Source organism: Sorex araneus, chromosome 1 (genome assembly GCF_027595985.1).
Source record: "Sorex araneus isolate mSorAra2 chromosome 1, mSorAra2.pri, whole genome shotgun sequence".
Lineage (NCBI taxonomy): Eukaryota > Metazoa > Chordata > Mammalia > Eulipotyphla > Soricidae > Sorex > Sorex araneus.
Window position 1 is genome coordinate 102,501,353 of NC_073302.1, and position 67,954 is coordinate 102,569,306.

General features: G+C 59.7%; 3 protein-coding genes across 7 annotated transcripts; 1 reads left to right on the forward strand and 2 right to left on the reverse strand.

Moving 5' to 3' along the window:
• Window positions 1–10,349: 10,349 nt before the first annotated feature.
• ATPSCKMT (ATP synthase c subunit lysine N-methyltransferase) lies at window positions 10,350–30,443 on the reverse strand. The gene is made up of 5 exons (XM_055137887.1): window positions 30,183–30,443; window positions 25,968–26,242; window positions 24,031–24,168; window positions 21,395–21,445; window positions 10,350–15,189 (listed from the first exon to the last, which is right to left on the reverse strand). Exons 1-5 carry the CDS (start codon window positions 30,196–30,198, stop codon window positions 15,019–15,021), a joined length of 651 nt encoding a protein of 216 aa, XP_054993862.1. The 5' UTR covers window positions 30,199–30,443; the 3' UTR covers window positions 10,350–15,018.
• A 122-nt stretch (window positions 30,444–30,565) lies between these two features.
• On the forward strand, window positions 30,566–37,624 carry CCT5 (chaperonin containing TCP1 subunit 5). Of its 2 annotated transcripts, none has more exons than XM_055137867.1 (11): window positions 30,566–30,723; window positions 31,873–31,933; window positions 32,385–32,549; window positions 33,265–33,463; window positions 34,231–34,423; window positions 34,499–34,648; window positions 35,455–35,574; window positions 35,911–36,096; window positions 36,318–36,455; window positions 36,541–36,721; window positions 37,314–37,624. In XM_055137867.1, exons 1-11 carry the CDS (start codon window positions 30,619–30,621, stop codon window positions 37,439–37,441), a joined length of 1,626 nt encoding a protein of 541 aa, XP_054993842.1. In that variant the 5' UTR covers window positions 30,566–30,618; the 3' UTR covers window positions 37,442–37,624. The 2 variants fall into 2 exon arrangements, with proteins under 2 accessions (XP_054993842.1, XP_054993851.1); XM_055137876.1 differs by having other exon boundaries at window positions 30,588–30,650.
• A 2,190-nt stretch (window positions 37,625–39,814) lies between these two features.
• Window positions 39,815–56,903, reverse strand: CMBL (carboxymethylenebutenolidase homolog). Of its 4 annotated transcripts, XM_055123950.1 has the most exons (7): window positions 56,726–56,903; window positions 56,450–56,503; window positions 47,018–47,251; window positions 45,580–45,687; window positions 44,415–44,557; window positions 41,821–41,912; window positions 39,815–40,111 (listed from the first exon to the last, which is right to left on the reverse strand). In XM_055123950.1, the coding sequence occupies exons 2-7, from the start codon at window positions 56,476–56,478 to the stop codon at window positions 39,932–39,934; spliced, it is 786 nt and encodes a 261-aa protein (XP_054979925.1). In that variant the 5' UTR covers window positions 56,479–56,503; window positions 56,726–56,903; the 3' UTR covers window positions 39,815–39,931. The 4 variants fall into 4 exon arrangements, with proteins under 4 accessions (XP_054979925.1, XP_054979924.1, XP_054979926.1 ...); XM_055123949.1 differs by lacking the exon at window positions 56,450–56,503 and having other exon boundaries at window positions 56,726–56,902; XM_055123951.1 differs by lacking the exons at window positions 56,450–56,503; window positions 56,726–56,903 and adding an exon at window positions 53,258–53,408.
• Window positions 56,904–67,954: the final 11,051 nt, after the last annotated feature.

The following is a 67,954-nucleotide window of genomic DNA, read 5'->3' on the forward strand; positions in this document are numbered from 1 at the left end:
AGAGCAACAGTGCAGCAGGGAAGGCGCTCGCCCTGCATGTGGCCCCACCAGATTCTATCACACAGTCCTACCAGTGTAATCCCTGAGCACAGAGCCAGGAGTAAAGCCTGAGCACTGCCTGGTGTGGCCCCACGAAAAGGAAACACTAAGGAATGAATAAGTAAAAGTACATGAGTGGGGGCCAGAGAGATAGCACAGCGGGTAAGGGCGTTTGCCTTGCACACGGCCGACCCGGGTTTGATCCCTGGCATCCCATATGGTCCCCAAAGCACCACCACGAGTAATTCCTGACTGCAGAGCCAGGGGTAACCCCTGAGCATCACTGGGTGTGGCTCAAGAAGCAAAAAATAAATAAATAAGAAATAAGTAAAAATAATAAAAGCACGTGAGTGGAGGACCCCAAACATAAACCCAAGCCTATTACATGATTTGCTTTAGATGAAATTTCCAGAATCAACAATTTCATAGAGACAGAAAATGCTTTCATGATTTCAAGGCTGGGGCTGGAGGCTGAGAGTTTCTGCTGGAGGATAGGGATGTATTTAGAGGGGAGGGGGTGTATAAGATGTGCCCTTAGGCAGTGAGGAAGCGCTATAGTCAGTGGTGACTGAACTGTTACTAAGTGGCGACTGAAAGCCCAGGAAGATGCGGGGGAGGGGGAGAGGGGTGCCACGAGAGCGCTTGGGCTTCTCCCCTGTGGGAGGGAGCCAGGGCACAGCCCAAGTTAAACATGAAGGGATGACAGTCCCCTCTCGAGCGGGTGGGAGGGGGGTGCAGGCGGCACGTGCTGGAGCAGCTTTTGCCCAAGGTTCCAAGGGTGTTGAAACATATCAAATTGCCACCATCGGCCTTCTGGCCTGAAGGTCCCCCGTTGGGTTGCCGTGTTGAAATCCACCCTGGCCACACGCAGAGGAGGAGCCGCGTAGGGCCCGGCCGTGGTGTGGAGGACGCTCGGGCTCTGAGAAGCGGCTGACCCGGGTACCGGCGTCCTGCCTGGGATTGTCCTTGCTCCCCCCGAGACACATTAACGGAGCTGCTTCACTGTCGCTGTGCTTCGCATGGTGCTCTTGAGAAGCCTAATGTCAGCCTAATTTTCTTATAAGAAATATTATCTCTTTTGCCTGAACACCCTGAGGAATTTTTTTTCTTTGTCTTTACATTCTAATCATTTTACCAAAATGTTATCATTGCCCAAGTTGATCATTCTAGTCTGTCACCCCAGGCATTCTCTGGATGGCTCCAATACTCAGACTTAAGTTTGTTCTTATGCAAAAAGAGAAAATAAAGAAAGACAAAAAAGAAAAAGAAAGACAGACAGAAAGAGAGAGAGAGAGAAAGAGAGGTGGACAGGAAAGAAGGAAGGAAGGAAGGAAGGAAGGAAGGAAGGAAGGAAGGAAGGAAGGAAGGAAGGAAGGAAGGAAGGAAGGAAGGAAGGAAGGAAGGGAGGGAGGGAGGGAGGGAGGGAGGGAGGGAGGGAGGGAGAGGAAGGAAGGAAGGAAGGGAAAGGAAGGAAGGAAGGAAGGAAGGAAGGAAGGAAGGAAGGAAGGAAGGAAGGAAGGAAGGAAGGAAGGAAGGAAGGAAGGAAGGAAGGAAGGAGGAAGGAAGGAAGGAAGGAAGGAAGGAAGGAAGGAAGGAGGAAGGAAGGAAGGAAGGAAGGAAGGAAGGAAGGAAGGAAGGAAGGAAGGAAGGAAGGAAGGAAGGAAGGAAGGAAGGAAGGAAGGAAGGAAGGGAAAGGAAGGAAGGAGGGAGGGAGGGAGAGGAAGGAAGGAAGGGAAAGGAAGGAAGGAAGGAAGGAAGGAAGGAAGGAAGGAAGGAAGGAAGGAAGGAAGGAAGGAAGGAAGGAAGGAAGGAAGGAAGGAAGGAAGGAAGGAAGGAAAAGGAAGGAAGGTGGGAAGGAAGGAGGGAAGGAAGGAAGGAAGGAAGGAAGGAAGGAAGGAAGGAAGGAAGGAAGGAAGGAAGGAAGGAAGGAAGGAAGGAAGGAGGGAAGGGGAAGGAAGGAAGGAAGGAAGGAAGGAAGGAAGGAAGGAAGGAAGGAAGGAAGGAAGGAAGGAAGGAAGGAAGGAAGGAAGGAAGGAAGGAAGGAAGGAAGGAAGGAAGGAAGGAAGGAAGGAAGGAAGGATCACTGTGGTGGTGCCAGGGATCACTCGTGGCTCTGTGTTCAGAGAGCACTCCTGTTACTGCAGGGGGACCGTATGAGGGGCTAGGGGTCAGGTCCGCGTCAGCCATGTGCAAAGTGCCTGACCCCCTGTTCTCTCTCAAAGGCCCGGAAGTGTTAGTTCTATTTCATCGTCTTCTCCTTATTCTCAGATCATCGCTTCACTGTCTTCGCTCTCGAGACACTGTCATGGAGCAGAGCCGGTACAGCAGGCCACGGTCTCCCTTGTCCACCCCCCCGCAGCTCTTCCTCCCCATCCTCCCCCTCATGCTCCTGTGTCGTCACACTGCAGCTACTTGGCCTCGTCTGAAACGGAACCACTTTCAATCTCATTCATTTCACTCCTGTCTTTGCCTCATTTTCATATTTGTGATTGTTTTGTGCCTTTATCCAACACTCGTATTAAATTCCCCAAGTGCAAATGGCTTCACTGGTGAACTCTAACAATCACATGAGGAAAGAATAATAATGCCGTCGTTGGTATGTTAAGTTCTACACAACTCAGAAAAATATACAAATGGCAGTGGAACACTTCCAAATTATCACTTCATACCAAAACAACACAAAGACACTCTAAGGAAAGAAACTACAGATCAAGATCCTTTTTGAGTATGGCATCTAGAAGTCACCCTGAAATATATTCACAAATTGAATAAAGTAACACCAAAGAATGATTATACATTGTGGTCACATGCCATTGATCCCAGGAATAGAAACCTAATCCAACGTTCAAACAGAACCAACAATCTTCAGCACGGCAACAAATCAAAGAAGTAAACAGCTGACGATCCCTCACACAAGCCAATGAGGCGATGACCAATTCTACACCATTTCGGTTACTTTAAAAATCTCAGCAAGGGCCAGAGAAACAGCCTTTGGATTGAGTGAAGACTTCGCGTGCAGGAGACCAAGGTTCAATCCCTGACATTGCACGGTCACTCCCCCCCAAGCACTGCCAGGAGTGACCCTCAAACAGAGGCAGGCGGAGGCCCCCGCAAAGCTGGGTAGGTCCCCCAACCCTCAGAGAGAAAGATGAAAGAACATTTTTTTAATCTCCTAGGGGATTAACCTGGGCAAACCTGCAGCAGGAGCAATAGTACAGGGGGTAGAGTGTCCGATTCACACACAGCAGATCTGGGTTCAATTCCTGGTACCCCAGATGGTCCCCCGAGCTCCCTGTGAGTGATCCCTGAATCGGGAGTAAGCTCTGAGCACTGCTAAGTGTGGCCCCAAGACAAACCAAAACAATATAAATCCCAGCAAACTAGGAATCTACAAGAACTTACTCAAGTGACTGAAGCTCATGCTTTAAAGGTCTCGGCAGATGGGGCTAAAGAAATAAGACAGCAGGTCGACCCAGCTCCAATTCCTGGCATCCCCTATGGTGCCCTGAGCCCACCACAAGCAATCCCTGAGTACAGAGCCAGGGGCAAGCCCTGGGCCTCACCAGGTGTGGCCAAATAAAAAAGTCTACAGCTGACGTGACGCTGACCAGTAGTCTGAGTGTGGAATGGTGAAGGCCAAATGTTTTCTCCTCAGCAGAACTGCTGGCAGAAGACAATCTTGTTCTTCTAACACCAGAGTGAAGGGCTCAGCCACAATCATGCAAAAAACATTTTTTATTATGTAATGGAGGGGGGGTGGAAAGCAACAATTTTCAAACCACAAGATTGTGTAGATTAAAATTTCCAAAAGATTGGGCCAGGGGGATGGCTCAGAGGGCTGGAGCACTTGTTTTGCAGGCAGGAGCCCCAGGATACATCTCCTAGTACAGCATTGCTCGAGAGCATCACCAGGGATGCCCCAGCTCCTCCAGCAAGGGAAGGAAGATATTCCAAAGACGCTAAGAAGGAGCAACTGAACTAACCAGAGAGTTAGCAAGGTCATGGTCAAAATATAGAAGACTGTTACTCTTCTATATACTAGTAATAAAAAAAATAGAACTTGACATTTTAAAATACCATTTACAATAGTACTCCAAATCATGAAATACTTAGGTGTAAATCCTACAAAACACGAGCCATAGCTGGATGTTGAGGACTATAAAATAGTAATAAAATCATTAAAATGACAAGTAAGTGTGAGATAAACTCTGTTTAGGGTTTGAAAGACCCAACAATGTTAACATATCCATCGTTCCCATTTAATCCGGAGATTTAAGGCACCCCCTCTCAAAATTTCAGTATATTTTTGTGTAAAAAATGACAAGGTGACTCTAAAATTTATGTGGAAAAGCAAAGGGCCTGCAATAGCCAAAACGATTTGTAGAAAGAACAAACTTGGAGAACCTGCCGTCAATTCTGAGACTTACTACCCACTGAAGTACTTAAGACTATATGGTACTGAGGAAAGAGTGACTCATAGATCAATGGAACAAAATATAAAGCCCAGACAGACTCACATATATTTTGTCGATTGATTTTCAACACAAATATGAAGGCAATTCGATGGGCAAAGAATTGTCTTTTCAACAAATGTCACTGAAACAATTGGGCCGAAATATTGCTGGGCAAGTGAAAGAATAAACCTTAGTCCATACCTGTCCTAGGGAATTTAACCCCAAGCCGACCTGAAACTAAAGGCAAAACCTAAAGCCACAAACTGTGTCAGGGTCAGCAGAGGATAAACCCTTGATGACCTTACCGAGATTTCCTTAGCCCAAGGCATAATTCATGGGCGATTAACTAATGGACTTGATCAAAAATAAAACCCCCTTGGCAAGAGAAACTCTAAAATGTATGCGAACTCTCAGCAGTTTTTCATCACAAACAATACACAATATATGATGTCGGTTCTGCTCTGGGGCAGGGGTTGGGGTTCGGGATGGAAACATCCGAAATAGGGTGGTGGGAAGGTGTCATGGTGGTGGGATTGGTGTTTGAATATTACATGTAATCAAATATTGTGAACTACTTTATAAAATAAAAAATTTTTAAAAAAAAATTTTTTTTGGTTTTTGGGTCACACCCGGCGATGCACAGGGGTTACTCCTGGCTCTTCACTCAGGAATTACCCCTGGTGGTGCTCAGGGGACCATATGGGATGCTGGGATTAGAACCCAGGTCGGCCACATGCAAGGCAAACACCCTACCCGCTGTGCTATCGGTCCAGTCCAAAAAAATAAAATTTTTAATTAAAATAAAATAATAAAATGTATGCTGAATAAAAGAACTAGGGGACAATATTGGCCAAATATGTGTATTATAAGGGATTTGCTCCCAACAGTATGAAAAAGGACTGAAACTCAACAATGAAGATACAAATGACAAACTTTTTTCTTTTTTTTTTTAATTTTTTAAATTTTATTGAATCACCGTGAGGTAGTTACAAGCTTTCATGTTCGGGTTACAATCTCACAATGATCAAACACCCATCCCTCCACCAGTGCACATTCCCCACCACCAATATCCTGGGTATACCCCCCCTTTCCCACCCTCCCCCTGCCTCCATGGCAGGCAATATTCCCCACACTCTCTCTCTACTTTGACTTTTTTTTTTTTTTGGTTTTTGGGTCACACCTGGCTCTGCACAGGGGTTACTCCTGGATCATGCACTCAGGAATGCTCAGGGGACCCTATGGGATGCTGGGAATCGAACCCGGGTCAGCCGCGTGCAAGGCAAACGCCCTACTCGTTGTGCTGTCGCTCCAGCCCCTTGACAAATTTTTTCCAATAGCCAATGACAAACCTGGTGATGGCTGCGGAGAGGAAGGAAGAGAGTCCAGGAGGAGAATCAGCCCGATGGGGTTGGCTGGAAAGAGACTCAGAGATGCTAATGAAGACGGCGACGGCGCCCGCCTGCACTTTAGGGTGGGCTTATGTGGAAGGAAAGGAGGCTGGGGCGGGGCTTAGCTCGCCAAGGCCAGGGAGGTGGTCTTTCTTTCGCTGCGGGTTCCAGGACTTCCGGAGATGAGAAATCCCCGGAGCCTCGGGCCTTAGGAACTGCAAATGCAGGTTTCCAGGAGCCAGCCCAAGAGTCAAGAGATTCGAACAGACGTGCTGCCACTGCAGGTACACGAGTCACAGGTATGTCAGGAAGGATGCTCCGGGAGACAGGACGCCCTGTGCAGAACCAGCGAGGAACCAGGAGCACGGAGCAAGGATGCGAGGCCAGGGGAATGCGTGGTCAGAAAGGAAAGTGCCAGGTCACAGGGCAAAGGCCATGGGTCATCCTGACGTAGGCAGGTGCATCGGGGAAAGCCCCAGGGCATGAAAGTCCTCGGGACTAGTCAGACCACCTAGCCAGCAGGCGCTCTCTCTCTCTCTCTCTCTCTCTCTCTCTCTCTCTCTCTCTCTCTCTCCTCTCATCTCCCCTCTCTCTCCCCTCTTCTCCCCCCCCTCTCTCCTCCTTCTCTCTCTCCTCTCATCACCCCTCTCCCCTCTTCTCCCTCTCTCTCTCCCTCTCTCCTCTTCTCCCTCTCTCTCTCCCTCTCTCTCATCTCCCCTCTCTCCCCTCTTCTCCCTCTCCCTCCCTCTCTCTCTCCTCTCATCTCCCCTCTTTCTCTCTCTCTCTCCCCTCTACTCCCTCTCTCTCCTCCCTCTCTCTCTCCCCTCTTCTCTCTCTCTCTCTCTCTCTCTCTCTCTCTCTCTCTCTATCTATCTATCTATCTATCTATCTATCTATCTCTCCCTCTTCTCCCCTCTCCCCTCTCCCCTCCCTGGGTAAGCCTGGGACCGGCTTCCTTGTCCTTACAAGTTCCCGAGCCCCCAGGGAACTCAGAGGAGGGGGCTGACTACCCCGCAGAGAAGGCCGGGCGGACTCAGGTGTGGCTGAGTCCTCGTGGTGCCCGCAGAAGTCAAGGTCTGTGCCATCGCAAACTTTATTTTGCCTTACCTTCCCCGGGGTCCCAGGGTGGCAGAGGCAGATGGGGAGAAAGCGGCCGCCTCTCCCCTCGCTGCCTCACCTGAGCCACCCTGGGGGCTTCATTCCTCGGGTCCTGGGGCAGCAAGCCCGGGGGTGCACTGACATCAGAGTCTTCACCCATCTTCAGCAAGAATTCACACTGGCCAGAGAGTCTGGACACAGCTACGTGCCATAGTTGAACCCAGAACCATCGAGTCCTGGGCCGGAGTGACCGTCCGGCGGATACAACGCTTGCCTTGTACTCGGCTCACCTGGGTCTGAGTCCCAGCATCCCCTGGGCCCCCAAGCACTGCCTGGAGCCATTCCTGAGCACAGAGCCAGGAGTACACCCTGAGCATCACTGGGTGTGCCGCCCACCCCCCATGGAATCATCAGGCCCTGGAGAAAAATGCTCCTCTACACACGCTCCTCCACACCTATCGGCAAAGTCAAAGGGTCCTTACAGGGACCCGAGTCCTGCCGGGTCACAAGCACCCAGAGGCAGGAAGTGACGTCACAACCACGCCCAAGGCAGGGCCAGACACAGGCTGCTACCTGCGAGAGTCTGCCTGTGTGATGTTCTGGAAGCTTCTACCTGCGAGAGCCCATCTGTGTGACGTTCTGGAAGCTTCTACCTGCGAGAGTCTGCCTGTGTGACGTTCTGGAAGCTTCTACCTTCGAGAGCCCATCGGTGTGATGTTCTGGACAGGGAGAAGTATTCTCTGGTGGCTGCCAGGGCCTGGACTGGGGAGAGGAGCCCTGGGGGCAAGGAGGGGCAGGTGACAGGATGGAGCTTGTGTGTTGAAGCTGTGACTTCCCCATTTGTCAAAACCCACAGCCCAGTAAGCTCAAAAGGGCGAATTTCTCCGCATGTAAAATACACAACTGACTCGGATGGTGACTGCAAACTATGACTCCTACTCGGACTAGGACCACGACACTGATGGGGAAAAAGAGAAACTGCTGGGGAGAAGGAGGAGAAATTACTATGCTGCAAGGGGAGAGATCGAACCACAATGATAGTATATACATATATATATTTATATATAGTATATACATATATATGTATAGTCTGTCACTGTCACTGTCATCCTGTTGTTCATCGATTTGCTGGAGCGGGCACCAGTAATGTCTCCATTGAGACTTCTTGTTACTGTTCTTGACGTATCGAATACGCCACGGGTAGCTTGCCAGGCTCTGCCGCGCGGACGAGATATTCTTGGTAGCTTGCTGGACTCTCCAAGAGGGGCGGAGGAATGAACCTGGGTCTGCAGTGTGCAAGGCAAACACCCTACCCTGTGCTACCGCTCCAGTCCATATATGTATATAAACTTTTTTTTTTTTGGCTTTTTGGGTCATGCTCCTGACTCTGCACTAAGGAATTACTCCTGGCGGTGCTTGGGGGACCCTCTGAGATGCTGGGGATCAAACCCGGGCCAGCTGCATGCAAGGCAAATAAATGCCCTCCCCGCTGTACTATGGCTCCGGCCTCTCAAAGTCCTTACACACTAAGATTCAACACCTCAAATACTGGATGGAAACATTGCTGCCTGGCACTTACACGTCATCACTGTGCAATGACACACGCCACTACCTATGTCGTCACCTGGGCTCCTGGAAGATCTTCCTATTTGCTTAGGTCAAAACATTCACTTCTCTGAACAGAAGGCTGAAAACTGAAAGATACGGAGGTGGAGAGGGAAATTGGGACACGGTGAGGCTCTGTCCTTAATCTCCCTCCTTGTATGGACTGAGCTATAAAATCCTGCCTCTTGCAAAAAAGTACAATCGAAACAACATCTGCACATGTATGTTCATCGCAGCACTGTTTACAATAGCCAGAATCTGGAAAAAACCCGAATGCCCCAGAACGGATGACTGGTTGAGGAAACTTTGGTACATCTATACAATGGAATACTATGCAGCTGTTAGAAAAAAGGAGGTCAAGAATTTTGTAGTCAAGTGGATGGGCATGAAAAGTTTCATGCTGAGTGAAATGAGTCAGAAAGACAGAGACAGACATAGAAAGATTGCACTCATCTATGGTATATAGAATAACAGAGTGGGAGACTAACACCCAAGAACTGTAGAAATAAGTACCAGGAGGTTGACTCCATGGCTTCGAGGCTGGCCTCACGTTCCGGGGAAAGGTCAACTCAGAGAAGCGATCACCAACTACATTGTAGTCGAAGGCCATGTGGGGGAAGGGAGTTGCGGGCTGAATGAGGGCTAGAGACTGAGCACAGCGGCCACTCAACACCTTTATTGCAAACCACAACAGCTAATTAGAGAGAGAAAACAGAAGGGAATGCCTTGCCACAGTGGCAGGGTGGGGTGGGGGGGAGATGGGATTGGGGAGGGTGGGAGGGACACTGGGTTTACGGGTGGTGGAGAATGGGCACTGGTGAAGGGATGGGTTCCCAAACTTTGTATGAGGGAAGTATAAGCACAAAAGTGTATAAATCTGTAACTGTACCCTCACGGTGATTCTCTAATTAAAAATAAATAAATTAAAATAAAAAAAAATAAAAAATAAAAAGTAGAAAATGAAGCAGAGATTAAAAAAAAATAATAATAAAATAAAATAAAATCCTGCCTCTTGTTTTAATTCCAGCAATAGTTCATTTGCTTCTGGGAAAGAATTCATCATAATCAGTCTGAATTATTTTCATGTTTGCTAGCAGCTGGCAGGATTTGACCAATAGTCAGATGGATAATTTGAAATATTTGTTTGTTCTTATCAGTCTAAACATAATCCATTGTGTTCTGCAGCAAAATAATTCTTTATGCCTGAGGGGAAAAAAATCTGAACCTTCTGTTCTCATGGAAACTCTCTTTACAGAGGATCAAAATATAAGTCTCAAAAATGCACGGAGTGACTATCTAAACACCTAACCGCGTAATCACGAAACTATCAAAGATACGAAATGTCAACATGTGAACCAACGGCAGCAAATGCAAACCCGCCCGTGCTTATCTCATCTCGAGGAACTGCTGAGCACTCAAGCTTCCCTCGGTCCTGCCCTAACGACTAGTGGGGGGATGTTTTCCTTTCATTTACTGGAAACAAACGTGGTGCTGTATCAGCAGCAAAACAAAACATCTCTAAAAAAAAATAATGATAACTGACGCCTTTGCTTTCGGAAAAATGTAAATGTGGAAGGAAAAGATGCCATCAAGAGCAGAAGGAGCCAGAGGCACGTGCCAGGCCCTGGGGTCTTGAAGAGACAACAGGAAACAGAGAAAATAAACAAACAGAAGGAGGGAGGAGAGGAACCGTGGGGTGGGGGGTGGGGGGGCGGAGAGAGGAGGCTACCAAATGAAAAATAATTTGTAAATAAAAGAAGAAACATGTGGTAAATGTGAAATTTATTGTTCTATATTCGAAGCCACCTGTCATACCCCAACTATTCAAATTACAAATGTCATATTATAAATGAAAAGTTGATAGTGGAGAGAAATGAATGATTAGGCTAAGAGAAAACCTTTTCGTTTAAAAATGCCTCATTGGCTCAGCAAGGAAAAAAAACAGCTCTGTGAGGATGTCTTCATCATAAAAAGCAAAAGGGCTGGAGAGATAGTGCAGTGGGTAGGGCACTTGTCTTGCACACAGCTGACCTGGGTTCGATTCCCAGCATCCTATATGGTCTCCAGAGACTGCCAGGAGCTACCCCAGGGTACAGAGCCAAGAGCAACTCCTGAGCACTGCTGGATGTGGCCCAAAACATTTTTTTTTAAAGTTAAATTGGGCCGGAATGATAGATAGCACAGCGGGTAGGGTGTTTGCCTTGCACGCAGCCAACCCGAGTTCGATTCCCAGCATCCTATATGGTCCCCTGAGCACCGCCAGGGGTAATTCCTGAGTGCAGAGCCAGGAGGAACCCCTGTGCATAGCTGGGTGTGACCCAAAAAGCAAAAAAAAATAAAATAAATTAAATTGATTAAATAAAATAATCTGGGCCTGGAGAGAGAGTACAGCAGGTAGGGTGATTGCCTTGCATGGCCGACCCGGGTTTGATCCCCAGCATCCCATATAGTCCCCTGAGTAATTACACGGCCAGGAGTGATTCCTGAGTGCAGAGCCAGGAGTAACCCCTGAGCATTGCTGGGTGTGCCCCAAAAAGCAAAAATAATAATAATAAATAAAATATAATAAAAAGCAAAAGCCTTTTTAAAAGAACGACGGCGGCACGCAGTCCCGTCCTGACTCTGTGACCTGCGGGGGCACAGGCACGGGCAGCCTGTGCTCGGGGAGTCCGGTCTTGGAGGACGAAGCACCCCGGAGGAGTGGCACGGGCTGCGGGGGGAGGCGACTCGGTGGCTTACAGCGCCCACCTCGCCAGCAGGGGACGGGCACTCATCCCCAGTGCCACGCGGCCACCGAGCTCCGTCCTAACGGCTCTGCAGTTGTGCCCGGCAGCTGCCCCGTCTATCACACCCCAGCGCTGGCCCCAGGTTCCGGCTGCACCACAGCCAGGAGCGTCTGGGCACTGCTGCCCAGTGGGCACACCCCAGGCCAGCGCGTCGGGGCGGCAGCAGCGACAGAGGGCCAGCGGGGCAGAGGGAGAGTGCCCAGACGTCCCAGCTACAGAAGCTAGGACACGGCTGTCCAGGGGCGGCAGGGACCGCCCAGCAGGCAGGCGCTGGCCTGGCTCGCAGCAGACCCGGGTGCGACGCCAGGCGGGAGCCCTAAACAGCCTGAGCCCCGAGTCCCACGAGGGGCGCCAAAAACAAAACCACCCAAAAATTCTGTTTAAAAGAAACTGAGGCGAGGACGAAGGGTGGAAGGCTTCCGCGGTACGTGAGGCCTGGCTCAACTCCGGGCACCTCAGGAGGGCTGGGCAGCGGTGTCGGTGAGACGGGCAGGCCCGGGAGTCGGGGAGCCGCGGGGAACAGGAGCGGAGGGCTCTGGCCGCGCACAGACACGAGTGCAGGCCTGGAGGACGCACGAGGGCCAACTCCAGGGACGAGGCTGAGGCAGCATCTCTAGCTTGGACCCCTCGGCCTTTATGGGCCCCAGAATATTCCCGGGGGGTCACAGGTGAAAAGCATGTAAACGGGGGCCACAGCATGAGGCCAGGGGGTGTCACGGTGAGGACACGAGGTTGCAAGGAGCCACCGTGGGGAAAATGTTTGGAAACACTGGCCTAAAGGGACGCCATCCTCGGAGAGGAGTTCTAGAAGGTTCCTCTGCAGAAAGGAAGCAGGCCTGGCATGTGCAAGCCCCAGGACTCCAGCGTGGGGACATGCGTGGTCCCAGAGAGACAGTCTGCTCAGGGAGGGGTCGACACCGGCCACTTCCGTGACCCCCGGTTCCCTTCAGCCGTTCGTGTCCGTCACCACTGGGTGACCCGGTGCGGAATCCCCTGCCCAAGAGCACGGGACGCACCGCACAAAGCGCCTGGATTTTGAACTCCGTGTTGATCCTGGAGCAATAGCACAGCGGGGAGGGCGTTTGCCTTGCACGCGGCCGACCTGGGTTCGATTCCCAGCATCCCCTATGGTCCTCTGAGCACCGCCAGGGGTGATTCCTGAGTGCAGAGGCAGGAGTGACCCCTGAGCAGTGCTGGGTGTGCCCCCTGCTCAAAGGCAGCAGGGGGGGGGGGGGGGATATATTGAGAAATCTACTGTGGGAGCTACCTACTTCTCTCCCAGCCCAGGGCCCACCCAGCTCCTGACTTGAACCCTGGCCATCACAGCCCGAGGCACCGTCACACGGTGTCAGAGGTGTGCACGCCCCGTGTGGGGAAGCTGAGGAGAAGCGCCCATGGGTGTCAGCGCCCGGACTCTGCAGACAGCCCCTCTCTCTCCCCGCCTCACCCCTGCACAGCCCTCCCTGGGGGGACCCAGAACAGAGCCCGCCAAGGCCCAGTCACTGCCGAATGGGGGAGCCACTGGACAGAAGGGCATTTGCACGGGCGGATGGACCCACAGATGGGCAGACAGATGGACAGACAGGTGGGTGGGTGGATGGATGGACGGACGGACGGGTGGATGGGTGGGTGGATGGATGGGTGGATGGATGGATGGATGGATGGAGTAGGTGGGTGGATGGGGTAGGTGGATGGATGGATGGATGGATGGATGGATGGATGGATGGATGGATGGATGGATGGGTAGATGGATGGATGGATGGATGGATGGATGGATGGATGGATGGATGGATGGATGGATGGATGGATGGATGGATGGGTGGGTGGGTAGATGGATGGATGGATGGATGGATGGATGGATGGATGGATGGATGGATGGATGGATGGATGGATGGATGGATGGATGGGCGGGCAGGTGGATGGGGTAGGTGGATGGATGGATGGATGGATGGATGGGTGGATGGATGGGCAGGTGGATGGATGGACGACCAGACTGGCAGACAACGGCCCAGTGATTTCTCCTTAAAAGGGAAATTATCCACCCGCATCCTGTGGGCTGCAGCCCATCTCACCATGCCAGGGCTCCCACCAGCTGCTGGGGGCTGCCGTGACACAGCTGGCGACCGGTTGGGCTTCTCTGAGAGGAGCAGGACTGTCCACGTCATCACTGGACAGCGATTTCCCGGAGCCCTGAAGCCTCAGACCCCAAGTTTCCTTCACAGGCCTCTACCCGAGCCACGTCTCCGCTCATGAATGAGGAACAGTAAGTACACACTTTATGGCCGTTTCCGTAAGATCAGGGCACAGCGGCAAGCACTGGGGCTTCTTCCTCTCACTCGCCCCCCCCCCCCCCGACCCCAGGCAGCTTGGGGAGGGAACCGGAAGCTTCTCCGGCGTCAGAGCCCACAGCTCACAGGCTGAAGACGGCCACAGGTCACAGACGAGCCCGGCACCCTGACCCGCGTCCATGGGCCCCGTGGCAGGGACACTCGGGAAAGCAGCGCCAATGCTGCCCGGGTGGAAGCCGAGCGGGAGGCCCCTCGGCCCACAGCCGCCTGCCCCACGGCCTTCTCCGGGCTGCCTCCACCACTGCTGCCAGTGACGTGTGCACTGTGCGGCCACCACAACCACAGCCACCACAGAGGGGGGTGGGCTGCCAAACCCGCCAAAGGTCTGTGTACACACACACATGCACATGCATGCACACACGCACCACACCCATGCACACACCTGCACACACGCATGCATACACACATGCACGCGTGCACATATGTATGCACGCACATACACATGTGCACATATACACATACACATGCATGCACACACGCACCACACCCATGCACACACGTGCACAAACATGCATACACACATGCATTCATACACACATGCGCGCCTGCACACATGTACACACGCACATACACATGTGCACATATATACATACGCATGCATGCACACACATGCACATACATACACGTGCACACAAACACGCACACCCACACACACAAATGCACGTACACACTCCCGCCCTCGGTCCTCTGCTGGCCTCAAGCGTGCCTGCCCCCAGGCAGCAGGCCCCCAGCTGGCCCTGAGGGACAGGGCAGAGGGTCCGAGCCAGCGGGAGCGCGCCCGTCTCACCCCCGCACGCTGCGTCCCTGACACCTGGCAGGGAGGCCCCGAGCGTCCAGCCACCCTCCCACCCGCGCGTGGTCACTTGGCGCCCCACGTCCCATTCGGGGGAGTGGACGCTGCTTTCTCGGGCACGGTGCGACCGTGACTTGGCCCTTGGCGCCTGCTTGGCAGACACCCAGCTACACCGGCGGTGCTGGGGGGCCGGCGGGGGACAGGGTCCTCAGCGTGGACTCGAGCGAGCGGCCCACGCCCGGCGTAACCACGACTTCTGTCAGCACTGGCCCCAGGGCCCGGGTCACTGTCGGGGGCGCCCAACACTGGCAGGGACGCGCTGATCCAGATGCCGCCTCCTCGCGGGTGGCCAGGGTCACCTCCGGTCACACGTCACGAGTTGCTCCCAGTCCTCTGTCCGGCGAGCAGGAGCACACGGGAGCCTGGGGGGGCCGGGCAGGCTGACGCGGGCGGGCAGGAAGCTGAGACCGCGGCTCACGGGGAGGGGACACGTGTATTCGTGGCTGTTCAGGGGCGCCGGCCGGCCAGGCGGAAGGAGCTGGCGTCGTAGGCCCACACCGTGTCCATGCCCTCCCCGGCCACCTGGTCTGCCCGCCAGCCCGGGAAGGGGAAGCGGCAGGCGACCACGCGCGCGTCCGCCCCAAGCTCCTGCTCCAGCTTCTGGGCCAGCTGCGGCATCTGTGGGGAAGGACGGGCAGGAGGTCAGCGGGAGGCCCGGGGACACCCCCCAGGACGCCCTCCCGTGCCCAGGAGGCCAGCGGCCCCGGCGGCCGAGCGGCACGAACCACGACCATGCCCCCAGTATACACATGTGAAGTGGCACTGATGAAATTCCTCCTCTCCTTAAACACTTCGACCCACTCCGACTCACTGGCTGACTTTTTGCATTTTCAGCACCTCTGAAATCTGACAGTCGTAACTGGGGCTATTTTTTCCTTCCTGATTGCAAGGGGGCATCTTAAGGTCAGTAACATCTACACGCAAAAAAATAAATAAATATGCTGTAACGGGACTGTGAAAAATCACCTGCATCCTACCGACTTGCGGTCTCGGACTCACACCTGCTAGGACTGGCAGACGGCACTGGCGACAAGGCGCACGGCTGTCCCCAAGGGGTCCAGCCCCCAGCACCCCCGGGGCGGCCGTGCAGCCCAGGCCTCCTGGCCCCCCGCGGAAGGAGGCCCCAGGACGACGAACAACCACCTGGGAAACCAACATTTACACTTTCTTTAGAAACGTTTCCTTGGGGCTGGAGCGATAGCACAGCGGGGAGAGCGTTTGCCTTGCATGCAGCCAACCCGGGTTCGATCCCCAGTATCTCCTATGGTCCCCCGAGCACCACCAGGAGTAATTCCTGAGTGCAGAGCCAGGAGTAACCCCTGAGCATCGCCAGGTGTGACCCAAAAAGCCAAAAAAATCAAAAATAAAAATAAAAAAGTGTTTCCAGCACATGCAGCTTATTCGTTTCCTGATAGACTCGACGACCCACGGGAAGTAAAGCCCCCTTACTCATCCCCCAGGTACCACGTCATTACCAATCTATCTGGAGAAGAAAGCTTTACTGTTCGCTACGAGTGTTGATGTTGTGATTTCATCAGCAAATTAACAGACACAAAAAGGATGTCCAGGTTCTCAAAATATATTACCACCATCACCTCCTAAAAATATTCTCCCGTTTTCTTCTTTTGTCGGGGGGGCGGGTACACACACCCGGTGCTCAGGGCTGTCGCCGGGCTCTGCCCTCAGAGGTCGCTCGGGCCCGGGCCCAGCTGGGCCTGCAAGGAGCTGAAGCCCCGGCCCTGACGGCCGCCGAGATGGGCTGGAACCCACAGGACCACTGCAGAGGGGAAGCGACAGTGGCCCCGCTCCGCTGCCCGGGCCAGCCCTGCTGAAGAGGCCACAGGGGCAAGTACCCGCCAGTCAGACCCCTGCACACTCCCCACCTGAGAAATGCAGCCCCCCCGCCCCGGCCCGCCTCACCAGAAGCAGGGCTGGAGAGAGACCAAGTGGCCGACAGCAGTGCAGGGGGGCTGGGGGTGGGAGCCCAGTAGCTCACAATACCCTGACCCCCAAACCACAGCACCACGGGCGAGGAGGAGAGGGGAGAGGGTGAGGGAGAGGAGGGGGGAGGGAAGGAAGGGAAGGAAAGGAAGGAAAGGAGATCGGAGGGGAGGGGAGAAGGGAGGAGAGGGGAATGGCAGCCCGGGGCCTGAGCAGTGCCAAGTGTGGCCCCTATTTCAAGAAATAAAAATAAAGGGAGGGGCTGGAGCCACAGTACAGCGGGTAGGGTGTTTGCCTTTTACTCGGCCGACCCGGGTTCGACTCCCAGCATCCCATAGGGTCCCCTGAGCACTGTCAGGAGTAATTCCTCAGCGCAGAGCTCGGAGTAACCCCTGTGCATCACCGGGTGTGACCCAAAATGCAAAAATAAAGATTTTTAAAATAAATAAATAAATAAAAGGAGGACGGAGCGATAGCACAGGAGGGAGGGCGTGTGCAAACACAGCTGACCTGGGTTCAATCCCTGGCATCCCATAGGGTCCCCCGAGCACGAGTGCATGAGCCAGAGTAGCCCCTGAGCATCGCTGGGTGTGACCCAAAAAGCAAAGGAAAAAAAGGATGGGCCCCGGAGCAACAACACAACGGGTAGGCGCTGCCCGGTACTCAGCCAAGCCAGCTCGATCCCAGCACACAATATGGTCCCAGAACTGCCAGGAGCAATCCCTAAGCACGGCTGGCGTGGCCAGAAAGCCAAAATAATAAGAAGAATAATAATGATGGAAAATACTTCCTGATATGACCTGTGGCTAAAGTGAGCCAAAATTCTAATTTTTCACAAAAATCGATACCCAGGTAACAAGGAATAAATATTCGCTGTCACTGTATCACTGTCATCCCGTCGTTCATCAATTCCCTTGAGAGGCGTCAGTCCATAATAGGCTCCTTTGACCTAAAAATAAGGAGTTCTGTTCTCTGAAGGGAAACTGTGAGAAGAGCTTTGTTCCCAGGAGGGAAATTACACGTGCAAAGAAGACAATCGTGTCTCTCCGAAGTGTCGGAGTCTCCTCGTGGTAACTGTGCTCCTAGAAAGGCTCGTGGCGAGCATTCCCCATGACCAGTGCTCTCTCCTCTGTCCGGTTTCTCTCCCGGGACTGTCCGGCATGAGCAGCCTTTGGCCCCTAAGAACGAGCAGCCTTGGTGGCCCGGGCGCAGGCCGGGGTCTGGGTCTCAGGAGACGCGCATGGCGCTGCCGCCACAGCCCGGGGCAGCCGGTCCGAGGGTCTGGGCCCCTCCGGCATCCGCAGCCCCAAGGGCCCCGCCTGCCCTCCTGGGCCTGAGAGTGGCCGCAGCTGCCCGGCCACCCTTTCCCCGCCTGGCACCCTGCCAACTGTGCGGGAGGGAGGGGTGAAGGGAGGAGGAAAGGATGGAGGGAAGCGGGAAGGAGGGATGAAGGGAAGAAGTAGGGAGGGATGAAGGGAGGAGGAAGGGAGGGGTGAAGGGAAGAGGGAGGGGTGAAGGGAGGAGGCAGGGAGGGGTGAAGGGAGGAGGCAGGGAGGGGTGAAGAAAGGGAAAAAGGGAGGAGGGAGGAATGGGTGGAGGGAGGGAGGAAGGGAGGAGGGAGGGATGGGTGGAGGGAGGACGGAGGGAGGGGTGAAGGGAGGAGGGAGGGGTGAAGAAAGGGATAAAGGGAGGAGGGAGGAATGGGTGGAGGAAGGGAGGGGTGAAGGGAAGAGGGAGGGGTGAAGGGAGGAGGCAGGGAGGGGTGAAGGGAGGAGGAAGGGAGGGGTGAAGAAAGGGAAAAAGGGAGGAGGGAGGAATGGGTGGAGGGAGGGAGGAAGGGAGGAGGAAGGGAGGGGTGGAGGGAGAACGAAGGGAGGGGTGAAGGGAGGAGGGAGGGAGGGGTGAAGAAAGGGATAAAGGGAGGAGGGAGGAATGAGTGGAGGAAGGGAGGGGTGAAGAAAGGGATAAAGGGAGGAGGGAGGAATGGGTGGAGGGAGGGAGGGGTGAAGGGAAGAGGGAGGGGTGAAGGGAGGAGGCAGGGAGGGGTGAAGGGAGGAGGAGGGGAGGGGTGAAGAAAGGGATAAAGGGAGGAATGGGTGGAGGGAGGGAGGAAAGGAAGAGGGAGGGAGGGGTGGAGGGAGGACGGAGGGAGGGGTGAAGGGAGGAGGGAGGGAGGCCGGTCGTCAGCACACCAGAACCTGCCGAGTTCTCCGTGGCCGCCAACGCCCTGCCCGGGGAGGTGAGGGGCTCCACCCTCTGCCGGGCCCACAGCCTCTCCCGTCCTGGCGGGGCTGACCAGCGAGTGCACCAGGGCGGACTCACCAGCCAGTGCTCACTGAGAGCATCCGGCCAGGTCCACACGGGGCCCCTTTCCGGGCGCTGCCCAGCCCAGGGCCGTGAGAGGGTGCAGGCCCTGGGACCCGGCCGGCCGGGGCTTGGGATGGCTGGACCCTCGGACGGCCCGGGCAGGGGGGGCACCAGCATCCAAGCAGCCCCCTCCCCACAAGGGAAAGAGCTGGGCCGGACCGGGACCTTCCTCCCACCTGCCCTCACCCGCCCTCGCCCGCCCTCGCCTGCCCTCGCCCGCCCTCACCCGCCCTCCCCTGCGCTGCTCTGCGCCCCCCGCCCCACACGCCTGGGCTGTGCAGCGCCGGCCTTACCCCTGGCCGGAACAGCAGGACTCACTCCCGGCCGGCCGCGCCAGACGCTGGGCCCCCAGCGAAGGCCACTGCTGCCCCCTGCTGCCCACGGCAGCCGCTCCCCAGAGCCAGGCCACAGGGAGGCCCGACACCACTGGGGCACACGCGCATGTCCAGTCAAAGTCCCCCCTCAGAAAGTCAATTACCACAGAAGGGACCGACGGGCTCGTTAGTGAGCCGCCTCCAGCTCTGCCAGGATCACCCCACTGCTGATGCCTCGTCACTCTGTTTGGTTTTGGGCCACACCAGGCAGTGCTCGGGGATATCCCCTCCTGAGGGTGTGGCAGGTCTGCTGGACCGATGGCGTGGCCGGGGATGGAACCAGCACATCAGGGCAGCGGCCTTAACCCCGGCCTCCACAGCCTCACAGCCTCCACAGCCTCCACAGCCTCACAGCCCCAGAGCCCCACAGCCTCCACAGCCTCCACAGCCTCCACAGTCTCCACAGCCCCACAGCCTCCACAGCCTCCACAGTCCCATAGCCTCCACAGCCTCCACAGCCCCACAGCCCCACAGCCTCACAGCCCCACAGCCCCACAGCCTCACAGCCTCCACAGCCCCACAGCCTCCACAGCCCCACAGCCTCACAGCCTCACAGCCCCCACAGCCTCACAGCCTCACAGCCTCACAGCCCCACAGCCTCCACAGCCCCACAGCCCCACAGCCCCACAGTCTCCACAGCCTCCACAGCCCCACAGCCCCACAGCCTCACAGCCTCCACAGCCCCACAGCCTCACAGCCCCACAGCCTCCACAGCCCCCACAGCCTCACAGCCTCCACAGCCCCACAGCCTCCACAGCCCCACAGCCCCACAGCCTCACAGCCCCACAGCCTCACAGCCTCACAGCCTCCACAGCCCCACAGCCCCACAGACCCACAGCCTCCACAGCCTCCACAGCCTCACAACCTCATATCCTCACATCCTCCACAGCCTCCACAGCTGTACAGCCTCGCAGTCTCCACAGCCTCCCGCTCTTAAATGACCCCATCTTTTTATTTCTGTCACAAACATATAGACACCCAACTTCCTCCTAATTTCAAATTATTGACAATTTTAAAAAGAAGACCTGGAGCAATGAAGCAGCAGGAAGGGCAACTGCCTTGCATTTGGGCGACCCGGGCGACCAGGAGGTTTCCTGAGAGCAGAACCAGGAATAGGTCCTGAGCTGGGTGTGGCCCAAAAGAAAAAAACAAAAGAAAAAAAAAAGAATTCTGTCATTTTCAGGAGTATGATGCAACTCAGAGGGGAAATAATACTTTCCTTAAAGACAGTGCTCTGAAGGTTCAAACAAGAGTAAGTGTCTCTGGGCCGGAGACATCACGCAGGAGGTGAAGCGCGTCCCTGCACGTGGCCGGCGCGGGTTTGGTCCCTGTCATTTTGCACGGTCCCGCCAGGCCAGCAGGAGTGACTCCGGCCTACAGAGCCTGGAGTGGCCCCTGAGCATCACCAAGTACAGCCCAAACTCCCCCCACCCCCGAGGCCCCCAAAATAGTACTGTCACCGTCACCGTCACTGTCGTCCCGTTGCTCATCGATTTGCTCGAGCGGGCACCAGTAGCATCTCCATTGTGAGACGCTTTTGGAATACACCAATATGGAATATTGCTTTTGGAATACGCCAATATGGAATACGCCACGGGAAGCTTGCCAGGCTCTTGCCGGGCTCTCCGAGAGGGACAGGGGAATCGAACCCAAGTCAGCCACGTGCAAGGCAGATGCCCTACCCGCTGTGCTATTGCTCCAGTCCAAAATAGAAAAAGAAAAAAAAAATGCTCAATGGCTCAAATGTCTAATTCAAAAAGTGAGGTATAAACAGGGAAAAACCAACAAAATGATCCCTCCCCTCCCCCTTTTCCCTTAATTAAAGCTCGTATCAGTTCTGCGGTGGCATTTCCGCAAACAGCCAATTTCACCAGCTTCTAACGGCTCCGCCGCTGACTGAGGCGGGGGGGGAGGGGGGGATCCGTCTCCCGCACCAGCGCCGACAGCAGAGGCAGCGCGGAGGGGCAGCGCGGGACCCCGGACACGGCTCCCTGGACACGGCCACCCTCGGGACAGTCCCTACAGCCCGGAGCCCACCAGGCACTGCCGAGACACAGACGGGGATGGCTGAGGCAAAGGTCACGCGCATGGCTGGGTCTCGGGGCCCCCTGGCGTGCAGGGCGCGGACAGAGGGGACTCACCATCTGAGGGACCCCGAAGATCACGACGTTCGAGTATGGCGAGAAGCTCACCTGGAAGGGAGAAGCCCACGGTCAGGCCACGTGAGCCCACAGGACGCGTCCCTTGTCATGGAAGCCGGGACATGTGCAGTGACCAGGCCCCGCTGGCCCGGTCATCCCTGGCCCTCCGCCCACTGTCCCCCACTGGGTTGGGGACCCGCCTTCTTGGCTTTCCTGGGCCTCTCCTTGAGGGGCCGGCGGGTGACGGTGCGGCCGCCCCCGCGGTGGTCCTCCATCTCAGCTCCGTCCCCACCGGGCCAAGGTTTGGCCCTTGCAGACGCCCACCCAGCTGCGTCCCCACCCCCGCGGGCTTCCTTGGCGGCCTGGCGCTGAAGCCCCATGACCTCCCGCTTCCCCTCCCCTCCCGAAAGGTTTCATTTTGAAGATGCGATGAAACAGTCTTTAGTTGGGAAAGACGCAGGGAAAGTGCTTCGCCATCAAAATCCTTATCACCCAATAAAAGCCTCACTTGCTCCGTGGAGAGATCGTTCTCGAGCATTTGATGGTTTTTAAAAACCAACACCGCACACAAAACTCAAGCGGGCCGGCTACGCTACTGGTGGTGTGATTACAAGGGAAACTCCTACCTAAGGAGAAGCGTTTCATGAAGCGTGGCCGGGGCCAGCTGAGCCGGCGCCTGTGGGAACGCCCGGCCTTGCTCTACTGTACCTGCAGTCTGGGCTCACGGTAAGGCCCTGGGGCATCTTCCTGGCTGCTTACGGCAGTTAGGGGCCTCTGACGATCTTTTTGTGGCTTTTTGCGTCACACCCGGCGATGCACAGGGGTCACTCCTGGCTCTGCACTCAGGAATTACCCCTGGCGGTGCTCAGGGGACTACATGGGATGCCAGGAATTGAACCCGGGTCGGCTGCGTGCAAGGCAGACGCCCTCCCCGCTGTGCTATGGCTCCAGCCCCATCTCTGGTGATCCTCAAGGAAGCCGCTGTCCCGTCTGGACTGAGCCCGCACACTCGACACAAGAGCAGAGGGCGAGACTCATGTCGGCAGGGGAAGCCCGACAGCCCGGGGCTCCCTTTCCGGCCCGGCCTCTTCCCGGGGGGGCCGCAGGTACAGAGACGAGCCTGGAAGAGTCTCCTGCACCAGGAAGGCGCCGGGGGCAACGGCCACGGCTTCTCTGCCTCCTGCCTCCTTCTCGGCCTCTCCAAACTCACAAGCGTGTGCACATGTGGGCCCGCCGCCCCCTACACACAGACACAGACACACAGACACAGACACAGACACACACACACACACACACACACACACACACACACACACACACACACACAGAGTCTCCTACACACCAAGAATGCTCCTCACAAGCCGATGCCCAATTACAAACGGAAGACTCCCAAAGGACAGAGGCTTTTCTTTGTTCTCTAAAGCTCATCACTGTGCCATGAATCAGAATGAGAAGTTTGCTCACTGAGCAGTCGCCCCGACGGGGCGGCGGCGAGGCCAGTGGGCAGGAAGGACGTCGCCCTGCACGCAGCCGGCCCAGGTTCGCCCGAGCACCACCAGGGGAGATCCCTGAGCGCAGAGCCCGGAGTGACCCCTGAGCATCTCCGGGTGTGGGAAGGGAAAAAAGAAAAAGGTCTGGCTGTGCCCCGCTGACTGCCAGGGCTCAGGGCGCTGGGCTGGGGGCTGGGGGGGGCCTTCTCCCGGCCCCTCCCACGTGGGTCTGGACTCAGCCAGCCTTCCCGAACATGGGCGGGCCGGTGCGGTCTTGGTGAGCTTGAACCACCGCGCACGCAGCCAGGGCCAGGAAGTGCAGGCGGGGGTGGTGCAGCCACCAACCTCCTCTTCAGATACTTGCAAACAGATCTCAGGCTCAGCTGTGGCCTGTGAGGAAGTGAACATGCGGCCAGAGGGTGCACCGCTGGCTGGATGAGCAGATGAACCTCGTCGTCGACGATGCAGAAGAGAGTCACTCAAACACAGTCAAGAAAACAGCTGGGGGGCTGGAGCGATAGCACAGCGGGTAGGGCATTTGCCTTGCACGCGGCTGACCTGGGTTCGATTCCCAGCATCCCATATGGTCCCCCGAGCACCGGCAGGGGTAATTCCTGAGTGCAGAGCCAGGAGTAACCCCTGTGCATCGCCGGGTGTGACCCAAAAAAGCAAAAAGAAAAAAGAAAAAAGCTGGGTGGGACCACGCTAAAAGGAGACGCTATTTCTCTGCGCCAGAGGGGCTCCAGCTAGGCCCCACGGCTGTCGGGAGAGATCGCCGAGAAGGCGCTGCAGCGTGACTTTTAGGCGTTTCTTCGGGGAAAGTGATTTTAGAACATCTGTTCATCCTGTTTGGGTCACTGTTAACATCCGACGACAGTAAATGCTGGGGGGTTGTTTCTATTTGAAAAAAAGAACATGGGCGGACCGGCCGCGGTGGGGGGTGTCCAGTACCTGCGCCCCCTGGCTGGGCCCCCGGGCCTGTGCTCAGGAGGTGCTCAGGCCTGCGTGGTGCACGGTGAGTCACATCTGTCCCGGAAAGGGGGTCCTGTAGGAGGCACCGACGCAGACCCCGTTCTCTCCCCACGCCCTGCCCCGCGCTCGGCCGTGATCAGCAAACCACAGGCTCCCGCCCTCCGTCCCACGTACCTTCCACAGATCCGCCACGTGGAAGGTGGCCGAGTCCTGCACGCCCTCCCGCCAGGCGCGGAACCGGGAGTACCACACCAGCCAGGGGTTCAGCTCGTAGCCCACGGCCGCGAACCCTTCCTTGGCCGCAGCAATCACCTGCGGGGAGAGGAGGCGCCAGCTCAGACCCGGCCAAGGGGACGGCTCGCGGGCGAGGGCGAGGAACGCCTCCCGATTCTCGGCCCGGAGGGGCGGGTACCGGCCCCTCCCCGCTCCCCGGAGAAGGCACCGCCCAGGCTGGGAACACACAGGGAACCAGCTGTGGGTGCCGTGGAAACCACCCGTCCTCGGGGCGGGAGAGAGAGCAGTGGGCAGGCGCCCGCCTTGCATGTGGCACCCCCGGGCTCAGTCCCCAGCCACATACGGCCCCTGGTCCCCGCCAGGAGTGATCCCCGAGTGCAGAGCCGGGAGCGAGTCCTCAGCACAGAGCCGGGAATGACCCTGAGCACAGAGCCGGGAGTCAGCCCCGAGCACACCTGGAGATGGCCCCAAAAATAACAAAGCCACCTGCCTTAGGGGATTAACCGGACACAGCCTTAGTTCTGAGGACACTCAGAGCCGAGAGCTACAGTCACTGGGCTGAGAGGAAACAGTCTGCTGCAGAAGGCGCCAGCCTGGGCGGGGACGGGCAGGGGCTGGCTGGGCCCCGCAGCCCGCAGGGCACCCCGGCTAGACAGGCTTGCAGCACCGCGAGGCTCCCCTTTACGAGGGACCCTCAGACCACAAAGACACTCCATGTTGGTCTGAAGACGGGCTCCGGACTGAGAGACATCTGGGCTTTTCCAGAGCAAAAGTCCCTTCTCGGCCCGGCCCTGATTACTCCGCGGCCACCGACACGGATTGTGTCCTGGCCCCACGTAAAGCATCGCCAAACACGGGCCTGGCTGCCGCTGCCCTAACCCTGGGGCTCACTGGAGGCTAAGGACGGTGCCACCCGGCCCACAGGGGAATGTTCTGGAACATCTGGACCGCGGCTGGCCAGCAGCAGCGTTTGTGTCTCTCTGGTCTCCACCGGGGGTCAAAGTGAGTTACGGTGAGACAGGCGGGAGGGACGGCGGCCCGGGCCTCTCCTCCCACGGCTCTGAGCGAGCGCACGGGACCGTCACGCATGTGCAAGTACACACCAAGAGGCAGAGGCTCGAGAGCCGGGAAAACGCCTCCACGGGTTTCTTCCCATCAGACCCCAATGTTGGCCAAGATCCCAATGGACAATCTCCTCACTACCAATCAACTCTTCCTTCTCACCTGCCTACGACCAAAGCACATTTGCTGTGAAGAAAACAGGCTGGAGCCATAGCACGGCGGGGAGGGCAATGGCCCTGCACGCGGCCGACCCGGGTTCAATCCCCAGGATCCCATACGGTTCCCCGAGCACCGCAAGGAGTAATTCCTCAGTGCAGAGCCAGGAGCAACCCCTGAGCATCGCCGGGTGTGACCCAAAAAGAAAAAAAGAAGAAAGAAAATTGGAGGAGAAAATAAACTCCAAATTCACGCTGAAAGGGGGTGACAGTCTGACCAAACAACACAAAATTAAGCCCCTGTGTGAAGCGGCCAGGCTTAGCCGTGTCCGTACAAGCCCCTCGGAGGGGGAGAAAGTGGCAGGGTCCTGAGACGGAGCTAGAGGCATGAACACGGGCACCAGAGCCTTACCCTCCCCAGCGTCGCCACTCACGGCGCCTGCATCGCTTAGGAAGCTAAAAGTGGACACTGTGGGTTTGCGTTGGGCCAGCCCGGCGGGGCTCACGCTGGCTCCGCACTCAGGACTCACTCCTGGGCTCGGGGGACCCTGTGGGAAGTCGGGGATCGAACCCGGGCCGGCCGCGGGCAAGGCCAGCCCCTCCCCGCTGCACTATCTCCCTGGCCCTGGGGGGACCTTCCTTGAGGCGAGACAGACTCACGATTCGGCCGTCGCCGCTGCCCACGTCCACCAGGGGCCCGCGCCCGCGCCGCGCCATCCTCAGCACGTTCTCCACCTGCCGCGGGGTGGCGGGCACGAAGGGCAGGCAGACCCTCCGCAGGGCTGGCGTGACGAAGGGCGTGGCCACGGCGTAGAGGGCCACCAGCGCGCCGCCCAGCACCCCGGGCAGGAGGGCGCCCCAGCGAGGCTGCTGCCCTGTGCCGGCTGCGAGGTGTCCCTCGGTGCCCGGGTCGCTGCCCGCGTCGGCGTCCAAGCCTGCATCGGGAAGGGGTAGAACACGGCGTTAGCTGGGCCGGAGCGAGAGCACAGCAGGGAGGGCGTTTGCCTTGCACGCGGCCAACCCGGGTTCGATTCCCAGCATCCCATAAGGTCCCCCGAGCACCGCCAGGGGTGATTCCTGAGTGCAGAGCCAGGAGGAATCCCTGAGCATCGCCGGGTGTGACCCAAAAAATAAGAACACGGCGTCGTGTCCCGGCCGTGCTCACTGAGCGGCCACACGAGCGTCACAGGAGCGAGTTAGCGGGAGTGGGCAGAGTACTACTCGGGCCCCACGGGGAAGCCTGAGTCCCAGCGACTAAGTGAGGGGGTTGGCAGAAGATGATTTGGTGCTGGTGGCGGAGTGAGGCCTTTTCTTTCCAATGTCTTGATTGTTTTTTTTAATCGGGACGCGAGCCACCCTCACAGCACAGTGGGTTCGAGCCCGCTTGGTACTCTGAGGTCTGTTGGCTCACACAGACACCCGCCAGGGGCCCCATCCTTCAGGGCTCAGAGCCGAGCCCCAGCAGTGGGCAGCGAAGGTCGAACCCCGTCTCAGGCGCAACGACGTAGCCGCGTCCAAAGTGTCAGGCATCCGTCACCCAGTTCCACCAAGACAGTTCCCCGGGGGGACCCAGTTACGGGTTGGCGACCAAGGCAAGCACCTGAGGCAGCGCTGGGAGAGAAGAGATTCCTCATGCCGGCCCGGGAAGGACAGGAAACATGGTGAGTGCCTCATGCTGGCCGGGTAAGACTGACACCAACCCGCCTCCACTCTGGGCAAGCAGCAGCCCTGGTTTCACCCCGCACCATACACTCACCAGAATCCCCGGGGACACTCCCAAGCCTCACAGCAGGCCCGATCCACCCTCCACCAAGGAGCCCTCCAGGGTTCTCTCCGTCCAGGCCAGCTCTTCCCTGGCCCCTCACACCCCCACCAGCCTCATCCCTGCGCCCCCTGCCTGCCAGGCCTGAGCGTCTAGGCCGACAGCGGGGAGACCCCCAGGCCTGGGTCTGCCCTGTGCAGGGTCACACACGCGCCCCCGACACCCCAGGGGACAGGGAGAGCCGGGCGTCCCCCTCACCGCCCTGCGTCCTCTGCCCGCCTGATGCCCCCCTCCCCCACGCCGCCCTTCCCTCTGCTGAAACCCCGACACCCACAGTCCAGCAGGACCCGCGGGGGGCAGAGCGCCCAGATACTTTATGCCAAGGCTGGGTCTGGGGGTGTTGGCTCACCCCCGCAATGCCCAGGGGTCACTCCCCGCTCCGCACTCAGGAACTACCCCTGGCGCTGCTGGGGGGCGCCAAGCATACATGGGATGCTGGGAATTGAACCCAGGGCAGCCGCATGGCAGGGACACGCCCTCCTGCAGGGCTGGGCTCTACCTGCAAGGCTCCGGCGCCGGGCCTGGGGGACCCGGAGCACTCAGGGCTGGAGCACAGGATCTGCGAGCAGGAGGCCACCAGGCGGGCCCCTGAGCAACGGACCGGGAGTAGCGGCTGAGCACCTCCGGGGAGGGCACCCCCAAAACAAACCCAAACCCACCCTGAGCACTGGCCTCGGCTGTTCCTCACTGCAGCGGAGAGATTTGTGTAAGCATTTCTTCTTTGGGGGGAGGCTGCTTTTGGTTTTTGTTTGGGCCACACCCAGCGGTGCTCAGGGGTCCCTCCAGGCAGGACTCAGAGACCCTTGTGGTGCGGGGGACGGAACTTGGGTCGGCTGCTGGCAAAGCAAGAGCGTTATCGGCTCCACCGTCATCCCTGGGGCCCCTGGGGGAGCTTCTGAGGCGGCACCCACGCAAACCCGACCCACGAGTGTACTGTGACAACCTCCCGGTAGTGTCCCCACCAGCAGGACTCAGGCCCTGGAGCTTCAAAACAAACATGAAGACCGTCCCTACGACCCTGTGTGTCCAGAGTCCAGACCCTCCCCTGGCGTGAGCGTCGGATGGAGGCGCCCGGTGCTCCTCGCGAGTGGGCACAGCAGGCAGGGCTGACCACAGGCGCTTCTGTGGGCCCCGGGCTGACCCAGTCCCCCAGAGCCCCAGCCGCTGACCAGAGGGTCCAGGTGGCTCGCTGGGGGGGCTCCGGCTCTGACCATGGTCGAAAGCGTGTTCAGGAACACAGCTGTGCGTGCCGGCTCGAGCTACTGAGACCCCCGGGCACCCTAGGGACCCGGGGCCTGACCCCAGCTCAGGTCAGAGGAGAAAGGCGGGGGGCGGGGGGAGAAAGACGAGGCCCGACTAGCGCGGTGACTGTGCCCAGCGTGGGGCATTCATTGGAACGACACAATATTTAAGGGCGTTTCCCTGGGTTCTGTGTGCACAGGGGGTGGGGGGCTTAGACCTTGGCGAGCCCCCCTGCCCCCCACCCGTTTCAAGGGCCTGTTAAATGCCGCATGTGCCTGTAACTGCAGGGCCGCCTAGGAAGCCGGCGTCGCGCTGCCTTGCGTCATTGAGGCACCACTGATACGACACCAGGCTCGCTCGGAAAAGCCTCTTCCCTCCCCGTGTTTGAACAGGGCCCACAACAGCCACGGCCGCGCACTCAACCCATCCCCACGACACGACAAACGGGGTGAGGCACACGTGTGGCCAAGTTCAGGTTTGACGACGAAGCAAGTTCCTGCTGGGCTGCAGCTGACGCTGAAAGCTGGCCCCCGGCCCACCCAGTGCCGGACACGGGTCCCAGCCGGGTAAGCGGGTCAGGGGGCCGGCAACAGCACAGCGGGAGGGTGTCTGCCTACTGCAAGGCCTACCTGGGTTCGACCCTGGCACCCCATGGCCCCGAGTATGACCAGGAGCAACTGCCGAGTGCAGGGCCGGGAGTAATGGCCGGGAGTGGCTCACCCCACTCTCCCCCCCAAAATATGATTTTAGTTATTTTTGTTTGGGTTTTAGTGGAGCTTGGGGGTGGGGGGGGTCACACCCAGCAATGCTCAGGGGTTACTCCTGGCTCCGCACTCAGGCACTGCGCCTTGCGGTGCTCGGGGACCCTATGGGGTGCCTGGGATGGAACCCGGGTGGGCCCCGTGCAAGGCCGCACCCTCCCCGCTAAATACACGGGCGGGCACCGAGGGTCAAGTCCCCTCTGCCCAGCACAAGCCGTGGGGGCTGAGGCGGGCCGTCAGGTGGGATCACAGCGCAGGCGGGAGCTCAGGGACCAGTGCTCTGAGGGAGGGGAGAGGCAGCGGGGGGGCAGTCTGGGACCCACTTGGGGCAGGGCTGGGCACCGGGAGGTCCTCGTTGGCTGCAGCCCGCCGGGCCGTTAGGGGCACGCATGCAGCGGGGCAGCAGGGGGCGGCCCCGGAGATCAGCGTTTAGGATGCACATGTGCAGCTTGGTGGGGGTGCAGCCCCCGGGGTCAGCGTCGGGAGCACGTGTGCAGGGGGGGTGGGGGGAGGGGGGAGCTCTGGCAGGAAGGTCCTCGCTGGCCGTTTGGGGGCGCGTGTGCAGCAGGGGGCAGCCCGGGGGTCGCGTGTGCAGCAGGGGGCAGCGTTGGGGGGCGCGTGTGCAGCAGGGGGCAGCCCGGGGGGCAGCGTTGGGGGGCGCGTGTGCAGCAAGGGGCAGCGCTGGGGGTCGCGTGGGCAGCAGGGGGCAGCCCGGGGGCAGCGTTGGGGGACACGTGGGCAACAGGGGGCAGCCCTGGGGTCAGCGTTGGGCGACACGTGTGCAGCAGTGGGCAGCCCGGGGACCCCGAGCCCGGGCAGGGAGGTCCTCGCTGGCCGTTTGGGGCGGGCCGGGGAGCCCAGGTCCGGCCCCGCTAAGGGCCCCCGCGGCCGCCGCAGGAGCGACCCCGCCCCCCGGCGCCAGCACACGCTCGGGGCCAGCGGGCGGGGCCGGAAGCCGCGCGGCCACGCGGGCCCCACGCACGCGAGCAACGGCCGCCGCCGCCCGCACGCCCCGACCCGGCGCCCCCACGGCCCGGCCGGTGCGCTCACCTCCGCCTCCCGCCATCGCGAGACTTCCGGTCGGTACCCGGAACCGGAAGTGGGCTGTATCATCGCCCCGGGGGCGGCGGGGGAGCGTGATGCTCGGGGTCGCCGGCTTCCTCGTGGGGACCCCCTTCCCGGAACTGCCCAGTTGTGTCGCCCCCAGAAGCGACTAAACTCCCCCTCCCTCCGCCCGGCCTGCGGGGGCTGGGAGGGGGGGTCCAGGATCCCACCCGGGGGCGGGGCCTGGAAGCTTCCCCACCCCCGCGCTTCCGGCGCGCATAGCCGTTTCCGGAGACCGCGGGTTCCGGAAGCGCCGGCCCGGCGTTAAACTCGTCCCCGCCGCGCCACACAGGTCGCGCGCGCCGGCACTGCGCAGGCGCGGGAGGTCGCGGCGTCTCGCGAGAGGCAGGCGGCGGCGGCCGGGCTCCGGAGCGGCGGCAGCATGGCGTCCGTGGGCACCCTCGCCTTCGACGAGTATGGGCGCCCCTTCCTCATCATCAAGGACCAGGACCGCAAGTCCCGGCTCATGGGGCTGGAGGCGCTCAAGGTGCCGGCGGGGCGGCGGGCTCTGCGCCTGCGCGGGCCGCGCGGCCACGTGCTCCGGCGGCCGGGCCGGCCGGGGCGGGGCGGGGGTCGGGCCCGGAGGGCGCTGGCGGGCCCGGGGCCGTGGTGGCGGCGGCCTGGCCTAGGGAGGGGCGCCCTGGTCTGGGCGGGCCGGGGCCGGGGTCGGCGCGTGACCCGGGGCGTTGCTGTGCGTGCCCTGCTGGCCCTTACGTCCTGGGTTCCGCTCGGGCACGGCGGTTCTGGTTCTGGTTCTGGGCGTCGTCCCTTGGGGCAGCCCTTGGCACGGCCGCCTGAGCCCGCGCCCACCGAGGCTGCGGGTAGGGCAGGTCCTGGGCTCCTGGCCCGCGCCACAGTGGCCCCTTGCAAGGGGCATAAGCCGGCAGGGTTGCCCACCCGCCTGGGCTGTTTCAGGGAGCGCCCCGCGCCCCCCAGTGCTGCTCCGGCAGGGCGGACCCCAGGACCAGAGCAGGAGGAGGCCTGAGACCCCTGGGCGGACCCCTCGGGCCGCCCTGTGCTGGGGGGGGAAGGTCCAGCACCCCCCGGTGAGCGCCTGCCCGGGACTGGGGCCCTTCCAGGGGTTCCTGGGCGGCCGCGGGACTCCTGTGGAGTGGGGGCTGGCCTTGACCCCTGACCTGGGCGTGCGTCTGAGCCGCCTTGAGGGGCGCCGGGGTGCATGGCAGAGACCCTCTGCGGGGCGCTGTGTGGGCAGTGAAGGAGCCGCAGCCGTCCTGGGGGTGGGACCGGACTGGAGGATGCAGCGGGGGCTGTGAGGGTGGTGATGGGGAGCGAGAGAAGGGCCCTGCCGGGCACGGCTCCCTGGGCAGGGCTGGGGGGCTGCGCCCTGGCAGTGGCTCTGTGGGTGTCCTCCCGAGCGTGGGGGTGCGGGCCAGAGAGCTATCTCTGAGCTGGTGCTCGCGCCCTCCCCGCCAGAGAGCTGGTGCAGCGCGGGGCTTCCTGGCACACGCCAGTCTGGGTCCCCGAGCACTGCTGGGGATGGCCTGGGCCGTTTGGCACACTTGGGCTTGCACCTCGTCACCCCTAGGGGACTGCCGCCTCCAGTGCTTCCAGTCGGCGTGAGGTTTGCGGGGTCAGTGATCAGCGTTAGTGGCTCGACCGTCTGCTTTCCTTTCAGTCCCACATCATGGCAGCCAAGGCGGTCGCGAACACCATGAGGACCTCGCTGGGCCCGAACGGTGAGCGCCTCTTTCAGTGCTCATAATGGGGACACTACAACTTCCCTGAGGGCGGCGGTGGGTGGGGGGTATCTTCTCTTCCCCACGTAGATTCCCAAGGCTCCGGGGTATCCGGCTCCTCTGCTGGACAAGTCCAGTCCACTTTTCTTCTCGGCGTCTTACTCTCTTCCGAGTCACAGTGCTCACGTGGACGTATAGAGCATTTAGTGATGCTCCTTTTTTGTTCCATTTTTACAGTTCCCACCACTTGAGGTTGCTTCCACGCCTTGCCTTGTGGTGGCTGCTGTGAAACTGTCTTCACGCAGACGGTCTCTTTCCGCCTTCAGCTTTTCCATTTGCGACAGTCTCTCGGCACGGTTCCGGGCTGAGACGTTCCGGCCTGGCTCTGGCCAGTTGCTGGTGGTCGCCGCCGTTTGGCTTGAGCCTGTCCTGAATGTCGCCTTATGTCTAGGGCTGGATAAAATGATGGTGGACAAGGACGGCGACGTGACCGTGACCAACGACGGGGCCACCATCCTGAGCATGATGGACGTCGACCACCAGATCGCCAAGCTCATGGTCGAGCTGTCCAAGTCCCAGGACGACGAGATTGGGGACGGGACCACGGGGGTCGTCGGTGAGCAAAGGCTGAGGGACGTTCTGTGACACTCACTACTGGGGGGGGGGAGGGGCCCGGGGCCCGGTCAGCACCTGTCCTGGGAGGAAGGAGCCACAGGGACGTGGCGCCTGCGGGAGCTGAGCAGCAGCAGAGCGGGGAGGGTGTCGGCCTTGCGGGCTGGCCCAAACTGTGTCCTCGAGCACCACCGGGTGTGGCCCAAAAACAAGCCCCAAAATTTCATCCCCTTGAAGTGTAAACTAGGGGGGTGTGCAGAGATCACTCCTGACGGGCTCGGGCTGGGCCAGCCGGTCAGCCTGGAAGTGGCAGGCACCCGTCCTATCTCTCCGGCTACGTGCAGAAGGCTGTCGGGGACAGACGGGGCGGGAGGGGGGTAGGGTCCAGGTGTCATGCTTGTACCGAGGGGCTGCACGTCGGGGCTCTCGGCTGATTCCCAGACAGCTGGACAGATGCCTGTGCATGGGCACAGAACGCAGGTGACACGCTGTGCCCTTCCCCGGCTCGCTGAGCTGGTGTTCGTGGTGCTCTCCCTACGGTTTACTAGCAGTCGGGAGTATTTTCGAAGTGAGGGGAGATGAGTGAAAAGTGTGGTGCTCCCTCTCGGGCAGGTGCCCGGCCCTGCCCCGGGTGTGCAGCTGCCTGAGAGGGCCGGGAGGGGTCCGGGGAGGGTCCCGGGGGTCCCCCGCACGCCTTCCTGAGCGGCCCTGCCCCGCAGTGCTGGCGGGGGCGCTGCTGGAGGAGGCCGAGCAGCTGCTGGACCGAGGCATCCACCCCATCCGCATCGCCGACGGCTACGAGCAGGCCGCCCGCATCGCCATCGAGCACCTGGACCAGATCAGCGACAGCGTGGTGGTGGACCTGAAGGACACAGAGCCCCTGATCCAGACGGCCAAGACCACGCTCGGCTCCAAGGTGTACGTGCGCGGCCCGCGGCGGGGCAGGGGCAGGCGGGAGGTTGGCCTGAGCCGGGCAGCTTCGCGCTCGGGTGGAGCCCCTTGGGGGCAGGCGGGGTGGAGCGCTGGGCCGGGAGAGGGCGCTGGCGCTACATGCGGCCGGCGGGGCTCAGTCCTTGGCATCCCCCGTGGCCCCCCGACACCACCAGGTGTGACCCAAAAACACAAGTCCAGCAGAGCAAGCTCTGACACGTTCTCACCAATGGCTTTTTACGTTATTTCTGCGTGGAGCATTTTCTGTTAGATTCCGTGGTGGATTCTAACAAGAAAGCGCGTGTCTGGAGTGGGGAAGATGCATTCAAAGGAGCGTCTGTCCCCTCTGACCTCACGGTGCCCGGGTTCTCCCGACGGCACAGAGCTCGGGGTCACTCCTCCGCAGCAGACGCACACCCGGGAGCGCCCAGCCTTTGCTGTAGAGAGAAGGCTTGCGTGGGTTGAAGTGGCCAGGGGGAAGCATGTGACACGGCCCCACATGACTCCCTCAGAGCTCAGTGGCCCGGGGTTCCCATCGTCCCCTCCCCGAGGCCGGGGCCCCTTGGCTTCTTTCCCTTCCAGGGCCTGCCCAGCTGGGTGAGGTCGGCATTGCCGGCCGCTGCTGTGCTGAGGCAGGGGCGCCCCGAGGCTCGGTCTGCAGGCGGAGATGGGGCTGCTCTCCCCCTGGCCGAACTGCGTGTGGGTCCGAGTGCCACCATGCGCGGTGACGGTGGAACCCGCGTCCCATCCCCCAGGGTGAACAGCTGCCACCGGCAGATGGCGGAGATCGCCGTGAACGCCGTCCTCACCGTGGCGGACATGCAGCGGCGAGACGTCGACTTCGAGCTCATCAAGGTGGAGGGCAAGGTGGGGGGGCGGCTGGAGGACACCAAGCTGATCAAGGGCGTCATCGTGGACAAGGACTTCAGCCACCCGCAGATGCCCAAGGTAAGCCAGGAGGGCCCCGTGGCAGCGGTGGTGGCGCGGCGGCCAGGGCCCCGGCTCAGCTGTGGCTCCCCGTAGAAAGTGGAGAACGCCAAGATCGCCATCCTCACCTGCCCCTTCGAGCCGCCCAAGCCCAAGACCAAGCACAAGCTGGACGTGACATCCGTGGAGGACTACAAGGCCCTGCAGAAGTACGAGAAGGACAAGTTCCAGGAAATGATCCAGCAGGTCGGTGCCAGCGGGCGTGGGGGGAGCGGGCTTCCTTGGCCTGAGCCTGCGCTCAGGGACCGTAGGGGGCCCTGGGGGTTGGACCCGGGGCCAAACGTGTCCGAGACAAATGCCGCACCCACCGTACTGTCACTGTCCCCTCTGGGTTCTTAGCCTTTTGAGCAGGTATTTTGTTAGTGTTGTTGTTGTTTTGGGGAGGGGGCTCACACCTGGCGATACTCAGGGGTCACTCCGGGCTCTGCACTCGGGATTACTCCTGGTGGTGCGGGGGTGGGGGGCATCGAATCTGGTTCTGCCCCATGCAAGGCAAGTGCCCCCCGGCTGTGGTGTCACTCCGGCCCCTAACACAGTCCTTTTTTTTTTGTTTGTTTTTTCTGCTTTTTGGGTCACACCCGGCTATGCTCAGGGGTTACGCCTGGCTCTGCACTCAGGAATTACTCCTGGCAGTGCTCTGGGGACCATATGGGATGCTGGGAATCGAACTGGGGTTGGCCGCATGCAAGGCGAACGCCTTACAGACTGCGCTATTGCTCCAGCCCCGCTGACGCAGTCTTTCAAGTGCAGACGTCTGTACAGCTGAAGGTTTCGGGGCCTTGGGTGACCAGACACACATTCTCTTTTTTGTGCTGCTTGTTGGGGGCTTGAGGGGTCCTCCTGAGCCCCAGGGCCAGCAGGGGCCGAGGCGGCCCAGTCCTCGGCAGGGGTTGGGGCGCGGCCGCCTTCCGCCGTGAGCTCTGCATCGCCTCGTCCCCGACAACGGCACGCCGCGTGCTCTTACTAACCTGACGGCAACGTTCTCTTCCCAGATCAAAGACACGGGCGCCAACCTGGCCATTTGCCAGTGGGGCTTTGACGACGAAGCGAACCACTTGCTTCTGCAGAACGAACTGCCCGCCGTCCGCTGGGTGGGAGGCCCCGAGATCGAGGTAGGCCACGTGGCAGGTGCCGGGGGAGGGCAGGCTGCGGCTCACGGCTGCGTGATGGCGGGCCGCGCGTTTCGGGGGTCTGGCGCTCGGAGACCTTCCCCACACGTCCTCACCTGTGCCGGCCAGCCGCCCGCCAGCCTTCCAGGGCGCTGTGTGTGACTCAACATCCCCTGGGGCCTTGCTCCCTGCCCCCCGGGCCGGGACAGCAGCCTTGCTCCTGGCACCCGCTCGGACGCGCCGGGCAAGCGGGTGGCGAACAGCCTGTGCTCTGGCCACCAGCCAGGCAGCGGAGCCGGTCAGAGCCGGAGCTCAGCCTGTCCTCTGCCCTGCCCGCAGCTGATCGCCATCGCCACCGGGGGGCGCATCGTGCCTCGCTTCTCGGAGCTGACGCCTGAGAAGCTGGGCTTCGCGGGGCTGGTGAAGGAGATCTCCTTCGGGACCACCAAGGACAAGATGCTGGTCATTGAGCGCTGCAAGAACTCCAGGGCCGTGACCATCTTCATCAGGGGTGGCAACAAGATGGTGAGCGCGCGGCCCCCCCTCCCGCCCTCCCTCCCTGTCTCGGGCTCGTCCTGCTGGGCGCGTGTCGGTGCTTCAGCCTGGAGGTTCCTGGCTCTGCTCTGCAGCGCTCCCTGGCGCCCTGCGCTGAGGGCGGGGCTGGATAAAAATAGGGACTGGACCCGTCCGCGCCGGCCAGCCAGGTCGACCGTGGGCCGGGGCGACGCCCTTCTCTGTCCCCGCAGATCATCGAGGAGGCCAAGCGGTCCCTCCACGACGCGCTGTGCGTCATCCGGAACCTCATCCGCGACAACCGCGTGGTGTACGGCGGGGGCGCCGCTGAGATCTCCTGCGCCCTGGCGGTCAGCCAGGCGGCAGATAAGGTGGGTCGGGGGGGGCGCGCCTCTGCTGGGGGGGGGCCGTGCCAGTGGTCGGCGCTGCCTGCGAGCCCCCGCCCTGTGCCCGCAGTGCCCCACGCTGGAGCAGTACGCCATGCGGGCCTTCGCCGACGCGCTGGAGGTCATCCCCATGGCCCTCTCGGAGAACAGCGGCATGAACCCCATCCAGACCATGACCGAGGTGCGCGCGCGGCAGGTGAAGGAGATGAACCCCGCCCTGGGCATCGACTGTCTGCACAAGGGCACCAACGGTGAGGCTCGGGGCGGGCCGGGGCACCCTCGCGGGGCTCACCAGGAGAGCGTGTACCGTGTGTTTCGGTGCTGGGGTCCTCGGTTCTGGCACGTGGGACCACCTTACACCAGTGCTTCTCAGCCCCGTGGGCTGCGGCCGGGCCTGACCAGCCGTCGTGGCAGGGTGGCATGGCGTCTGCAGCCTCCTGTGGGCCGGCAGCTGAGCGGGCAGCGCAGCTTCAGCTGTTGAGGTGCCAAGTGGTCTGCCCGGAAGTAACACCCCCCCTTCGCGTCCGAGTGCCCAGGGTTCACTGGCAGCCTTGCGGCGGGTGCATCCTTCTCTGTTCAGAGCACAGCACCTGGTCGGGCTGAGTCGGCAGTGGCGGTTCCTTCTCACCCTCGCACACTTTGGGGCGGGCAGGGTCCAGCTTGCTAGAATCTCCAGTGTTGGAGGGTGGCCGGGCCGTCCCCATGCACCCGGCCTTGTCAGGCCTGCGAGCTGGGCTCAGTTTCCAGAATGCGCCCGGAGGTCGGCCCAGACCGTGGGACACACCCCACGCTCTCACCGACTGCCCCTGCTCTCGTGCACAAACCCGAGTTTGTCTTTTCCAGACATGAAGCAGCAGCACGTCATCGAAACCCTGATTGGCAAAAAGCAGCAGATCTCGCTGGCCACGCAGATGGTCAGGATGATCCTGAAGATCGACGACATCCGCAAGCCTGGCGAGTCTGAGGAGTAGAGGGGGCTTGGGGGCTGTAGCTGGAGGAGCCGCTGCTGTGACTGAGTAAAGGGGCGTGTGTGGTGCCGTGCTGGCCCTGGCTGCCTGCGGACGTGCTTCCCACTTGCCTGTTGTGTTTGTTACATTCAAGGGAGCTCTAGAGGCCCTTTGTCTTCCCGGTTAAATAAATAGGTAACAGTTGAATGCTTGTTTGAAGGAGTGACTTGATCTTTTAAGTAGCTGTGGAAACCCTTACCTGTAGCAGAGTTTGCCTGCAGGTGTATTTGAACAGGAGTCTGGGCTTGGTTCTGCAGAAGGTGAATCCAACAAGCAGACCAGATGGCCCGGGGGGCAGGGGTCGGGGTCGTGCAGGGTGTGGCCTCTGAAACTGTAAATGCTCCACCTTCACTTTGCATGTTCCCAGCACAGGACGAGGGACCCTGGGGAGGAGGGTCATGGCACAAGATTGGGGTCCCCAGGTGGTACACACAGTGGGCTGGGAGCCGAGGTGAGAGTCGTGACCCCCAGCCCAGGGACACAGCCGGGCTCGGGGCTGCAGTGCTGCCCGCAGACCCAGGGGGCTGGCTCGAGGGAGACCTGGGCGAAGCCTGAGACACGTCGGGACCAGGCAGGCACACTGGGAGGACCAGCCACTCCCTCCCCGCCCCGGGCCTGTGCCCAGCACTGGCCCTCGGCTGTCCCCTCGCCCCACAGTTCCCCTGTTCTCTGACCGTGAGCGTGGGGCCCGTGTACCTCAGGCTGCCAGGAGTGGAGCCCAGTGCCCCGCTGAGCACGGCCCTGGCTCTGTCCACTGAGGGGTGGGGCTGGCCAGCACCTGGTGGTCGGCACGGAGCAGGGGGCCCGGCTGGTTGGGGCTTCCCCCGTCTCCTGGAGCCTTTCCCGCCAGCGTGGGGAAGTTCTCCTCGGGGCCAGCAGGGGGAGCGCCTCGGCCACAGGCGGCCACGTTCCCAGGTCTGAGAACAGCGATTCTCTTCTTTTCCTTGGGTTTGTACTTCACACCCTGCAGTGCCAAGAGCCGACTCCAGGCTCTGCCGAGGGGTCACTGCTGGAGATTCCCTGTGGGATGCCGGGGATGGAACCCGGGTTGGCTGCGTGCGAGGCTAATACAATCATGCTGCACAATTGCCCTGGCCCTACAGTTCCGGAACTCTGGCTCCCGGGAAGCCTGTTTGGGACGTGGGGTCAGACTGGCCAGCACTGGCCCTGCTGCCCTGCTCCTTCCCTTGCCAGAAGGGCCCGGGGAGCTCGGCCCAGCCCAGCAGCGCTGCCTGAGACTGCTCCTTGCCCCCCGCCTGCATACGGTTTCCTCGTGGGGCCCCAGACGGATCAGAAATGGCCACACGATGGCAGGAGACAGCCCCCAGCACCTACACACACCCGTGGGGACTCCCTGGGAGAGGTGCCGCCACCGGGTCAGGCTGGGTAAGGCCAGTCTGGAGGGAGAAAGCCCAGTTCTGGGCAGGGCCCTGGAACAGGGAAGGAACCAGGGAGGCCAAGGGCAGGGCCAGGGGGCGCCACCACCCAGGGGCCATGGTGCCTGAGGCTGGTCGCCAGCTGCAGAGGTCTGGTGTCCATCACCTGGCGTCCGCCGTCCGGTTTCCCTTTTGGAGCTTAGGGGTCACTCCAGGTGTGGTGCTGGGATCAGATCTGACGGCTGCCTGCAGGCAAGCACCCTTCGCCCGTGCTGTCTCCAACCCCGCCCAACCTTCAGGACCCGGAGGAGCCGATATTTGGAGCGCGGGAGACAGCGGGATGGCAACGCAAGTCACCGTCTTAACTGGCTGTTAGAGCTGCAACTTGGAGAACAGCGCAGGGCTACGAGCTTGACCTAAGCGAGAGCCCTCGATGCCCTGGTGCAGGGCAGTGCTGGGACAGGGCCACTCCCCTGCACGGTGGGGGTGGGGGCTTCGCTCTGCTGCGCCAGGTACTTGCATGGACACGCTCAGTGCAACAGGAAGGCCACAGGGAGCTCACGGCCAGCCCTGCACCTCCCCCGGGCTCTACAGGGGTTACTCTGCACGCAAAGTCTTCCCTGACTTGGGCCCGAGTCGCAGCACAGCCGGGAGAGTGCTTGCCGTGCACGCTGCCTGCCCGGGCTCGCTCAGCCCCCAGCACCCTGTATGGCCCCTGAGCCCGCCGGGAGTGATTCCCGAGTGCGGAGCCAGGAGTAAGCCCTGGGCACCGCGGGGGCTGTGGCCCCAAAGCAACCCAAGATGTTCTTCCCTTACCCGTCTGGAGTCCCTGTGGGCCAGAGGCCGTGCAGGAGCTCCGTGCTCACCTTGCATGCGGCCAGCCCCGGCTTGCTCCCCGGTACCCATCCACCCCACACCCCTGCAAAAGTTCAATGACACTCATGTGAACAAGCAAAGGATCGGATGAGAGCGTGGGCTTCAGAATGCCTCGGTTTATCTTATCCAAAGTGAGAATGAAACCAAACGACGGTATTTCGGGCCACGCGTCGGCAGAAGCTGTTCCTGGGCGACTCCGCGCTCAGACGTACTTGCTGAGCCACTCGAGCAGGTTCCTTCTGGCCTCGTCGATGTAGGGCTTGTCCTCGGGCGAGCAGTCCTCCCGCTTCCTGTGCACGAACCCGTGGGTCTGCCCGGAGAACGTCTTAATCTGGTACTCCACTCTGCAGTGCTCTTTCAGCTTCTGGGTCAGCACCGAGACCTGAGGCAGGGGGGTGGCGCCAGTTATCCCGAGCCCCCCCCACCCCCCGCCCTCCCCCTCCAGCAGGCCTGGGCACCACACGGGACAGCAGCGCCTTGGATTAGTGCCACGACGTTCACGAGCACTTCCAATTTTCACCGCTAACAATTCAGAGCAATATAAAAATGATACGTGAATTATCAGGAAAAAAGTTTGCTCGAAGCCAGACGTGGCAGTGCTCAGAGCTCACTCCTAGCTCTGTGCTCAGGGCCCACTCCTGGCGAGGCTCGGGGGCCCGGGGGAGTATGTAGTGCCATGGATCAAACTCGGGTCAGCACCTGCCAACACCTTACCCACCGTACGATCCAGTCCACTGAGGTGATGTTTCGTATGCTCTTAAATTATAATTTATTTTTTTTGTTTGTTTTTGTTTTTGGGTCACACCCGGCGATGCACAGGGGTTACTCCTGGCTCTGCACTCAGGAATTACTTCTGGCAGTGCTCAGGGGACCATATGGGATGCTGGGATTAGAACCCGGGTCGGCCGCGTGCAAAGCAAACGCCCTACCCGCTGTGCTATCGCTCCAGTCCCCTTAAATTATAATTTAGTATCACCTCTTTAACGTATGGGGGGTGCCAGAGAGATGGCACAGCAGGTCGGGTGCTGGCCTTGCCTACAGCTGACCTGGGTTCGATCCCCAGCACCCCACATGGTCTCCCATCACCGTCAGGAGTAATTTCTCACAACAGAACCAGGTGTGACCCCTGAGTTTTGTGGCCCCAAATAATGATAATGTGCTGTGGGGGGGCTGGAGCGATAGCACAGTGGGTAGGGCGTTTGCCTTGCACCCAGGTTCGATTCCTCCGCCCCTCTCGGAGAGCCCGGCAAGCTACCGAGAGTATCTCGCCCGCACGGCATCCGTGGCGTGTTCAATATGCCAAAAACAGTAATCACGAGGCTCAAAATGGAGACGTTACTGGTGCCCGCTTGAGCAAATCAATGAGCAATGGGGATGACAGTGCTCTTGGGAGAGTTACACCCAGCTGTGCTCAGACCCCTGAGGCCACTTCTGCTCAGCAGAACCTGGGGTGCCAGGAATCAACCCCAGAGCCCGTCCACGTCACACACCCAGCCCAGCATCGGCCCTTTCGCCGTGATGTGGGGCTGCTCCGGTGTTGGAGAGAAACCGCGCCCTCCCGCACACCTGGACTTCCGCCCCTGGCCCTACACCAGGTTCCAGCACCCGGGCTTCGGGGGACCCACACCTCTGGTGACTCGTGGCCCCACAGGGGGACACAGGCAGGGTCCGGCACGCCCAGTGGCCCGGCCACACACGGGTGTTTTGGGAGCCGACAGATCCACTCCCAACCCCCAGCCATGCACCCTGGGGGCCGCCACCCTGCGGGTCAGAGCTCTCTCCTCGGCCGGGCACTGAATCACAGGTGTGAGGTCCCGGGCTCTTTCCCGGCCACAGAACTAGGTACCGAGGGGCCAGGCCTTGCGTGCACGTGCCCGGGTTGGTCGCACGGGGCCCCAAGGCACACCCACGCCCTGAGCAGCACCAGGTGTGACCCCGGAACAAGCGGGGCCTTCGGGCCGGGGACGGCGCTCACTGGCGCAGCACCTGCTTCCCGAAGGGTCAAGCCACAGCAGCAGCAAAGCCCCGCGCCGGAAATGGGCAGTGACGGCAGTGACGCCCCCCGACACGGGGGCTGGGACGCGCCCCTACCTGCTCCAGCGGGATCACTGCGTCGTTCTCAGCAAACAGGAACAGCGTGGGGTTCTTCAGGGCGTACACGTCCCCCGGCTCCCTGATGATGCCTGTGAGGGGGGCGGGACGCTGGGGGCAGCCGCACAGCACACAGGCCGAGGGCCGGCCGGACCGTGTACGGGGTGGGGGGCTGGGGGGGTTCCTTGGTTGGTTGGGGCACCCCCGACTGTCCAGGGCAGTTCCTGAACCGATGGTACCAGACCCACCGCCAGCACGGCCCGTCAATGGGAACCATGAAAACAACGTTACCGCTTGGACTGTTCTAGAATCTTCTGTTGGTCTACACCAGTGCGTCAGCCCCTGACACGAGGTGCTGGCTAGTGTCGCTGAGTGCCAGGCGGCCCCGCAGAAGCCTCAGGCCCGGGGCCCCAATCCAGGCTGGGCATGAGGAAACCTGAGTTTTTGTAGGGATTTTTGAGGGTTTTTTTGTTTGTTTATTTTTTGTTTTTGGGTTTTTTTTTTTCTTTTTGGGTTATACCTGGCGATGCTCAGGAGTTCCTCCTGGCCTCTGCACTCAGTTATCACTCCTGGCGGTGCTCAGGGGACCATATGGGATGCCGGGGATCGAACCCAGGTCAGCCACGAGCCAGGCAAACGCCCTCCCCGCTGTGCCATCGCTCCGGCCCCAGGGAACCTGAGTTTTCAGCGTCTACTCAGGAATCTCAGAGATCCTCGTGCCCCGCCCGGGGGGCTCAACGAGGAGGGCTGTGCCCACTCAGCAGGAGACACACGCGCTCGGCCACACGTGGGGACAGGAAGGTAGACGTCTTGTGAAGGACACTTGTGTGGCGGCTTGAAGGGCAGGGACTGCAGGAGGGGTCAGCCGGGACCTCGGGCCCTGGGCCCTGTCTTCGGCCGCTCGCCCCCGCCAGCCCGGCCTCTGCCTGAAGCCGGTGTTCCACAGCTACCTCCCGGGTTCCTGCAGTGGGGCTGGGCAAACCCACGACACACACACCGGTGGGGGGCCAGGCTCTGGAGCAGGTGGGGACAAACCCAGACAGTGGGCGAAGTGAAGGCAGGCCAGGGTGCCCCGGTCTGCACGCAGGGTTCTCACCAGGCCAGCCCCGTGGCCAGGGCACAAGCCCAGCCGACTCACAGCAGAGCCTGAGGCGTCCAGCTGGGAGCCAGAAGGCCCGGAGGGTCCCCAGGTTCTACGCCAAGCCAGGTGCAGAGTCCAGCCCACCGCCGCCAGCCACCCCCAGGGGGCGCTAGGGAGCCATCGCCCGGGGCATGGCTCACAAAGGCTGGATTGTGGGTGTCCGGGGTCACGTGAGTTCATTTCCTTTAAGCAAGCAAAACACCCAAAGGGCTGGCGTGGTTTTGTAATCGCCGAGAGTGAGAATTCCAGCGAGGACCCACCAAGCCCGAGGGGGATCACTAGCGTGACTTTATGAAATACTGAAGAAGTCAAAGGTCCCGGCGCTTTCTCTGGTTTAAGCCCATTAATGATCAGAGTGCTGAGCCCCCGACAGCTGTTCCCACGTTGCTGCCACCCCACCTTCCCTTCCCCAGAAATGTTTACGTTGCTATGTCCCCGTGAACCAGCTTTCGTGCCTGTTCCGGCCCACAGCTGTGTGCCCGCTTGCATCTGCACGCACGCACACGCTCACACACTTGAAAATGATCTGCCTGTTGAAGCGTCTTCCCAGGGCCAAAGCCACAGCACGGCGGGGAGGGTGCGTTTTGCACCCCAGCTTCTCAGAGCTCCCAAGCACCGCCAGGAGCAACCCCTGAGCGTCACCGGGCGTGGCCCCAAACAGAACTATAAATAAAAAGGAGAAAATACTTTCATAGCTTCACTGGGGTGCCTGCTGGTACTAGCCACCAACACAGAACACCGTTCCTGGGGGCTGGAGCCATAGCACAGCAGAGAGGGCGTTGGCCTTGCACTCGACCAACCCGGGTTCAATTCCCAGCATCCCATAGGGTTCCCTGAGCACCGCCAGGAGTAATTCCTGAGTGCAGAGCCAGGAGTGACCCCTGTGCATCGACGGGTGTGACCCAAAAGGGAAAAAAAAAACCGTTCCTGGGGCCGGGAAGATAGTAAAGAGGGGAGGGCGTTTGCCTTGCATGTGGCTGACCCGGGTTGAATCCTCGGCATCCCATATGGTCCCCCGAGCACCGCCAGGAGTAATTCCTGAGTGCAGAGCCGGGAGTAACCCTTAAGCATCGCTGGGTGTGACCCAAAAAGAAAAAAAAAAAAGTTCTGGGGCAGAGCATGCGAGAGTCCCTGGCTTCCATCCCTGCACCAGAATGAGAAAAAGGAGAAAACCCTGCAAAGGGCGGGAGGCTGGAGACCCCCGGGGAGCTGGCACGGGGGTGACTGACCTGCTCTGCATGCAGCCTGCTGACCCAGCTCCATCCCTGACACCACCAGGAAGACCCCAGAGCCACGAGGAACCCAGCGCCCGGGGCCGCCAGACCCCAACCCAGCAACCAAGCCCCCCTAACCCCAGCGCCGCGCCTCCACCTGCAGCTCCAGCGCCCCCTTCCCCGGCAGGACCTGGGCTGCGCGCGGGGCCTGAGCTGGGCAGTGCCCCCGGCCCGCTTACCGTAGACGGACACCCCGGCGCGGAAGTCGGGGTAGGTGGTCATCACGTGGTGCACGGCCACGCCGCCCCAGCAGAAGCCCACCACGCCGATGTCGCGCGCGCCGCACTGCTGCCTCAGGAACTGCAGGACAGCGTCCACCTCCCTGCAGGGCGGGGCGGGCAGCGCTGGCGGGGAGGGGCAGGCTCCCGGGGTCTCCCCACGCCCCGCCACGCCACGCCCCGCCCCCGCCAGCCCCCACCCCCTCTTTCCGCCCCCATCCCCTCCCTTTGCATTTGGTCCCCACACCGTGCGGTGCGGTGCGGTGGGTCTGATTCCGGCTCCGGGCAGGGGAGGGGCATGGGTGGCTCCCCTTTGTGCAAGGGTAGGAGGACCCCTCCCCACGCCCCCTGCACTCAGCCCCCCGCGTTGCCCCCAGCCCCGTGTGCACTCATTCTGAAGACCAAAACTAGCGCATGGGGCGTTTGCCTGACCATCCCGGCATCCCACCGGTACCCCAGCACCTCCAGGGGGAGGTCCTGAGTGCCAGTCAGGAGGAACCCCTGAGCACTGCTGGGTGTGACCCAAAAAGTCATAAAAAAGGGGAAAACCCCACCCTAGGCCCAACACCTGGGGCCGCAGAGCACCACAGGGGGTCACGGCCACTTCCATCCGCCCCCATGACGCCCAGGCCCTCGGGGGCCTCTCGCCTCACAGAGCTGGGACTCGTCTCCGAGCACCAAAGTGTGCGACCCCGCCCAGAAGCATCCTTGCAACGGGCCCACCCGTGGCCACTGCGTTAGGTGGGACGTCCCCCCACCAAACGCCGAGATTCTCCCAGGAAACTCCGAGAGTCACTCCGAGATTCCCCCGCGAGGCCCATCGGACCCCGGGGTGTGTCTGAACTGTGCCGCTGGCTGGTGGCAGCCGAGCTACTCCAGGGTCTGTGCTCGGGCCTGGCCAGCCCCACGGCCCAGCGAAGCCAGTGCTCGTTCCTGCCGGGGCCTCCCTGGCCTTGGCACGACGGGGCCAGGAAAGCCAACATCGCTCTGGGTCTACCCCGCCCGCTCCTATCTCCTGTCCCCTGGGGAAGCGCAGGGCCCGTGGAGGGAGGGAGGGAATGTGAGGGGCCCCTCTGTGGCCCCCTGGACCAGGAGTGCCCCACGGCCGCCCCCGCTGAGAACTCACTTATTGATCTTCCTGGCGTTCTTGGTTTTCAGCCATTCCGGGAAGGTGGACCAGTCCCAGCTGGGGTCCCAGGGCTCCTGCCCCACGAAGAAGTCTGGAAGGATGGTTCTGGGAACGGGGACAGGAAGTGAGTCCCCTCGCAGGGTCTGGGCACCTGGCCCCGCCTGCCCTTCCGGCCGGGGAGGCCACAAGCCCCCGGGCTCAAGGACGCTCCTGCCAAGTCCAGCTCCACCCGAGCCCCGCGTGGGCCTCGGGCATCACGGTGCAGATGGAGGTGACCGCGCACCCCTGGCTGGGACTCTCGAGGCCCTCCTCTGAGTGACCCCAGCTGCACACTGCACGCCCAGCACAGCTCGCTGAGTGGTGCTTGGGAGGTCAGAAATAGACTCCTGGGGGCTGGAGCGATAGCACAGCAGGGAGGGCGTTTGCCTTGCATGCGGCCGACCCGGGTTCAATTCCCAGCATCCCATATGGTCCCCCAGTACCGCCAGGGGTGATTCCTGAGTGCAGAGGCAGGAGTAACCCTGAGCATCGCTGAGTATGACCCAAAAAGCAGAATATACACACCTTCATGTTCAAGTTCAAAGAGAAGAAAGGGGTCAAGCAATAGTACAACGGGGAGGGTGTTTGCCTTGCATGTGGCTGACCCGGGTTCAATCCCTGGCATCCCCTCTGGTCCCCCAGTCCCCACCGGGAGTGATTCCTGAGCACAGCCTCAGGAGTCAGCCCTGAGCACTGCAGGGTGTGGCCCCCAAACAGAAGGATAAATTGATTTCTTTTTCTTTTTGGGTCACACCCGGTGATGCTCAGGGGTTTCTCCTGGCTCTGCACTCAGGATTTACCTGGCGGTGCTCAGGGGACCATATAGGATGCTGGGAATCGAACCCGGGTCGGCCGCGAGCAAGGCAAACGCCCTACCCGCTGTGCTATTGCGCCAGCCCCTAAATCGATTTTTAAACAGTAAAGTGAAAACAGAAAGGAGCAGGCACCCGAGTGCAGCAGCTGAGCACACATCCGCCTCCTACAGGCCCGGTTTGTTTGATCCGCGCCCCGGCCGTGATCCCTGAGCACAGAGCCAGGAGCAATCCCTGAGCCCTGCCCGGGGTGGTCCAGAAACCAAAAACAAGCAATAAATATGTTAAAAGAAAACACCCGCATTCACCTGCTGCGGCCCGTGGGGGACAGGGAAGTAGCCGTGCAAGGCAGAAGGTAGCTCAGGTGGGCTGGAGCCACGTGCAATGGGCACCCGCTGACCCCGGCCCCATCCCTGACATCCCATACGGCCCCCGGGACCCACCTGGAGTAGTTCCTGGGCACAGAGCCAGGAGCACCCCCGCGCACCAACGAAGAATACAGTTTATTTCCCCGAAAAGGAACAACCCAGGTGGGGGGCGAGGGGATGCCGAGGGGGAGGGCTCGGCGTCACGTGCAGACTCACGTGTATCCGTTCCTGGCGATCATGTCGGCCATGTATCTGGTGTTGGGCAGCTGCCAGCCGAAGATGTCCTGGATGACAAGCACGGCCTTGCCGGTGTCCACGGGCGCCCGGGTGACATACGCCCTGATGTGCCCCACGGTCACCTCCTGTCCCATGCCCCCGTACTCCATCCGGTGGCCGATGTCACATGGGCAGGGCTGCGCTTCGTTGGCCATGGCAGAACTTGGCGCGGGACTGCGGAGAGGGACACGGGCGACCTGTCTGTCAGGCGGGGACACCAGCCCCAGAGGGCGGTGTGCTCTCCCACGCTGTGCTCGCAAAGGACACGAGGGCAGCAGCAAGCACGGGGGGCGTCTCCCGGGGACACGGGAGGCGGGAAATCCCTTCTGCCCAGGAATGGACGTGAAGATGGCAGGGCCCGGGGCGGCAGACGGGGCCCAGAGGGCGGCGCTGTGGGCCTGGCACGGGAAAGGCCAGGCTCGAGCACTGCTCGGGGGAGCCCCGGTGTGGCCCCACTGGGTAGACACCACACACACGCACACACACGCACGCACATGCACATGCACGCACACACATGCACACACGCACGCGCACATGTGCATGCACACGCACACACGCGCATGCACATGCACGTGCACATGTTCACACACACATGTTCACACATGCACACATACATACACACATACATGCACACATGCACACACATACACACATGCACGCACACACGTGCACACACATGCACGCGCACACACGCATGTTCGCACATACACACACGCACACACACACACAGAGCAGAGCTCATAGGAAAAGTCCTCTCGCCAGATCAGTAATTGCGGGAAGGATGAGGGGGCCGGGACAGTCCCCGAGGGAGCTGGCAAGGCGGGCGGAGGAACCGCCCCAGTGCAGCCAGGGCTCGGGGCCGCCTGCTGGCAGCGGGAGCCAAGACCCGCTGTCACTGTCACTGTCACTGTCACTGTCGCTGTCACTGTCGCTGAGATGCGTCCTCAGGGCCCGGAGCTGGGAGCAGAAGACAAAAGCAAGAGCAAGAGGAAGCAGAAAGGGCCTCCTGGGCAGGCGGGAAGGAGGGACAGGAACGCGTGTCTCCCTACACGCCCCCGTCCACCCAGGAAGGGCCGAGACACGGGGGCACCCTAGGGAGTGGACTCGGCAAAGAGCATTCCCAGTCCGGGGTAGACCCCCAGGCCGGGACCGCAGTCCCGGTGACCCCCAGACATCAGGCCAAGGCTGCGGGGAAAGAGGCCCAGGAGCTTCAGAGAAGCAGAAGGGAAGAACGAGGACACTGACACCTATGAGGGTTAGGGGAAGCCGAAGGGCCAGAGAGGTGGTCCAATGGGTAGGGCACTTGCCTTGCACACGCAGTCCACCTGGGTTCGCTCCCTGACATCCCACATGGTCCCCCAGCCCCGCCAGGGGTGCTCCCTGAGCACAGAGTTAGGAGTAATCCTTGAGCACTGCCGGGCGCAACCCCCAACTCAAAACTAACAACAATAACAACACATACAAGTAAGAATCACAAAGTCAGCATGAGGCCCGTGAGCGCCTGAGCTCCAAGGGCGATCACGGCTGTGCAGGCAGGAGGCGGGGGGGGGGGGGTGATCCCCAGCACAGGAATCCCCGGCCACCATTGAGGACCTCTGAGCACTGCGCCAGGAGCACTCCTGGGTGTCACTCCCAAACAAAAGAAAAAAAATTTAGTATGAACCGGTTTCTATAACAAATTCAGAAACAAACCCCCAAATTAAAACCCGCAGGATGCGAGAAAGGTTAATGCCACCCAAGTCGCCTCACTGCAAAGTGGCTGAGAAATAGACAGAGACCAGAGACAGCGGCAGTGAAAAGCCAAGAGAGTCCGACCACCTTCTGGCTGAAAATCAGGAGCACTGAGGGGGGTGGAGGGGAGGAGGCGGAGCCGGGAGCCGTGTCCTTCCATCCGGGCGGAGAGCGTCTGTTTGTCCTGCCTCGCTGCAGCTGTCACTCAGTCAGGCCCACGGCCGTGACGTCTCAGACACTTACTGGCCGTGTGTTGGCTGTGCCACGCGCTGTGGCCACGACAGCGGTGTCAGGGACCCCCTCGTGGCGTCACGCGTGCCACAAGGCGCGCCACCCCTGAGACCTCCCCCCCCCCCCCGCCCCGGGTCTCTTCCTTTTCTCACACGTATGAACACAGAGGGCAGCACTGAGACATGCCCGTGAATCAGACAGCAGCGATGGCCGCGCTGCTGAGTCAGGCTGAGTAGTGCCAACTGCCTCTCACTGTTTGTTTGGGTTTGGGGCCACACACAGCGGTCCTGGGGACCGCTCTCAGCTCAAGGCTGGGAAGTCGCTCTCAGCTCAGTGCTCAGAAGTTGCTCCCAGCTCAGTGCTTAGAAGTTGCTCTCAGTTCAGTGCTCAGAAGTTGCTCTCAGCTCAGTTCTCAGAAGTTGCACCCAGCTCAGTGCTCAGAAGTCGCTCTCAGCTCAGTGCTCGGAAGTTGCTTCCAGCTGTGCTTGCAGAGCCGTGTGGTGCCTGGGCTCGAACCCATGGCTGCAGCATGTTCTCAGCCCTCTGTGCCACATCGTGCCGGCCGCCTCTCCTGCCTGAAGGACCGGCAGCCCCGTGTGGCTGGGACAGGGGGACGGAGGCAGAGGAAGCATCGAGCAGGCATCGGCTTTTCCTTGAGAGAGTCGGAAGCCGCCGAGAGCTCTGGGGAGAGGAGTGTGACGTGACGAGGCACCACTGCGGGGCTGTCCCCAGACAGGACTCGGCCGGACAGGGCATCAAGGGCGAAGCTCAGGCTTTGCCCACAGAAGCTCCGGGCCCCATCCCCGGCATGCGTGGTCCTGAGTGCCCTGGGGAGAGACTCTGAGCACGATTCCAGGAGTAGCACTGGGTGGGACCCACAACTAAGAGGAAAAAGAGAAGGAAGAGGAGGAAGGAAAAGGAAGGAGAAGGAGAAGGATAAGAAAAAGGAGAAGCAGGAAGAGGAAGCGGAGGGAGAGGAGGACAAAGAGAAGGAGGAGGAAGAGGAAAGAGGTAGAGGAGGAGGAAGGAGGAAGGAGGAAGGAAGAGGAGGAGGAGGAGGAGGAGGGAGAGGGAAGAGGTAGAGGAGGAGGAAGGAGGAAGGAGGAAGAGGAGGAGGAGAAGGAGGAAGGAAGAGGAGGAGGAGGAAGAGGGAGAGAAGGAGAATCGGAGGAGAAAGAGGAGGAGGAAGAGAGAAGAAGAAGGTGGGAGAAGGAGGGGAGTCAGACTATCAGGCGGGCAGGGAAGGGGCCCGGAGTGACCATAGGAGGCGAGGTGACAGGGCAGTAAGAAGCAGGGGGTCAGGCCCGCAGTGCTCGGCATCTCCGGGTGACAGGACACTCGCTGCGGAAGGTTCTGGAGGGTGTGGGCAGACGGGACAGACCCCGCCTTGGGCACCTTCCTCCTGCTCAGTGCTGGCCCCGCCCACTCCGGCGGTGGGCACGTGTGCAGGGAGGGGCACGTCGCTGCCCCCTCTCTGCAGCCCTGGGCCCGGGAGGAGGGGCCCAAGGGAACACGGGAGGCGGGGGGTTGGGGGGCTTGTCGGAGGCGGCGGCTGGGAATGGATGGATGCTTCTGTCGATTTCTGTTTGGGGCCACAGCAGGCTGTGCTCAGGACTCACTCCTGGCTGTGCTCAGGGCGGACTCCCGGTGGGGTGTGTGGCGGGGACCAGCTGGGGTGTCCCGCTGTGCCCTGGCCCCGACCCGCTCTCAGGCTGCTGGGGCAAAGGCCTGCCTGCAGCGCTCCCAGCGGACTCTGGACTCCTGAGCCACGCGGGGCAGCCCCGAGTCACGGCCGCATTGCTCTAGAGCACCGAGAAGTAAACTCATCCTTGGGTCCACGAGGGCGCAGAGGCTGCAGGACGCACAGCAGATGCGGTGTCTGGAGTCCACACCCTGCCTCTGCGGTTCCCAAGCAACCACCTGGCGGGAGCCCCGGGCACCACCCACCCGGTGTGCCCCAAACCACACCCCGGGAAAAGAAAGGAAAAATCCATCCCTCAGCAAACACCGGCGAGCCCAGCCTGCGGCCCAAGAGGGAGGCCAGAGCGGGGGACCCGCGGCTGCTACCGGCCCAGCAGGGAGGACGGGTGGGGGGGGGGAACTGGTGGCTGACGGGCACCGGCTTCGGGTGCGAGCTTTCCAACCCTAAGGCAGCACCCAAACACGGCGAGCGGCACCAGTCAGGCCCGCGAGGGGCAGAACACACCGCCGCCAGCACACAAACAGGAAGTCTCACCCTGGAGAAGCACAGGGAACAAAACATTCGCGCACTGTGTAAAAAGATCCGGGTCAAGTAGATACCAGCAGCTGTCAAGGGATTTCCTTTCGGAATATTCTAGATATGCAGAATCAGAACTAAAAGGTTTGTTTTTGCTCCGGCGGGGGGGGCGGGTCCCACGGTGGTGCTCAGAGGTGCCTTCTGGCTCTGCGCTCAGACACGGCAGAGCTTGGGGGCCCCCGTGGGGTGTGGGGGAGCCGGCCCGGCCCAGCTGCCTGTAAGAGGAGATGCCTTACCTGCTGCACTGTGGCTCCCGCCCCCTAAAACAACTAACTTTTAAGGAGACCGCAGGAGCGAGCCAAACGGAGATCAGGTTTGCCTGGTGGGGGGCTGTTTGCCAAGGCCAGGCCCAGGTTGGAACAGTCAGAACCAGGCCATGGTCCCGGGCGGTGGGGTTGGGGCGTGGAGGGGAAGGCGCTTGCCTTGCATATGGCTGACCAGGGTCAGTCCCCTGGACCCCGCCAGGAGTGACTCCTGAGGGGCTGGAGCAATAGCACAGCGGGGAGGGCATTTGCCTTGCACACGGCCGACCCGGGTTCGATTCCCAGCATCCCATATGGTCCCTGAGCACCGCCAGGAGTAATTCCTGAGTGCAGAGCCAGGGGTAACCCCTGTGCATCACCAGGTGTGACCCAAAAAGAAAAAAAAAAGGAGTGACTCCTGAGCACCGAGGGGTGTAACCCAACGCTTCCCCCTGCGCCCCCCAAAAGAGAGTGGTCGGCAGGGACCCACGACCCACGACCCACCCTATCTCGGGAGCACTGGGCGTCTCTTTAACAAAGAAAGTTACCACATACCGTGTTTGCCTTTGGAGGGGTCACTTTGTAGCTGACCGAATTCAACCTTCCCCGGTGCCAGGCGGGGTCTTCCCACCCCGACTCAAGGGGGAGCTGGGGAGTAATATCCTCAACTGCCTTCGCCCCGGCTGGCACGACCCCCATCATTTATTTAGGTATCATGGGAGTCAGACTTCCCGAGGCAAGAGAGAAAATGGGCCAAAGAGACAGAAATAGAGAAAACGGGGGCCTGAGAGAGACAGTACAGGGGTCAGGCAGGTCCAGCCTCTGTACAAGTGCTCCCCAGGTCTCTCCAAGACTTTTCCCCCCAAAACCTCAGGGCGGAGCACCACCACAGGGCGGACCCCCCAAAATAGAAAAGAATAAAATAGATTTTGACTCACGAAGAGGATTGGCACAGAGGTGAGTGCCCCGAGCAGGAAGGCTGGGAGGAAATTACTAGAAGCATTTCAGAGACTCAGACCCAGAGGCGGTGAGCAGGTGACACAGGACTGGGGACAGCCCCCCCCTCCATCACCCCCCCCCCCAGCTGGCAAGCAGGAAAGAGGCAGCCCCCGGGGGGAGGGGGAGGGGGAGTTGGGAGTTTCCCCCTCACTCAGCAAAAACATGCTGGGAATCTGCCAGAAACTGACCTTCACAGGGGGCCGCCTGGATGGTTCTAGAACCGTCTGGCGGCCGAGCAGCGCCCTCCCCCAGCCCTGCCCTTCGCAGAGGGCGCGGCCTGCAGAGTCCAGTCCACCGGCCTGCAGACATGCCCATCACGTGGCCGCGCCTGGCCACTGCGGGCTGGCGGCGCCGGGGCCGGCGAGCGCTTCCCCACGCGCCCGGCGGGCTGGCCCCGGCCGCCGTGTCTCACAGGGGCCTTGAAAACAACAGGTGGCCTCCTGCGGGAGCGAGTGGGGGTGGCGGGTTCCGTGCCCGGCCGCCCGCATCCCTGCTGGACGGACACGGACACGCGCGCACGGGGCGCGCGCCTCCCTCCCGCGCTCCTCCCGCGCCCCGCCGCGCCCTGGCTCCGCGCGGGGAGCCGGGCCGGGGCTGGGGGCCGTGCCGGGGGGCACCGTGCACACGCTGCGGGCTGCAGGGGGGACGCACGTGCCCCGGACACCCCGGGCAGACCCCCGCGCAGCCCCGCGCCCCTACCTGTCCCGCCGCGCGCGCGCAGCCCCGCGGGCAGTGACCGAGGGCAGGCCGGTGGCCCCGGAGTCCCCGCCGCCGGGCCTGGAGGGAGGGCTCGGGCGGGAGGAGGGCTCAGGGAGGAGGGCGGAGGGCCGGGTGAGCCCGCCCGGGGCCTTGGCAGGCGCCCGCGGTCAGGTGCCGCCGCCTGACCCAGACGCCGAGTGAGCGCGTGTCCTGCATGCGGGATTTCGGCACCCCCAGGCAGCCGCCAGCACTGGGCCTCGGTGGCTTTCCAGGCTTTCCTTGCTCACCTCCTTACTCCCCCCCCCCTTCTTCCTTTTCCTTCCCTATTTCTGTCTTTCCTTCTTTTTATTTATTTATTTAATTGTTTTTAATTTTTTGCGTTTTGGATTCACACCCAGTGATGCACAGGAATTACTCCTGCTGGTGCTCGGGGGACCCTATGGGATGTTGGGAATCGAACCCGGGTCGGCAGCCATGCAAGGCAAACGCCCTTGCCCCTGTGCTATGGCTCCAGCCCGTCTTTCCTTCTTCCCCTCCTTTTCCTTTCTTTCCACACCCCGCAGAGCCCGGGGAGCAGAGCGTGGCCCTGGTAGGGGTCCTGCCCAGCTTCCCGAGGCGGGCCAGGCCCTTGCCCTCCCCTGAGCGCACCCGCAAGCCCAGGACCCCAGAGTCCTGACCTCCTGTGAATTACAACTGGGCTATTTCATTTCACCGCCCTGTCTTTTGCTGCTGGGACGGAGCCCGAGACCTCATGTGTGAGGTGCAGGCTCTTCCTCTGAGTCTCGTCTCACCAAAGCCCCACTGTGTTTAAAAGTCAATTACGGAAAGAAAAAAAAAGTCAATTACGTGACCAAGAATGTGACTCAGGGGCTGAAGCGATAGCACAGCAGGTCAGACATTTGCCTTGCATGCGGCTGACCCGGGTTCGATCCCCGGCACCCCAGGTGGTCCCCTGAGCACAGCCAGTAATAATTCCTGAGTGCGGAGCCAGGAGTAACCTCTGTGCATTGCTGGGTATGTATGACCCAAAAAGCAGAAAAAAGAATGTAACTGGAAAGCAAAGCACACGTGCTGCATGCGTGGGCCCTGAGTTCCATGCCTGGCACTGCAAAATAAATACATCAGTACATATTAACCATTGTTTCCCACTCCCCTTCCATATTTTGTCTGTGCTCATCTGACTAAGGTTATTTCAGCCAGCTCAGCGGGCACAAATGATTGGCTGGGGAGAGTGCAGCCAGGGAGACTGAGGCACTTGGCCAGCAGGGGGTCCCTGTGACCTGAGCCAGGCGTGGCCCACCTCTTCAAAAACACGGAAATGGGGGTGTGGGGAAATAGCTTCTGGGAGCCACAGATTTGGGGTCAGTTATATCTCATGGCACTGGGGCTTCCTCCTGGCTCTGTGCCCAGGGGTCATTCTGGCAGTGCTCAGAGGAGCATTTCCGGTGCTGGGGAATGAACCTGGGTTGCAGAAGCTTGCAAGGCAGGCTTTTTTTTTTTTTTTTTTTTTTTTTGCTTTTTTGGGTCACACCCAGCGATGCACAGGGGTTACTCCTAGCTCTGCACTCAGGAATTACTCCTGGAGGTGCTCAGGGGACCATATGGGATGCCGGGGATCGAACCCAGGCCGGCCGCATGCAAGGCAAACGCCCTACCCGCTGTGCTTTTGCTCCGGCCCCCGCAAGGCAGGTTTTAAACAACAAAACAGCAGTGACCTGAGCTGAGCATAGAAATTCTGTAGGTTCTTCTAGTAGAAAAGTGTGTGAATGGGGGTCTGGAGCATAGGACAGAGGGAGTGCCTGCTTGCGTGTGGCCAGCTCCAGTTCCCCCCCCCCCTCGCACCCCTTATGGTCCCCCAGCCACACCAGGAGCAGTGCCCGAGTGTCGCCGGGTCTGACCCGAAAACAAAACAAAAAGAAAAACATCAATTCAGACTTCAGGTGGGAAAATGACCTTTTCCTTCAAAGAGGTTTTCTCTTAAAACAGGAGGCAAAGCAATCCTGTCGACACACGTGTGCAGCTGTTATCACAAATTCATCTGCTCAGAAGCAATTTCAGAGGAATAGAAAATCATGATACTCACACAGACTAAAATGATGTGTGGGCCCAGATATTTTGCAAATCATTACTTCATGAAGAAAGTAGGCAGACGGTAAAAGCCAATTCAAAAGAAAATGCAAAAGGAAAAAGAACAGAGCTGGAAAGATAGTGGACTAAGAACCTGCTTCCCTGAAGGGGCAAAGGTTTAATCCCAGGTGCCACATGGTTCTGGGAGCACTGCTGAGAGGAATCCCTGCCCAGAACTGGGGGTGGACTAAAGGCCCATCCCTCAGAGAAAGCAAGTATTAAGGGGACAGAGCAATAGAACAGCGGGCAGGGCACGGGCCTTGCATGTGGTCAATGCAGATTCAATCCCCAGCACCCAGTACGGTCCTTCAGCTCTGCCAAGGGTGCTCCCTGAGCACTCAACACCAGAGGGTGTGGAAAAAAAGAGAGGAAGAAAGAAAGAAAGAAAGAAAGAAAGAAAGAAAGAAAGAAAGAAAGAAAGAAAGAAAGAAAGAAAGAAAGAAAGAGAGAAAGAAAGAAAGAAAGAGAGAAAGAGAGAGAAAGAGAAGGAAGGAAGGGAGTGAGGGAGGGAGGGAGGGAAAGAAAGAGTAAGGAAGGAAGGAAGAAAAGGAAAGGAAAGGAAGGAAGGAAGGAAGGAAGGAAGGAAGGAAGGAAGGAAGGAAGGAAGGAAGGAAGGAAGGAAGGAAGGAAGGAAGGAAGGAAGGAAGGAAGGAAGGAAGAAGGAAGGAGGGGCTGGATTGACAGCACAGCAGGTAGGGTGTTTGCCTTGCATGCAGCCAAGCCGGGTTTGATTCCCAACATCCCATATGGTCCCGAGCACTACTAGGAATCACTCCTGAGTGCATGAGCCAGGAGTGACCCCTGTGCATCGCCGGGTATGACCCAAAAAGAAAAATAAAGAAAGAGGGAGAAGAAAGAAAGAGAGAAAGAGAGAGGAAGGGAGGGAGAGGGAGGAAAGAGGAATGGAGGGAGTGAGGGAGAAAAAAGAAAAAGAAGAGAGAAATAGGAAGGAAGGAAGGAAGGAAGGAAGGAAGGAAGGAAGGAAGGAAGGAAGGAAGGAAGGAAGGAAGGAAGGAAGGAAGGAAGGAAGGGGCCAGAGAGAGAGTACAGAGAGTAAGCACTTGCCTTGCTCGTGGCCGAACAGATCCTGGCATCCCTGAGCACCACAAAAAATGATTTCTGAGCACAGAGCGAAGTGTAACCCCCGAGCAGCATCCAGTGTGGCCCGAAACAAAACAGGAGAGAGAGAGGGGGGAGAGAGAGAGAGAGAGAGAGAGAGAGAGAGAGAGAGAATAAGAAGGAAATGCTGGGGCTGGCGCTTTCCTCCAGTGGGGAGGGAGATGAGCTGAGCCTGTCTTGCGCAGGACGGGACTCGCTTGCCTGTCTTTCACCATGACTTACCAAGCCATAAACGGTCCCACGGCACTGGAAGGCAGAGCTCGGTAACTTGAGGGTGTCCCCCAGCGAACCATCACTTTCCATCAAAACACAAGTGTGTAGTCGTCTGTTTTAAGCCTCCCCAGCGCCTTGGAAGAACCATTTGCGTGGAAGATTACATCTGAGTAACAACACAACGTCTTCTCCTCCTCGCTAAATTTAGAGCCCAGCACCGGGACCAACAGATTTAGCAGCACTATTATTAACAGGCGGAGTTTCACAGTTGCAGAGCTCCGTGCCTGGGACAATCTGCCCGCCCCGTATCAAACCCAAGACCTCACTCCACGTGGCACAGTGCTTCCTTCGGAACTGACTGGAAGTCACAGACTGCATAGGGTGCTGCACAGGGACGCGAACTCCAGAAATAACCTCCTCCCTCAGTGCTGCAGGGTTGTCTTTGGTTAGCAAGTGCTGGTGAACCAACAAACAGTATTTGAGAACGTTCTGTGTTTTGATAGTTCCTCCCCGCTGCTCTCAGTGGGCAACGCTGATGGAAATCGCTGCTCTGGACTTCAGTGTCCAACAATGGCTCCTTAGCATGAAATGCCACTCTGTGTGTGTGTGTGTGTGTGTGTGTGTGTGACAGAGACAGAAACAGAGACCGAGAGAGGGAGAGGGAGAGGGAGAGAGAGATGGAGACTCAGCAGTGTTGGGTGCTGGGTGCTGGGTGCTGGGGATGGAGCCCGACTCCTGCCCACTGACCTTCGTTCCTCAGAGCCCCCGTGGACTCTTCTCAGCTGGCACCTTCTACTTGAGCCAGCGGGAACCTTCCCCGCCCGGGCCCTCCCTGCCCGGGCCCTCCCTGCCCGGGCCCCTGCCAGTTCGGGAGAGGGCCGCCTTCTGTGTATCCAGTCTGCAAATCCTCCCCGGCTCTTGGAAAGCGTCCTGGAACTCTCAGAAGCGCCGTAAATCTCTGGCTCTTCCCTCATCTGCATTCCTAAAAACAACTCCTTTGGCATTTAGTCCTGCAAACTGGGTCACTGGATCATGTATCATCCACTCGCTGAAAGCCTTGTTTCAACAAATGTACTGACCTGAGGTTTCCCAAGACAGAGGCCAGGAGGATCCAGCCCCTCCTAGCAAACACCCGCGCTCAAGACAGGGGCCCACCCCCGAGTCTCTCCTCCCCTTGACTCAAAGACTGGGAGGCCAGAAAGATAGTGCAGGGGGTCAGCTACTTGCCTTGCACGCGGTTTGGTCCCTGTTCACTCCCCAGCTCTGCACTGGGTGCCCCAGCCCCACCAGGGGTGACCCCCACGCACAGAGTCAGGAATAAGCCCTGAGTACAGCTGGATGTGGCCTTAAAAATACAATAAATAACAAATCAAGGACTTTGTCTTCCCTTTAGAGTCAAGTTTCGGTATTGGAAATGAGCCCCAAGGGGCCAGAGAGATGGCACAATGGTTAGGGCAGCACTTACGTTGGTGACCCTGGGGAGCAATCCCATGGTCACAGAGCTCAGAGCATCACCAGAATTTTGCTTGTTTTTAAAAAGGAAAAAATGAATAAAATAAGGGATGAGATTAGATCTGGTCTTTGACCTTTAACATACTTCAGAGTTCAGGGTCAGGGGCCAGAACGATAGTACAGTGGGTAGGCACTCGCTTTGTACTGGGCCAACCCAGATTCGATCCCTGACACCCCATAAGGTCCCGGGGTGGGGGGGCTGTCAGCAGTGACTCCTGAATGTAGAGCCAGGAGTAAGCTGTCAGCAACACCTGGTATGGCTCAAACATTCACACACACACACACACACACACACACACACACACACACACACAAGAAAAATGAAAACAACTTCAGAATCCTCTGGAAGGCTGGTCAAGGCCCAGAGTGCAGACCCAGAGCCTCTGGTTTACGGGGTACAGAGTGGACCCCGGGAATTTGCACACTAGCGACACCGGGTGATGATGCCGCTACTCCTAGTCTAAAACCTTACTTGGAGACCCACCGGGCCAGACCCGTCTGCCCGTCCGAACCGCCAGGATTAGAAGGAGCCGAGTTCTCGGGTCAGGCTCCCTGAGCCAGACTCTTGGTGCCCAGTGTGGGCGGGAGACAGTTTCACAGAGAAACTCCCCGAGTGAGGGGGCCAGAGTGATAGCACAGCGGGGAGGGCGCTTGCCCTGCACGCAGCCAACCCAGGTTCAATCCCCAGCATCCTATAGGTCCCCAAAGCACTGCCAGGAGTGATTCCTGAGTGCAGAGCCAGGTTAACCCCTGAGCACCGCTGGGGGTGACCCAGAAAGCAAAAAGAAAAACAAAAGAAACTCCCCAAATGACTCTTCAGCTGACCCGAGGTGGGGACCCCATTGACCAAGACCCTGTCCTGCGGCCAGAATGGTAGGTCAGTGGGTAGGGCTCTGGTTGACCGGGGTTCCATCCCCATTGGTACCTGCCCTGGCCAGAATGGTAGGTCAGTGGGTAGGGCTCTGATTGACCGGGCTTCCATCCCCATTGGTACCTGCCCTGGCCAGAATGGTAGGTCAGTGGGTAGGGCGCTGGTTGACCGGGGTTCCATCCCCATTGGTACCCGCCCCGGCCCACCAGGGCTGATCCCTCAGCACAGAGCCAGGAGTCTTTCCTGAGCACCGCCAGGTGTGGCCCCCAGCCAAAGTGGAGACTGTGTCCAGGCCATGCTGACGAGACCCTCCGTGGCCTTATTTTCTCTTCTGCCCCTTCATCCGTGAACACAGCCGTGGCTGGGGGTGGCCCCTGCACGGTTGGGGTGCTCCCCTCCCTTCTCTCTGAGCTTCACTCGCCTCTAGCTGTGCAGGAGAGGGGTGCTCAGCCGCAGTGCTCATGGAGGGCCATAGCCATGATGCTCAGGAATTACTCCTGGCGGTGCTCGGGGATACCGGGGATTGAACCTGGGTCGGTCACATGCAAGGCAAATGCCCTCCCCACTGTGCTCTCGCTCCGGCCCCCTGTCAGACTTCCTTAATAACGGTGCTCATCACAGAACTATTCAGAATAGAATGTTTGAATTTACATGCCTGTACAAAAAAGATTTTTTTCTTTCAATTTTTTTTTTCAATTTCCCCCTTACCCTTTATATAAAGATCATGGTTTACAGAGACACACACAGAAATCTCGGACCCGAGCAACTTGCGGCCAGAGACGGCCCGGGACTTTGCAGTGGACCTTCTCCGCTGGGCCGCTCCAGACGGGGGCAGGTGCCGTCCTACCACCTGCCCTCGAAAAGGCCCGGCGGGCGCCATTTTCTAGAAGCCAGCAAGAAGCACCAGCTCCCACGTGGCCACGATCCAGAGACACACACAGGAATCTCGGACCCGAGCAACCTGCGGCAGCAATTTCTTCAGACCCCAATTATTAAAATCTTAGAATTCCTAAAGTGTGCGGCCATTTGGGTGGCCACGTGACATTATAATAACAAGCAACACAAAACACATTGTCTAGCAATTGTATTTTCAGCAGGTATGAGGGGTGGTAGGACTGGTCTCGAAATATCGAAGGTGACTAAGGTAGAGAAAGAATACCTTGCAAATTGTCGGCCACACAAGCAGGGGGAGATATGGAAAGAGGGAGTGGGGGGAATACTGGGGATTTTGGTGGTGGAATATGTGCACTGGTGAAGGGATGGGTGTTGGATGACCGTATGATCAAAGCTCAAACATGACATTTTTGTTACTGTATCTCACAGTGAATTAATAAAATATATATTTTTTTAAAAAATTATGATTTACAAAGCTGGTCCTGATAAGTTGTTCCAGGCATTCAATAGTACACCACTCTCTCCATCTTCCCAGACTAAGATAAGATTTTTGAAACAAAATCATTTTACTGGGGCTGGAGCGATAGCACAGCGGGTAGGGCGTTTGCCTTGCACTCGGCCAACCCGGGTTTGATTCCCAGCATCCCATATGGTCCCCTGAGCACCGCCAGGAGTGATTGCTGAGTGCAGAGCCAGGAGTAACCCCTGTGCATTGCCGGGTGTGACACAAAAAAGCAAAAATAAAAAAAAATCATTTTACTTTACTGTTTACCACTAGTTTTCTATTTTGTGGGGTTCCGGGAGTTTAGCTCCTTCATCTCTACATGTGTAGGCATCACACCACCTCCACAATTAAAATATATATATATAATATATAGTATATTTATATATATTTATATATCCCAAATATGAGACAAAAGAAACATAGTGAAGAAACATAATGGCCAAACTTACCAGAACTGAAGATTTTGTCTCTAGGATTGAGCTTCCCTGGGTGGGGTCTCGGGACACTGGTGAGAGTGCTAGAATCACGTGTGCGTTGTAAACTCCAGTATCTCCATAAAAATGGTTTGGCGGGTTTGGGTTTTTTCTTTTTTCTTGTTTGTTTTCGGGCCATGCTGGCAACGTGGCACTGCTGCAGGGTTACTCCTGGTTCTGTGCTCAAGAATCACCCAAGAATCACACAGACTGGGAGAGTCTGGCAGGTAAGGCCTTTGCCTCGCATGCAGCTGACCCGGTTTCAATCCCTGACATCCCATACGGCCCCTTGAGCACTGCTAGGAGTAATTCCTGAGCACAGGACCAGGAGTGACCCCTGAGCGTCACCAAGTATGGCCCAAAAACCCAAAAGAAAAAGAAAAAAAGAAGAATCACTCCTGGCAGTGCTCTGGAGACCCTATGGATGCCAGGGACAGACCTTGGGCCGGCCATGTGCAAGACAAGTGCCCTCCTGGCCCCTCCCCGCCTTCCCCTTTTGGCCCGGCTGCCTTTCGCCCGTGCTCGTCTCTGTACAGCTTCGTGTTGTTTGGGATTTGGGGCCTCGGTGTGGGGGAAAGTCACGTGTGGCACCAAGAGCCCCGCACAGCTGCTGGCAGGTCTAGACAGCAGGGCCATCGGCATCTGCTTCTGGTTTTGTTTGGGGGCCACTCGCGGTGGCGCTCAGGGCTTCCTCCTGGCTCTGCACCCAGGGTCATGGCAGGCGGTGCTCGGGGGACCCTGCGCAGGGCTGAGGATGGAACCCAGGCCGGCCCCGTGCAAGGCAAGCACCCTCCTCTCTGTGCTCTCTCCCACTCTGCAAAGGACTCTGCCCAGCACCCGCCACGGCTCAGGGCCCCCGCGCGGGCGAGGCGAGCACTTCAGCTGGGAGCCGACACCCGCGGGATGACATGTGCAGTGCTTCTGTTCTAGGCCCCGAGCAGAGGCCTGGCTGGAGGAGGCCGGGGGCCACTCTCAGGACAGAAGGTCCTGTGGCTCGCTCTGACTGCGAACGGACCAGCGAGGTGGCGGGGGCCCTGGCAGCCTCCGGCTTCCCCACGTCTAGCTGCGAACTTGGAAAGATCCATCTCAGTTAATACTGGACCTGGATTCTGGGGAAAAACGGAACACCACGGGAGTTTGGTTCCTGCAGAAACTCGGCGTAGGAGAGCCCGGGAAGGGGACGCGGGGTCCCTTGGCGAGCCGGGACTCGGGGCTCTTCGCCCGCGCTTGTCCCCCCAAGGCTGCTTCGCTTTTGTGCAAAAGGACGCGCCTGCCAGGCGCTGCTGGGCCGAGCCGAGTTACGGAACCAGGCGCCGGCCAGGCCAGGACGCGCTGCCGAGCCTGCGGGACGGTGACGGTGCCCGGGCGCGCCCAGGGGGAGCGTGCGGGACGGTGCCGGTGCCCGGGCGCGCCCAGAGGGAGCGTGCGGGACCGTGACAGTGCCCGGGCGCGCCCAGGGGGAGCGTGCGGGACGGTGCCGGTGCCCGGGCGCGCCCAGAGGGAGCGTGCGGGACCGTGACGGTGCCCGGGCGCGCCCAGGGGGAGCCTGCGGGACGGGGACGGTGCCCGGGCGCGTCCAGGGGGAGCCTGCGGGACGGGGACGGTGCCCGGGCGCGCCCAGGGGGAGCCTGCGGGACGGGGCCGGTGCCCGGGCGCGCGCCCAGGGGGAGCCTGCGGGACCGTGACGGTGCCCGGGCGCGCCCAGGGGGAGCCTGCGGGACGGGGACGGTGCCCGGGCGCGCCCAGGGGGAGCGTGCGGGACCGTGACGGTGCCCGGGCGCGCCCAGGGGGAGCCTGCGGGACGGGGCCGGTGCCCGGGCGCGCGCCCAGGGGGAGCGTGCGGGACCGTGACGGTGCCCGGGCGCGCCCAGGGGGAGCCTGCGGGACCGTGACGGTGCCCGGGCGCGCGCCCAGGGGGAGCCCGGTTTGGAAGAACTAACTCGGGGGAGGGCGGGCCTGCTCGGGAAGCCTCAGACTCGTACCTGAGCGAGCCCGGCCGGAGCATCTGTTCCCACTCCCGGCACGTGCTGCTGACTCAGAGGCCGCCAGGAACGCAGCTGCTGCCCCGGCCAGGACGACGGGACAGACCCAGCACCGAGCTCCTCCAAGGGCCTTGAGCCACAAAGCCATCCCCCACCCCCAGTGAAACCCTAAACTCACCTTTTATTTGTTTATTTATTTACTTAAAGTTGTTTTGTTGGGGCTGGAGCGATAGCACAGCGGGTAGGGCGCTTGCCTTGCACGTGACCGACCCAGGTTCGATTCCCAGCATCCCATATGGTCCCCTGAGCACCGCCAGGGGTGATTCCTGAGTGCAGAGCCAGGAGTGACCCCTGTGCATCACGGGGTGTGACCCAAAAAGCAAAATAAATAAATAAATAAATAAATAAGTTGTTTTGTTGGGCTGGAGCCATAGCACAGCGGGGAGGGCATTTGCCTTGCATACGGCCCACCCAGGTTCGATCCCCAGCATCCCATAGGGTCCCCCGAGCACCGCCAGGAGTAATTCCTGAGTGCAGAGCCAGGAGGAACCCCTGAGCAGCGCCGGGTGTGACCCAAAGAGCAAAAACAAATAAACAAACAAAAAACAAATAAAATGGTTTTGTTTGGGGGCCACCCTGGGGGTGCTCAGGGGTTGAGCCCTCCTGGGGCGGTGGGGGGCTTGGGAGGCCCCGTGGCGGGGGCTGGGGGATGAACCTGGGTCTGCTGTGTGCGAGGCAAGTGCCTACCCACTGGTCTCTGAGTCCCTGGATAGCCTTTCTGTTGACCACACGTGGCCGAGCTAAGGTACTCCCGGCTCAGAGCCCTCGGGGGTGCTCAGGACACAGTGCCAGGGGTCAGACTTGGGGCTCCGGAATGCAAAGCCCGTGCTCAGCCCTCTGCATTCTCTCGGTCTCTGGGCGGGGCGGACCGAGCATCTGGCGTGCCCGCCTCCGTCACAGTCCCAAGAGACCCCCCACTCGCCTGGGGCTCCTGGTCCCTGCCCCCTCCTTGGCTAGGGCGTGAAAGCCCGTGTTGGCCCTGCTCGCCTTGGAAGCCCCTTGCTACTCAGCTCCCGCCCTGTCTGCGCCAAGGGGGCATCTTCCTCTCTGATGAAGCCGATGTCCACTCTCGGCTCTGTCCAGCAAGAGAAGGATCACGTGGGGACGGTTCCTCTGACTGCAGCATGCGGGGTGTCTCCCGGGTACGCTTATGTGTCCCCTTCATTCTGCGACCGCTCTTGCCGTCCCTCTGTCTCTCTCTTTCTCTCTCTTCCTCTCTCCCTCTCTTTCTCCCCTCTCTCCCCCTCTCTTTCCCTCTCTCTCTCCTCTCCTTCCCTTCCCTCTCTCCCTCTTTCTCTCCCTCCCTTTGTCTCTCTGTCTCTCTCTGTCTGTCTCTCTCTGTGTCTCTTGTCTCTCTCTCCCTCCTCTCTCCTTCTCTCTCCCTTTCTCCCTTTCTGTCTCTCTCCCTCTCTCTCCCTCTCTCTCCCTCTGCCGTTCTCTTTTTCTCCCCCTCTCACCCTCTCTGTCTCCCTCTCCCTCTCTCCCTCTCTCCATCTCCCTCTTTCCCTTTTTTTTCCTGTCCCTCTCTCCCTCCTTCCTGTAAGGTGTGACTCTGGGGTGACCCGGACACAGTCAACTTGCGCTTTGGTCCCTGGGACGGGGCGTTGCAGAGACAAAGCCCTGAGTCAGCAGCACGGGCCCTCTTGGGCGTGAAGAACGCCCGCCGCGCTGGCAAGGAGCTGCCGGGAGGGGCCGGAGCACAGCACAGCGGGCAGGACTCTTGGCCTGGGCCTGATCCCCGTCACCCCTGAATGCAGAGCCAGGTAACCCCTGAGCACCGCCGGTGTGGCCCCAAAAAGGCAGAAGAAGCTGATAGGAAGGAGACAGGTTCCTGCGGTAGGGGCAGGGCTTGCCACGCGCAGTGACCTGCGGGTGGTCCCTGGGGGTAGCTGGGGGCTTGGGAGTGGTGCCGGGGCTGCCCCCGGAGGGGACAGGATGGAAGGGGCGAGTCGTCACCGTCTGGGGCTTTGTTTGCTTTGGGGTCACACCCGCAGCTGCCCGGCTTCCCCCCTTCAGAGCTGGTGTCGTGGGGACCCGACGGTGCAGGGAGGGGGCCCGGGCCTCCTGCTCACGAGGCGTGTTCCCAGGGCCCAGGCTGAGGGGCGGAGGCCGGAGGAAGGGGGCTCCGGGCTCTCCCCCTGGACACTGGGCAGAGGACACCGTGCCGACGGCTTCCTGGTGGAGGGCCATCGGCCACCTGGCTGCTGGCATTGCCCCCCATGTTGCCGGCTCCCCCTAGGCCCCCCGAAGCCCGGAACCAGGAGGGGGCGGAGAGGAGAAGGCTGTTACTGCAGGAGGGATGCGGGGCCTCGGCCGGGTTTGCGATTCCTCAGCCTCCCCAGAGGGCAGGTCATGCTGGGATGAAGGACCGGCCTCCCGGGAAGACCAAAGGCAGAGGCTTCCCCAGACACTGAGGCCCCACCGGGCTGTGGAGTGTCCAGGGAGACGGAAGGCCCCCGGGCGGCCCCCCAGGGTGAGGGGACGGGCTCGGCTCCGCTCAGGAGTGTGTGCACCCGACTGCCACCTGGCTGGGATGCTAATGCTTCCCAGGAGGACTGTTTCCGGAGCGGAGCCCTCAGGGGGGCGGAGACCCCCAAACCTGGAGCCCCCCTGAATGCCCTTAGCTCTTGTCTGCAGCGCCTCTGCCGGTCACCACCCAGGGATGTAGCGGGAGAGGCCAGCTGGAGACAGGCCCCGCGCCAGGTCACACGGGCACCCTGGTCCCGACTTCCAGCCCGCAGAAGAGCAGAAAGTGAACGGACGTGTTTTCCTAACCGCCCAGTCTGAAGGGACCAATAGCCAGAGAGCTCAAGCCCACCAGAAGCTCATGGTCCAACTTTCTGCTCTCTTGAAAAGATGCGGAGCACTTGAAGACGTCATTAGGGAAGCGAGTCCGTAAGCGGAAACACAGCAAGTAGAACCTTTCACCTAACGCAGGTTTGGGGGCCCGAGAGGACGTACTTTCATTGCCCATGCCCCAACCGGTTCCATCCCTGGCATCCCATATGGTCCCCCCGAGCGCTGCCAGAAGTAATTCCTGAGCACAAAGCCAGGAGTAACCCCTGTGCATCGCCGGGTGTGACCAAGAAAGAAAGAAAGAAAGAAAGAAAGAAAGAAAGAAAGAAAGAAAGAAAGAAAGAAAGAAAGAAAGAAAGAAAGAAAGAAAGGAAGGAAGGAAGGAAGGAAGGAAGGAAGGAAGAAGGGAGGGAGGGAGGAAAGAAAAGGAAAGAAAGAAAGAAAGAAAGAAAGAAAGAAGAAAGAAGAAAGAAAGAAAGAAAGAAAGAAAGAAAGAAAGAAAGAAGGAAAGAAAGAAGGAAGGAAAGAAAGAAAGAAAGAAAGAAAGAAGGAAAGAAAGAAGGAAGGAAAGAAAGAAAGAAAGAAAGAAAGGAAGGAAGGAAGGAAGGAAGGAAGGAAGGAAGGAAGGAAGGAAGGAAGGAAGGAAGGAAGGAAGGAAGAAGAAAGAAAGCTAGAGGCGAGTGCAGCAGACCAGGGCTCGTCCCCGGCACCCCGTGTGGTTCCCCTGGCACCAACAGGAGTGATCCCTGAGCACAGAGTCCAGAACGAGCCCTGCGTACAGCCAGGTGTGGCCCCAAGCAAAAACAAGACAGGTGGGGGGAGGGGTGGGAAGGAGCCTGAGACGTTGGCGGAGGGACCCTGACACGGGGGTGCAACGGAGGCTCTCCTGCCAACATTCTTCTTCTTCTTTTTTTTTTTTTAAATTTTTATTGAATCACCATGTGGAAAGTTACAAAGTTCTCAGGCTTATGTCTCAGTTATACAACATTCAAACACCATCCCTTCACCAGTGCCCATATTCCACCACCAAAAACCCCAGTATACCCCCCGCACCCGCCCCCCACCCCAACTGTATAACTGATGAATTTCACTTCATTGTCTCCTCACCTTGATTACGTTCCATATTTCAACACCAAACTCACTATTGTTGTTGGAGATTCCCCCCAAGAAAGACAGCCCTACTACCAAGGAAGCATTTGATAATTAGTTTTCCATCAAAAGATTGTATGTTTTCAGTTTTTAGAAAATGAAACATACATCAAAAGATTGGATGTTTCCGTTTTTAGCTAACGCGGCCGAGCGGCTCGGAGTTGTCCCAGTCCCGCATCCCAGAGCCGTGTTAGTTGCTGCTCAGTGTCGCCGGGGCTCCATCTGGAGAAGGTGTGTTGGCTGCACCTCCTCCGTCCGGCTCCCCGGTGTTGCTGGCCCGGTTTCAGGTCCGGAGCATTCTCCGGCCACGTTGCTCACTAGAACGCCCGGCTTCTTCTCTGTTGAATGTGTCTCCTGCCAACATTCTTGTCAACCACACTGCCTATATTTGAAAAAAAAAAAGGAAGAAAGAAAGAGGACCCTCAGATTGCAGTCAGAAGGAGGCTGAGAGTATGACTCAACACAGGACTCCTATCTTTTCCTCTTTTTTTTATATTGTATCACCGTGAGATACAGTTACAAAGCTTTCATGTCTGAGTGTCAGTCATACGATGATCGAACACCCATCCCTCCTCCAGTGCACATTCCCCACCACCAGTGTCCCCAGTATCCCCCCCTTTCCCACCCTCCCCCTGCCTCCATGGCAGACAATCTCCCCCATACTCTCTCTCTCTACTTTGGGCATTATGGTTTGCAATACAGACACTGAGAGGCCGTCACGTTCGGTCCTTTATCTGCTTTCAGCACACATCTCCCCTCCCGAGCATGCCTCCAACCATCATTGCCTTAGTGATCCCTTCCCCAGCCCAGCTGCCGTCTCCCCCCGCTCATGAGGCAGGCTTCCAACCGTGGGGCAATCTTCCTGGCCCTGTCTCTACTGTCATTCGGGTGTCAGTCTCATGCTATTTTTTATTCCACAAATGGGTGCAGCCCGTCTATGTCTGTCCCTCTCTTTCTCACCCATTTCACTTAAGATGACACTCTCCATGGCCATCC

What these genes read in the sequence shown, in the direction of transcription:
- ATPSCKMT (XM_055137887.1), bottom strand. An exon ending in ACGTGGCGGATCTGTGGAAG is followed by an intron (nt 21,446 to 24,030) that starts GTACGTGGGACG and finishes TCTCCCTTCCAG; the next exon opens with GTGAGCTTCTCGCCATACTC. An exon ending in TCTTCGGGGTCCCTCAGATG is followed by an intron (nt 15,190 to 21,394) that starts GTGAGTCCCCTC and finishes CCTTCCCCACAG; the next exon opens with ATGCCGCAGCTGGCCCAGAA.
- CCT5 (XM_055137867.1), top strand. Translation starts at nt 30,619, where the DNA reads ATGGCGTCCGTGGGCACCCTCGCCTTCGACGAGTATGGGCGCCCCTTC. An exon ending in GCCACCCGCAGATGCCCAAG is followed by an intron (nt 34,424 to 34,498) that starts GTAAGCCAGGAG and finishes GGCTCCCCGTAG; the next exon opens with AAAGTGGAGAACGCCAAGAT. An exon ending in TCAGCCAGGCGGCAGATAAG is followed by an intron (nt 36,456 to 36,540) that starts GTGGGTCGGGGG and finishes CTGTGCCCGCAG; the next exon opens with TGCCCCACGCTGGAGCAGTA.
- CMBL (XM_055123949.1), bottom strand. Translation starts at nt 56,796, where the DNA reads ATGGTTCGCTGGGGGACACCCTCAAGTTACCGAGCTCTGCCTTCCAGT. An exon ending in GTGGGACCGTTTATGGCTTG is followed by an intron (nt 47,252 to 56,725) that starts GTAAGTCATGGT and finishes CCCTCTCCGCAG; the next exon opens with TCCCGCGCCAAGTTCTGCCA. An exon ending in AACGCCAGGAAGATCAATAA is followed by an intron (nt 44,558 to 45,579) that starts GTGAGTTCTCAG and finishes CCCGCCCTGCAG; the next exon opens with GGAGGTGGACGCTGTCCTGC.